Here is a 72,089-nt window from a genome sequence, read left to right on the forward strand (position 1 = left end):
TGGTATCGATAAAATGTTTCTGATGCCCGTCCCTAGTCATGACACCAATGTAGAAAGCATTATCACCCTCCTTATGGTGGCAACATTTAAAAAGCCACATTTGCTTTCTTCATTTAATACTTTTGCCAACTTTGAAAAAGATAAATAATGATCAGAAATGTACTGACCAACTGACTGTTAAGATCTATATATAACAAGTTTATATATAATTTTGATGATACAGTAAACACTATGGTCTAACAGTATTCAGGTAAATAATAGCCTTCAAAAGAAATTGAATAAATGAATCAAATGCATATTCTTTACTGTATAAACTGATGCATTGATGCTAATTAAAGCTACTAAAGTCATTCAGTCAAGAGCAAAGGTTGAAGAGTCTCTTTTTCTCTTGTTGCTTGATTATCATTCATGATACAGAAAGCTGCAGGTTAATAAGACTTTAACAACTAATGCATGGATCCAATATAGATCCATCTGATACATCATCTTGTTTTCATAACCCATTGAAGACAAACTAAAAAAAAAACAAAAATAAAAATTGATACATTTTATGTAGAAATAATTCATTGTTAGTTTATCTTTTTAATTTCTACAATTGCAAGCTCATCAACATTGTGGTCTTTTGTAATTTAACAAGACAATCGAACATAATATGAAACTCATACGAAAGCACAATGATATCATTTATATGATTAAGCAAAATGATAGACAACAATACAACTTTTTGACGTTGTTCTTTGGGGAGGAACTCCATCTTTGAGTAGATCTGAATCTCACAGTTGAATCTGCTGGTCTTGAAGATGAAGATGAACTTTATTCACTGTGAAAACTGTAGTTTCTTTGTCATGTCACTTGTAATGACTGTTAGGGTCCAACGGATATTTTAATGATTGACAAATAACTGTGTTGCATTTGTTGAGGACGCAGCATCAGATCTGAAAGAGCTGGATCTGAAGATGATCTACTTACTGTGTTTGTTTCTTATATGTCTGTGTAGAGAAGATGAATTATTGAAACACTTCCCACATTCAGTGCAGTGATACGGTTTCTCTCCAGTGTGGATCCTCTCGTGTTTTTTTAGGTCTCCTGAATGACTGAATCTCTTGTCACAGTGTGAACAGTTATAAGGTTTTTCTCCATTGTGGATCCTCTCATGCATTTTCAAATTGCTCGCTGTAGTAAAAGTCTTCTCACACTCAAAGCACATGTACTCTCTCACAACAGTGTGTGTTTTCTGATGACCTTTCAATTGTTGTAGACGTGAGAATCTCTTTCCACACAAATGACATGAATATGGTTTCTCCTTTGTGTGAACTGTCAGGTGTTCCCTCAGGTTTTGAGCTCTCAAAAACACTTTGTCGCATTGATCACATGCATACAGTTTCTCTCTAGTGTGAACATTTATGTGTGTTTTAAGACTTAATAAATATGTGAAACTCTTCCCGCACTGATTACAAGCAAACAGTTTCTCTCCAGTATGAACTCTCATGTGTACTGCAAGTAGCTCTTTTAGTCTGAAACTCTTCCCGCACTGATCACATGTGTGCGGTTTCTCTCCAGTGTGGATTGTTTCATGATTTTTCAGCTGTCCTGACTGACTGAATCTCTTGTCACAGTGTGAACACATATACGGTTTAACTCCAGTGTGGATCCTCTCATGTGTTTTCAGATTTGATGACTGACTGAATCTCTTGTCACAGTATGAACACTGAAAAGGTTTCTCTCCAGTGTGAACTCTCATGTGACTCTCGAGACTTGATTTGTTTAAGAAACTCTTTCCACACTGAGTGCAGAGGAATGATTTCTTGGCTCCACTTTTCTTTAAAACTTTCTGTTTGGTTTGAGAGCAACTCAAAGGTTTTTCTCCAGGTTTGACATGACTTTTATCTTCACATTCACTCAATTCTTCATTCTCATCGATTTCTTCAACGAACTCTAAAAATAAAAGTCAAAATGGTTAATTTTCAGTAACTTAAAACGCAAAGACACCAAAAAGAACCCTGATATAACAATAAAAAAGTAGATCAATGGTATTTAATATTTGGTCATTTTGATGCATTTTTTTTAATAATAAAAATGTACATCCTTATTTTTTTCCATATGAGGTACATTGATCTTCAAATTATTATTTGTAATACCATTATAGGCCTTACTATTTGATGCTTTGGCTATAGTCCTGCAGAGCTCTAACAAGTTTTTCCTATTACGGCAAGTTTAAATCAGCTTGAAGCTTTATAACCATCAGCACTAATAATAAAGGAAGAAAAATAAACACCAACCTGTTTGTTCTTCAGTATCTTCAGTGTGTTTGATTCTGCAGGGTTCTGGGTCTCTCATCTTCTCTTTGTCGTCTTTAATAAACTCAGTCTTGGTAGATTTCAGCTCTTCCTGATGATTTGATGCTCGTCTGCTCTTGTAAACTGATGGGAATATTCCAGCATTTATTGGTGAATTATTGTGGGCGGAGCTTCACTGATGATGCGCTTATTATGGGCGGAGCTTCGCTGATGCGATTATTGTGGGCGGAGCTTCATCGAAGATGAACTGCAGAATGAGAGGAGCTAATATCACGTACTGCATATCGTTTTCACAGCACCATATAAATAAAGTAACATTTTTAAATATAAACAATGTGAAAACATAAACACATAAATGCATTTACAGATTTGTAACCAACCTCAGTACAGACACCTTCTGTAAATTGCCACTTAAAACTCACTGCATTGAAGACATCAGCATGATAAATGAGGTGAAAACAGGTACTATTGACATGAAATAAAAGTCTTTTCAGCTGCTTTGTTAATATTCATAGACCTCAGACTATCAACACACATTCAACAAACCATTCAGGATCATCAGTAGATCACCTCACTTTATTATGAGTGTTTGCTGCTAGAAACACATTATTGAATCAGAATACATGATATAAACCTGTGCAGAAAACCGGCATAAACCAGCATAGGACCAGCATTAACCAGCTTAAACCAGCATGCCAGCACTAAAACATACTTAACAAGCATATGCTGTTTTGTTTTTGTTTTTTCAGCAGGGATATGTTACAATAACATGACTTGCAATAATAATAATAATACAAATATCAACATGCAAAAACTGAACTAAGCCTGGTTTATTTGGTAAACTTTTTTTTATGAAACACTTCCCTGGTCCCCATTCTCATTATCGATAAACTCAACACAAGTTGCAGTACAACAATGCCGATAATACACGCGTGGTTTCCGCTAATTGGCGTATTTCCAGCTGTAAATTACGCGATAAACGCTTAGAAGTCCCAAAAGTAAACAATAAGCATTAACAGAACAATAACAATATATGCCACATGAACACATATATGTGACCCTGGACCACAAAACCAGTCATAAGGTTAAATTTGACAAAACTGAGATTTATAGCTCAATAAATAAGCTTTCTATTGATGTATGGTTTGTTAGGATAGGACAATATTTGGCTGAGATACATCTATTTGAAATCAGAAATCTGAGGATGCAAAAAAATCAAAAAGACTGAGAAAATCACCTTTAAAGTTGTCCAAATTAGGTTCTTAACAATGCATATTACAAATCAAAAATTACATTTTGATATGTTTACAGAAGGAATTTTACAAAAAATCTTCATGGAACATGATCTTTACTTAATTTCCTAATGATTTTTGGCATAAAAGAAAAATCAAAAATTTTGACCCATGCAATGTATTTTTGGCTATTGCTACAAATATACCCCAGCGACTTAAGACCGGTTTTGTGGTCCAGGGTCACATATGTGTACTTACGTCGTTGCATAAAACGCATTGCACAGAGCATTAACACTTGCGCATAGACGAACATCTGCGGTCCTGTCTCTTCTTCGTAGTTTTTAACGGCCGCTGGCAACCAACTTAAATAGGTGCATTACCTCCGGAGTGTGGAACAGAGTTTACAATCTATTCACCAAACCCGTTTCTCTAGCAAAATCGAAGACTTAACTATTTATTTCACCTGCCCATTTTATTAAAACCATAAAATGTAATTCCTGATTTACATTCTTTTGTATTTCTTCCATCATTGTTCCTCTTCCTTGCTCACACTTTCTACAATCAAGAAATACAAGAGTTATTGTTTCATCAACCTTATAGTGTTCCTATTATTTTAAGTGTGCTATTTAAATTTGAGTGCCCTAATAATATTCTGTTGAAAAATTCCTTGACTTACTTATACACTTATTACCTTGTTTAATAAACTGTACCTTTATTCCATTGTTCCACTTAACTTGCCATTCTTCTATCAATTTACTCCAGATTAAAACCTTCATCTCAGATTTACTTAATGGAACTTGTAACTCTATTATTTCTTTCTGTAAAGCTTGTTTTGCAAATTATCCACTTCTTCATTTCCCCTTATTCCTATGCGTGCTGAAACCCACATAAAACTGATTGATGGATCATTTTAAACAATTCTTGAATATATAGGATATTAAAAGGAAGTGGATAAAACTGAAACTGAGTCTGAACAGATTCAAACATTGTCAGGTTTACTGTCCTCTACTCACTGTAATGCCAAAAGCATTCCTATCATTTCTACAGTATAAACTGCCAAATGATTTAACATTCACTTTACTCCACTGATCCACTGATTACCAGTATCTTGGACTAAAAACCATCCCCAGTTGTTTGTCGTTCTGGATCTTTTGATCCGTCTGTATATACTTATATGTCGAGGGTATTGGACTCTGGTATATTCTGAGAATGCAGATGTCAAATCAACTTCTCTTTCTGTTATTGTAACCCCCAACAGATGCAGATCTACTTGAGGTGTTATAACCCATGGTTCATAATCCTGAATAACAACTGTTGGACTCATCTTGATATTATTTACCTGAAATACTTCTGCATAGATTTTACTACACCACCCAAAACTTTTTCTTACATCTTGTAATTTTTTCTTTTCAAATCTTACATTTTGTTCCCAACAATTTTTTAAAACCACTTTTGTAATGTGTTCATCTTTATGCCCCTGGAGGTTTGCCCAGTAATCAATCATTAATTGCTGCGGTGCTGTCTAAAATCAGAACATATCCGGAATAATAAACTTAAGCTCTTGGACAGGATTTCTGACAACAACTTCACTAGTTTACATACACATTTAATAATGTCAACATGTCAAACATACATGTCACCCAAAGCAAGCAGAGAAATAAACGCACAGATATTGTTATTCAAAACCCCTTAAAAGCAAGGCTTGATGAGGATTGTCCCAAAAAAGGTAGTGTTCAGTGTCTTAAAATGTCCACTAGATGGCAGTTACGCAACAAGTTACGCAAGTTAAATACTCTTAAACTGGGCGCAGAACAGCTGGTGTGTGTTTCATGATTTTAACCAGCGGAGAATAGAAGATGAGGAACAAGATGGTTGGTGTTTATTCTTTATTTATATTTATGACTGTTTGTGGTAGGCTCACACAGCTTTAACCCTCTGAGGGGGTTTAGACATGCCCATCCATAGTACTTTTTCCTACTATCAAATGTGGACCAGCTGCTGTTTGGTTTCCCGCATTCTTTAAAATATCATGTCAGTGAGTAAACAATGACAGAAATCAAATTTTAGACTGAACTAAAGGCAGCATGTCTGTGCTTTTAAGAGCGGCACAAATCTAATATGCAGCATGCATCAGTTTCTCTCTGAACTGTTACATTTTAGTCATAACCCACTGTGGTTATATGAACACCTTTTGTGAAAGGGTTGAATTAAACTTCCTCACTGACAAACCAGTTTGGCTACTCAAATTTTAATGGACACCTTTTAGGCCTCTTTTTACAAGATGCAGCATTGGTCTTACACTTCTTTCTGCTTTGTTTACCTGAGGTGCATGGAAAAACCCAGAGCAGTAATGCTAGCTATAACCACTTTGTTGTGGTAGAAATAGTCAAATGTCATTGCATAATTAATTTCAGGGTTTGTACAAACTATTGAGAGAAGAAAAATCAAGTACATTTCTGTGACTTTCAATAACTATTCGCAGCACTTTAAAGCTCTACAAATCATCCAGTTTAAATATGATCAGACATTTCTTTTTATCTTTATATTTTGCAATTGTAAAACCAGTATCGAATCATCAAGAAATCAAATTTGGTCAAATTTTGACCTATTTTTGTCTATGTTGTAAGAAGTGTCTCAAAACACAGTTTTTTGAGTATATATTCATTTTCTATATACAAATTTGATTTTGCATTTTACCGATGGTAATAAAAGTAAATGTAGTATGCTTCTCATCTCAAGCTCAGTGCTTTACGGTCAAATGTGTATTTTCAAGAATAGACATGTACAACTATTAGTAACTGCACTTATTAATGCATAACTGTTGTTATTTATGATTAAATTATCTTTAATTTTGATATGCCTAACAACAGCCACAACTGTTTCTGGTCTGGTGCCATCATCTGTAGGAATTATTGGTGCTGCTTTAACAGCTTTTTACAAGTTACTGATTTTTTAAAAACTTTTATTTCAGAGTTGATTAAAGAAAAAGAGGAGAAGTTGAGGAGAAGAATCATGTCAAAAACCTGGAGAACCTTTGAGTTGCTCTCAAACCAAACAGAAAGATTTAAAGAAAAGAAGAGATGAGACATCTTTCACCTGCACTCAGTGTGGAAAGAGTTTCACACGCAAATATGGTGTTGATGTTCACATGAGAGTTCACACTGGAGAGAAACCGTTCACTTGTGATCAATGCGGGAGGAGTTTCTCACATTCATCAAAACTGAAGGAGCACATGAACATCCACACTGGAGAGAAAATGTACCCATGTGATCAGTGCAGCAAAACAGTTCGTTGGGCTTCATCCCTGAGCGCACACCTGAGTGTTCATACAAAGGAGAAGCCGGATTTATGTCATTTGTGTGGAAAGAGTTTTTCCTTACTAAAAAGTTTGAAAATACATCAGAAAAAACAGAAAACTTCATGTGCTTTGAGTGTGAAAAGACATTTACAACAGCTGGACAATTAAAACTGCACCAAAGGATTCACACTGGAGAGAAACTGTTCAAGTGTTCACACTGCGACAAGAGATTTACTCTGTCAGGAACCCTGAAAATACATGAGAGGATTCACAGAGAAACCATTCACATGTGATCAGTGCGGGAAGAGGACACCTTGTGTTCTTGCCAGGCTAACACTTATATTTAATGTTTTTAAATCACCAAATAAATCCGTCAAGAACTGCCTTGTAAATATGGTTCCTTGTGCTCCAATAGCAAAACGCTTCTTTTTCAGGCTAGATCAGCCAGTGGGCAACCCCGACTTCTAATGGCAGCAGCAGTGACTTTACTAATCAACCTTTGGCTCTTTTATCAAGAAGGCAGGGCTTCGCAGCTATAATGAGCACTGCATTTTCCCCCATTCAAAACTATACGAGTGAAACGTCTTGGGTATTCTATAGTCTTTGCTACATACTTGTGTTCATAAATCAGTAGCTGCTGAGCCTATTAGCTTTACTACCTTTACTAGCTTTTCTGTTGTGTTGGGCTTGAAAACAGCGTACAATGTTTATGTGCCTGCTTTAGGTCTTCTTGTCCTGTTTTGGTTAGTGATTTTTGGTTCTTGAACAAATAGTTGTTTTGAGTCGGTTCTTTGGAAGTACTTGGATAAGCCTGTTCACAAAATCAAACTGAATCGAACTTTAGTTTTTTAACTGTTGTATATCAGGGATTCAAAACTTCAAATGAGCTTCCAGAATCACCATTTAGATAAATGGCAACAGTCAACTGGCCTTTCAAATGATAAATACTTTTTAAAAGAGGCACTTTTGTATTTAATTTCAAAACTATTTCACCAATGTCTTTCCTTTCTCTCTTCACTGTCTTTATGTGATACATGAAATCTGAGTCCAGTCCAGCTAACAATTTTTGCTTCCCAGAACGGTTTGGGAACGATAGTTTTAGTTCCCAGAAGTTTCCCTATTGGTTTGCCTGGAAAGTTTTCTTAACATGAATAGAATGTTCCCCTTAAGGTTAGAGGAATGTTCTGGGAACCTACTGGGAGCATTCCGGGAACATTCTCAGAGTGTTGTGGGAAGATCCCAGTAATGTTCTCTTTAGGTTAGGCGAATGTTCTAGGAAAGTTCTCAGAGTGTTGTGGGAACATTCCTGTAATATTCTATTCTCTTCAGGTTAGGGAAATTTTCTGGGAACGTACTGGGAATGTTCCGGGAACATTCTCAGAGTGTTGCGTTAACATTCCTGTAATGTTGTCTTTTGGTTAGGGGAATGTTCCAGGAAAGTTCTCAGAGTGTTGTGTGAACATTCCCGTAATATTCTCTTTGGGTTAGAGGACTTTTTAAGGTAATATCATTTTAGGTAATAAAATAAATAAATAAATAGCCTGTAGGGAACATTCTGGGAAAATTAGTTTGGAAGGACCCAAAAATTTATTACTTTACCCTACCTTTAGTGTTTTGGGAAATATTCCATTAGGATTTAGTGGTTTTTTCAAGCTAAAGTAAAGTAAAAGACCGCTTCTTAGCCACCATTAGAAGGTGAAAAATTTCCAATAGTACTGTTATAATTTAAAACCATTGCAAATTTTTGTGATGGTGTCTATTCAGCATTTTATTCAGTCTATTTAGCAAGGTAGTATATGCAGTCTGGAAATTATCTGTTTGGAGGCCTAATCATTATTATGAAAAACATATATTGTTTTATCTATTGTTAAATTAATAAATATTTGTCGGAGCACATCAACAATCATATGTAAGATTAACAGGATTAACTCTGTCCACTAATGTAAGATTATAGCACCCGGATTGTACATTTCTTCAGCACCAAATAAAAATAATGTATTGCTCTGAATTGAGTCTCACAGATTCTTGTAAAAAGGATGGGGAATGGGATATAAAGCAATATCCCCTTAGTCATTCTCTTCACCACATAATCTGATGTTAGACAATGCAAAATGCAATATCAATCGGATCTGTTTAAGTTCCAGGTAGATATGCTGTTTTTCACTTAGCATCATGTTTTTATTGATGTTGGTTTTTCTATATTTACATGCTGCAACTTTGTGTAATTATCAATTAAATATTTGACTAATAAATTCCCTTATCTCTCTCCTCTAATCATCACTCAAGAATACTGTTGAGTCTGTAATTAAGTTATTTTAACTTATTTGTGCAGATCCCCATTTTTAAGTAAAGAAATCAAACCTTGCAGACGCACAAAATATTCCCTGTGATATTTCTCCTTTTCTATACTCTCCAGTCCAGCGGGTGGCGCTAAAACACATACGTTTGTTTTCCAAACGCCATTACACCTCAGAGGAAGAAGTTTAGTTTCCCCGCGTATGCTGCTGTTCTTTGTAACGCTGGCTTGATACAAACAGTTAGAAATATAATTTACTGTTTATAGAAAAATTCAGTTTTTTATTCACGTCAGTAAATACCTGAAATATTCTCATCCTCACAGTCGTGACTAAGATTTGAAGCAAGCAGGACTATCTGGAGGAGTATCAGCTGAAATAAGATCTGCTGCTGTGAACATGGTGTTTGAACAAGAACCCTGGAGAATAAAACAGGAGGAACCAGAAACCTGCAGAATAAAACAGGAGGAACCAGAAACCTGGAGAATAAACCATGAGGAACCAGAAACCTGGAGAATAAAACAGGAGGAACCAGAAACCTGGAGAATAAAACAGGAGGAACCAGAAACCTGCAGAATAAACCATGAGGAACCAGAAACCTGGAGAATAAAACAGGAGGAACCAGAAACTTGCAGAATAAACCATGAGGAACCAGAAACCTGGAGAATAAACCATGAGGAACCAGAAACCTGGAGAATAAAACAGGAGGAACCAGAAACCTGGAGAATAAAACAGGAGGAACCAGAAACCTGCAGAATAAACCATGAGGAACCAGAAACCTGCAGAATAAAACAGGAGGAACCAGAAACTTGCAGAATAAAGCATGTGGAACCAGAAACTTGCAGAATAAAACACGAGGAACCAGAAACCTGGATAATAAAACACGAGGAACCAGAAACCTGGAGAATAAAACAGGAGGAATCAGAAACCTGGAGAATAAAACAGGAGGAACCAGAAACTTGCAGAATAAAGCATGTGGAACCAGAAACTTGCAGAATAAAACACGAGGAACCAGAAACCTGGATAATAAAACACGAGGAACCAGAAACCTGGATAATAAAACAGGAGGAATCAGAAACCTGCAGAATAAAACATGAGGAACCAGAAACCTGGAGAATAAAACACGAGGAACAAGGAGGTTGGTGTTTATTCTTAATTCTTTTTAAATGAGTTTGTAGTACATTAAGCCTGCAGATCCATAAAAAGTTTTACAGTCCTTAAAGTAAAAAAATGTCTTATATAATATGATAATATATATAAAGATGATGATGAAATTCACATCACAAGCACTGTACGCTGTACCCCATTTCCATTATTATATGTGACCCTGGACCACAAAACCAGTCATACTTGTAAATTTGACAAAACTGAGATGTATACATCATATGAAAGCTTAATAAATAAGCTTACTGTTAATGTATGGTTTGTTAGGAAATGGCGATATTTGGCTGAGATACATCTATTTGAAAATCTGGAATCTGAGGGTGCAAATAAATCTAAATATTGAGAAAATCACCTTTAAAGTTGTCCAAATTAAGTTCTTAATGCATATAACTAATCAAAAATTACATTTTGATATATTTACAGTAGGAATTCTACAAAAAAATCTTCATGGAACATGATCTTAATTTCCTAATGATTTTTGGCATAAAAGAAAAATCAATAATTTTGACCCATACAATGTATTTTGGGCTATTTCTACAAATATACCCCAGCGACTTAAGACTGGTTTTGTGGTCCAGGGTCACATATAATGGTTCATTTTAACAAAAGTGTACTGGACTGTGTTTTATTTTTGCATCTCTACGGTTTACTCTTAAATACTGTATAAAAGGAATGTTACAAACTGAGTGCAGACCCTGTGTTTTCTTCAAATATTTAAAAATCACAAGACAAGACATGAACTTTAAAATCATTAATTTAATAGTCAAGAATATTTACAGTATGAACCTTATGATTTATGAGGGCAATAAATAAATGAATGTAAAAAATATAATTAAAAATAAAATAACCATTCAATAATCTTAATTGAGGTTTTGATTTTAGGTCATCATCCAGCTGTCACGATCCAGGCGGGTTTGAGGAGTGGAGAATGATGAGGTGTACCGGAGTAGATGAATGAATAAAGATTTATTAAATAAAACACAGTAACTAATACAAACAAAACAAAACCGGGAGTATAAGGTGGACATATGAACAAAGCAAACAGAGGTAACAGTTAGCATAGACGGACAAATGGGAAGTGAACACACAGACTCTTAAATACACTGAAACAGGGGTGTGGTCACAAACAAGCTAACAAGATAACGAGGGGGAAATACAAATATGGGCATAGAAGGAACCAAAAGGACTAACCCAAAAGGGGGAGAACAGACTAAACCAATTGAACTAGAAACAAGAGGGGAAAAACACTTGGGAAACAGAACAGAACAGGACAAGACACAGACATAATCCTGACATTACCCCCCCCTCCCCCGAAGGCGCGTCTCGCGCCTAATAACATCCATAGGGGAGGGAGGGTGGGCGCCCTGGAGACCGCTAGGTAGGGATACAGGATACAGAGGTGGTCTCCAGGGCGGAACAGGAAGCCATGGCGGGTCAGGCGGCCATGGCCGGACAGGCAGTTCGAGCGGCCATGGCGGGTCAGGCGGCCACGGCCGGACAGGCAGTTCGAGCGGCCATGGCGGGTCAGGCGGCCATGGTCGGACAGGCAGTTCGAGCGGCCATGGCGGGTCAGGCGGCCACGGCCGGACAGGTAGTTCGGGTGGCCATGGTGGGTCAGGAGGCCATGGCCGGACTGGCAGTTTAGGTGGCCGTGGCTGAGCAGTCCCCGTGGCCCTGGCCTCGGTCCTCGGCCAGGCCACGTGGACTCGGGGTATGTAGCCCCCCCCCAAAATTTTCTTGGGGAGGTTCAGCAGTTCATAGGGGGGATACTCTGGACGGCTGGACGGAACCAGCTGAGACACTGGCCGGCAGGAAGAGACCAGCTGAGACACTGGACGGCAGGAAGAGACCAGCTGAGACTCCGGACGGCTGGACGGGGCCAGCGAAGGCTCTGGACGGCGCTCTGGAGGAGCGGGCTCAGGACGGCGCTCTTGAGGAGCGGGCTCTGGACGGCGCTCTTGAGGAGCGGGCTCTGGACGGCTGGACGACCCCAGCGGGGATTCAGGAAGGCTGGGCGTCTCCAGCGAAGACACAGAATGAGTTAGCTCTGGGCGAGCGGTCACTGGAGGGTGCTCTGGCGGCGCAGTCACTGGAGGGCGCTCTGGCGGCGCAGTCACTGGAGGGCGCTCTGGCGGCGCAGTCACTGGAGGGCGCTCTGGCGGCGCAGTCACTGGAGGGCGCTCTGGCGGCGCAGTCACTGGAGGGCGCTCTGGCGGCGCAGTCACTGGAGGGCGCTCTGGCGGCGCGGTCACTGGAGGGCGCTCTGGCGGCGCGGTCACTGGAGGGCGCTCTGGCGGCGCGGTCACTGGAGGGCGCTCTGGCGGCGCGGTCACTGGAGGGCGCTCTGGCGGCGCGGTCACTGGAGGGCGCTCTGGCGGCGCGGTCACTGGAGGGCGCTCTGGCGGCGCGGTCACTGGAGGGCGCTCGGGCGGCGCGGTCACTGGAGGGCTAGGCGGAACCAGCAGAGACTCTGGAAGGCTGGGCGGAACCAGCGGAGACTCAGGCTTGGCGGCGGCCATCTTGGCCGGGGACTCAGGCTTGGCGGCGGCCATCTTGGCCGGGGACTCAGGCTTGGCGGCGGCCATCTTGGCCGGGGACTCAGGCTTGGCGGCGGCCATCTTGGCCGGGGACTCAGGCTTGGCGGCGGCCATCTTGGCCGGGGACTCAGGCTTGGCGGCGGCCATCTTGGCCGGGGACTCAGGCTTGGCGGCGGCCATCTTGGCCGGGGACTCAGGCTTGGCGGCGGCCATCTTGGCCGGGGACTCAGGCTTGGCGGCGGCCATCTTGGCCGGGGACTCAGGCTTGGCGGCGGCCATCTTGGCCGGGGACTCAGGCTTGGCGGCGGCCATCTTGGCCGGGGACTCAGGCTTGGCGGCGGCCATCTTGGCCGGGGACTCAGGCTTGGCGGCGGCCATCTTGTGAGCTGGCGGGGCAGCCATCTTGTGAGCTGGCGTGGCAGCCATCTTGTGAGCTGGCGTGGCAGCCAGCAGACTAGAGCGCTGGGCAGAGGCCGGTAGATGAGAGCGCGGAGAGGAGGCCGGCCGCATCGGGCTGAGGACAGCAGCGGAGCTTTGGAGGATGACTGGGGATAGGAGACTGGGCTGGCGGTCCGATCCGTTGGAGCGGTATGTGGAGGTTCTCGGCTTATGGCAGGCTGGCGCGATGTGCTGCGTCTGTGAGGGGACTGGAAGATGAGACCGACCAGAATTTGGAAATTCTTCGACTTCAAAATCGGATCCATTCAAATAGAGAATCAGGTTTATTAGCTCGATCAAGGGGAAATTACAAGAGGGAAGATCGCAGCGAATGGTCTCATCATCCAGCCCCAGAACAAACACAGCACCAAGAGCAGCCTCGTGCCAGCCTACCTGATGGGAGAGCTCGATGAAATCCTCCACATATCGTTCCAACTCACGGCCACCTTGCCGCAGTCTCCTCAAAGCTGCCTCAGCCCGACTCATCTTCTGTTTAGGTCCGTCTATCTGTCACGATCCAGGCGGGTTTGAGGAGTGGAGAATGATGAGGTGTACCGGAGTAGATGAATGAATAAAGATTTATTAAATAAAACACAGTAACTAATACAAACAAAACAAAACCGGGAGTATAAGGTGGACATATGAACAAAGCAAACAGAGGTAACAGTTAGCATAGACGGACAAATGGGAAGTGAACACACAGACTCTTAAATACACTGAAACAGGGGTGTGGTCACAAACAAGCTAACAAGATAACGAGGGGGAAATACAAATATGGGCATAGAAGGAACCAAAAGGACTAACCCAAAAGGGGGAGAACAGACTAAACCAATTGAACTAGAAACAAGAGGGGAAAAACACTTGGGAAACAGAACAGAACAGGACAAGACACAGACATAATCCTGACACCAGCCCTATTTCCACTATCATGTCATGGTTATTTTTTTATGTTCTTTCACAGTTCTGTGTGTGTGTGTTTAATGAGTTACTAAAAATAACAGTTCAAAAATTTATTTCAGTGTTGATGAAAGAAGAAGATGACGAGACTGAAGAAATGAGTGAATTTGTGGGGGAAAATCATACGAAAACTGGAGAAATTTCTCTGATTTTCAAACAGAAGAAAATAGAGAAAAGAACAACCACGACATCTTTGACCTGCACCCACTGTGGAAAGAGTTTCACATGCAAAACAAGTCTTGAGCATCACATGAGAGTTCATACTGGAGAGAAACCATTCACTTGTGATCAATGTGGGAAGAGTTTCACAACGAAAGGACTCCTTATGACACACACAAGAGTTCATACTGGAGAGAAACCATTCACTTGTGATCAATGTGGGAAGAGTTTTGCACGCTCGTCGGACCTTAAGAACCACATGAGCGTTCACACTGGAGAGAAACCTTATCAGTGTTCACACTGTGACAAGAGATTCAGTTTGTCCTCAAATCTGAAAGCACATGAGAGGATCCACACCGGAGAGAAACAGCATGCATGTGATCAATGCGGGAAGAGTTTCACAAAGAAAGCACACCTTATGACACACACAAGAGTTCATACTGGAGAGAAACCATTCGCTTGTGATCAATGCGGGAAGAGTTTCACAACGAAAGGACACCTTATGACACACACAAGAGTTCATACTGGAGAGAAACCATTCGATTGTGATCAATGCGGGAAGAGTTGCACAACGAAAGGACACCTTATGACACACACAAGAGTTCATACTGGAGAGAAACCATTCACTTGTGATCAATGTGGACAGAGTTATGCACGCTCGTCGGACCTTAAGAACCACATGAGCGTCCACACTGGAGAGAAACCTTATCAGTGTTCACACTGTGACAAGAGATTCAGTTGGCCATCAAATCTGAAAACACATGAGAGGCTCCACACCGGAGAGAAACAGCATGCATGTGATAAATACGGGAAAAGTTTCACAAAGAAAGGACACCTTATGACACACACAAGAGTTCATACTGGAGAGAAACCATTCAATTGTGATCAATGTGGGAAGAGTTTTGCACGCTCATCTGACCTTAAGAATCACACGAACATTCACACTGGAGAGAAACCTTATCAGTGTTCACGTTGTGACAAGAGATTCAGTTGGTCATCAAATCTGAAAGCACATGAGAGGATCCACACTGGAGAGAAACAGCATGCATGTGATCAATGCGGGAAGAGTTTCACAGCGAAAGGACACCTTATGACACACATAAGAGTTCATACTGGAGAGAAACCATTCGCTTGTGATCAATGCGGGAAGAGTTTCACAATGAAAGGACACCTTATGACACACACAAGAGTTCATACTGGAGAGAAACCATTCACTTGTGATCAATGTGGACAGAGTTATGGACGCTCGTCGGACCTTAAGAACCACATGAACGTCCACACTGGAGAGAAACCTTATCAGTGTTCACACTGTGACAAGAGATTCAGTTGGTCATCAAATCTGAAAACACATGAGAGGATCCACACTAGAGAGAAACAGCATGCATGTGATAAATGCGGGAAAAGTTTCACAACGAAAGGACACCTTATGACACACACAAGAGTTCATACTGGATAGAAACCATTCGCTTGTGATCAATGTGGGAAGAGTTTTGCACGCTCATCGGACCTCAAGAATCACAAGAACATCCACACTAGAGTGAAACATTATCAGTGTTCACACTGTGACAAGAGATTCAGACAGTCGTCACATCTGAAATCACACAAGAGGATCCACACTGGAGAGAAACCGTACATGTGAAATCAGTGCGGAAGGAGTTTTGCACACATTGGAGGTCTTGAGGCACATATGAAAGCTCATACAGACCGTTCACATGTGATCAGTGCGGAAAGAGTTTGAAACACAAACATAAACTTGATCTTCACATGAGAATTCATACTGGAGAGAAACCATATTTTTGTGATCGGTGTGGGAAGAGTTTTAGTTGTTTTAGTTTTTATGTGGCAAAACATTTAAGTGAATGAAGCTCATCTTCAAAACCAGCAGATTCAGCTGTGAGAGTCAGATCAGGTCCTCTCCAAAGAACAATGTAAAAACATTTTATTATTTGGTGTCATTTTGCTTCATAATATAAACATTATTGTTGTTGTTGTTTTTTTTCATATGTAGTTTCATATGACGTTCAGTAGTCTTATGATTCAAGTGTCACACTTGCTTACTCTTTCATTAAGGAAAGCAGAAACTTTTGAAAAAACCTTCAGGAAGCTATACGACTATAAGAGAGAAGAGTGTTTTTTTTTTTTTTTTTTTTTTTTTTTTTGTTCTTCACTGTTGCTTTTAAAACAAACAGTTGTCATATTTGATGCAACAGCTCTTTCTGGTTCTGGTTTATCTGAATTGACCTGTAAGTTTTATGATCTGTGTTGTTGTTGTTTATTAAATGTTATTTTTCAAAAAATGATTTTGGTGATTTTAGTTACATGATTTTGCCATTAGGTAGCTATAAAAATAAAAATGTATGTGATGAAAGATATGTTTTGTTTTTTAAATGCAATTATCTGAATATTTTAGTATACATATACATCTCACACCAGTTATTAAAAAATGCATGTACATAGAACAGTGTTCCTCATTGTACAGCTTGCCAAGATTTAATTTGTGTCTGGCATGGCAGTAAATTAATGATCAGGACAGAGATTTCATAAACACATTAAAAACAAGCAGGATTATCACAAATGCACACCGTGTCTACACCAGACGCAAGTGTCTCGGTGTGACATATCAAAATACCATAGAACCCGCTATAATTATGTCTCTATGATTACTGCGATTCAGAAAATGCAGACACGAAATTTGTGAAAGACTGAATGAATAAATCAACCAAATCGCGAAATGGACTGGTATTTGTAAATATTAAGCTGTAAAAATATAATTTAAATAGGAATTCGTTCATTTTCTCTTTATTAATGAATGAATGAATGGCACAGACATTTCCTTTATTACACACTGAGCTCGCAGTGTTAAAAAAAAATGTTATGACACAATTTTAATTTTTGGGTGATCTGTTCCTTTAATGTTAATAAAATATTACACAAGCAGAAAAATAACTCACTGCTCTTGCTGGAAGAAGAATACAGTTCCTAAGCACTAATAAAATATCTTGAAATGCAAGTCAAGTCAAGTCACCTTTATTTATATAGCGCTTTTAACAATACAGATTGTGTCAAAGCAACTTCACAAGTATTTAAACAGCACAACAGTATGTAAGTAACGTATTTTTGTAAACAAGCAATTTTCAGTTAAAGGCAGTTCATCAATGAATTCAGTGATATCATCGTCAAGTTCAGTTCAAATAGTATACGATATCGCTAGAAAATGCACAACATCTTTACATCTTTTTGCACCAAATAGTATTGATAACAGTATTGTTAACAGTGGTGTCAAAAGTATTCACATTCATTACTCAAGTAGAAGTATAGATACTAGGATTTAAAAAGACTTTTGTAAAAGTTAAAGTATCAACTCAAGCTTTTTACTCAAGTAAAAGTAGAAAAGTACTGGTTTCAAAACTACTTAAAGTAAAAAAGTAAAAGTAATGCAAGGAAAAAAATGCCGTTAAGGACAAAAGCTTAGGCCGTGCCACAGGGGCCTATTGTGCACTACCCCACCTCCCCAAAAAACATTTCTAAAGGCCATAGTGACTATGTTATATTAAAATGTTAATGTTGAAAAATTTGGGACTAGGCTACCTGTTTCAGCCGCATATATGCCCATTGAAAATGGGAAATAATATTTGAAAATAATATTTTATTACAATGCAAATACATTAAAGAACCATAAATGTGTACTACTGAGCATTAACATGTGTTTCACGAAGCGGGAGATATGATGACTAGTTGCTGCCTATAAGTATTGTGTTATCGCAACATTGTCAATCGCGTTGTCAATCGCAAACGCTAATTTATTCAAACGTCTCTTTACCAAACTACCTACTGTAGCTTCATTTGCAGAGGATGAAGAGAAAGCACCATTTTGATAAATAAGCTAGTAGTGGAGAAATAATAACTTAAGAAATAATCTTTTTTGAGTAACGACCTGAACACTGGCTATATCCTTGCTGGAGTGCAGGGCTGGACTAGGGTTAAAATTTGGCCTTGGACAAATCCAGCCCATCCAACCCACAAATTCCCCCGTGAGTTTGGTTTGGGTTGTAGGGCCTTTAATTTAAGTAAATAAATGAATTAATAAAATAGGACAGAATCAAATAATGATAGATACTGAATTCAAATGCAACAAATTAATAATGCTGTTTTGTCACATAGAAATGCATGCAGTAAAGCACTGATTTTGAGCTAGAATGCAGGACATTTATTGCTAATAATTTCGGTAAAAAAAAAAAAAAAAAAAAAAAACACATTCCAAAACTATATATGACTTACTTTTGTAGAACACAAAATAGATTTTGTAGAATGTAACCAAACATATTTGTTTACCCTTAATTTCTACTTTAAAGACAAAGTTTTTGAATTTCTCAAAGTATCTTCCATTATGTTCCACAGAAGAAAGAAGTTCATAAAATGACAAATACAAATACAAATACGCGCAGCGATCTACAAATGCACAGAGAGCAATCCACAATTACGCGCAGCGATCTACAAATGCACAGTAGCCTACGCGATTCACATATAAATGCCGGGCAAAGTTGTGTTTGTAGAATAAAAACAATATTTGTGAGTATGCTTTTTATTTGCAATTCATTTTTTTTTTTACTTGTGAATATAACTCATGTTTGTGGAACTCTAAGATTTATTTGTGGATGTAATTTTATTAATTTTGTGAATATGCTTGGTTTTTGTCAATAGCTTTACATTTATTTGTGGATCATAATGTTTTTTTTTTTTTTTTTTTTTCAAGCAACAATTCTAACTCCATACGTACAAACCAATAGGGTGTCGGAATGGGATATGTTTATACTTCTCATCCAACCACAACCAAATTCACTCTGTGTGGATGGCGCGATTTATCTGGACAGGCTTTTTCTTTTTTGAACGATGACATGAATGAAAACAAGCCGAAAAGAAATAGGAGTAACGAGTCTATAAAATGTAAGGAGTAGAAAGTACAGATAATTGCGAGAAAATGTAAGGAGTAGAGGTAAAAAGTCGGCTGAAAAATAATTACTCCAGTAAAGTATAGATACCCAAAAATTTCTACTTAAGTAAGGTAACGAAGTATTTGTACTTCGTTAATGTAAGCCGCATTTGCTCTCTTTGTTTAATAATTTGCTGTCGGGTATACTTTTGACATTTTTTTTGCTCGCGATGCAGAGCATATGAGGACGGGAAACAGCGAAATACGTTGTTTAATCTTACACACAAATGTGTTTTTTTTTTGCAATATCATATAATCTATTATAATTTATTTCTGAAATTTCCAGATATTTTGTTGTGTCTAGATCATGAGAACGTATGATGATTAACAAAAAATAATGTGCATAAGTATGGAAACAAAGTTGCTTTTAAGTCTTGCATCTAAGGAAGCAGAGCCGATTGAAATTTGATTTCATTAAGATTAAAATTCATTTAGTTAAGATTTAGCTAACTCTGCATTCTTAAAGAGGTTTAGTGATTGATAAAACCAAAAGATGAAGATCACAAACCTCATTCTTTGTGTCTGAAGGCCTTTCTTTACCTCTAATGAAATCTACTGGTTTCTGTGCATCAGCAATTATGCGATTGCAAAACCCAGCTTCTTTTAACCAGCTACAATGTGGCGATTTAAAGTAGTAGTCAATAATTATTATTTTACTACTCTTGAGTGCCTCTCACCGATTGATCTTAATTTGAATATTTACATGCTGCAAAGGTGTGTGTTTTTCACTGAAATATTGAATAATTTGCTTATTTTTCTTCTCTAACCCTCACTCACAAACACTGTTGAGGCTGATCAAATAATGAGGAGGATTTGTATTAATCAGAATCAAGTATAATCAGTGTGACTATATCCATTTATACATCAAGTTATTTCACTATTATAATCATGCATTGCCTATGTAAAGGAGCTGTACTGAAAGAATAAACAAACAAAAAATGAATAAATTAAACAGCGTGTTATATTTCCTCTTCTCTGCGCTTCGCGCTCCAGTCCAGCGGATGGCGCTAAAACACATTTCTAACACCCCAGAGGAAGACTTTTAGCTTCACCACACTCTCTGTTGTTTTATCGTGATGCTGGTTTAATACATTACAAACTGTTTTAAATGCTGTTTTTGTAAATCAAAAAAGTGCAGTTTTCGAATCTGATCAGATAAATACCTGTAATATTCTCACCCTCACAGTTGTGACTAAGTTTTGAAGCAAACAGGAATATCTGGAGGAGCTTAAGTTGAACTGAGATCTGCTGCTGTGAAGATGGTGTTTGTTAAAGAGGAGAGTGAGGAGAACACGAGTGAACCAGAACCCTTGATAATAAAACAAGAAGAACCAGAACCCTGGAGAATAAAACAAGAGGAACCAGAACTCCTGATAATAAAACAAGAGGAACCAGAACTCCTGAAAATAAAACAAGAGGAACCAGAACTCCTGAGCATAAAACAGGAGCAACAAGGAGGTTGGTGTTTATTCTTCATTCATCTTTAAAGACTTTTGTCGTACATTAGGCTTACAAAGCTTTAATAACAGTTAAGAGTTAGAAAGTTTCAAGCAGTATAAGATTTAGTTTGTTGTAGCAGAAACAACATTTAGACCAAAACAATCTGTTTATTAATATAGATGGAGCAGCAAATGATGGAAGACATTTTTTTCAGTAAAATGTATGTTGGATAACTGGAATACCCAATTTTCAATGAGAAAAAATAGAATTTGCATGTAATAAAAGTCCATTTTGTATGGTTCCCAACTCAAGCTCAGTGCTTTACTGTCAAATGTGTATTGCTAAGAAATAAATGTGTAATTTTATTAGCGAAGACATTTTTTTAATGCAAAACAATAGTCATTTTATGATTACCAAACTTGTTTCTGGTGCCACTTCTAACATATTTTACTCTGAAGCCCAGTAAGGGACACTTTCTATGAAGTGGGTACTTTTTTCAATAATATTCTGTTAACTTTTTTTTTTTTTTTTTTTTTGTGAATAAAACATATTTAACCCTTAAATGCATGACTGTTTCTCCAATCACTATTACATATTTGGGTCTACAGCAACCCGGACATTTATATCAAGCATGAATGGTCTCTAACTGCTGCAATAGCAAAAAACTCTTGATATTTTAAGAACTATTACAGAAGAATAAAACAGAGCATATTTCATTACCTTTTGAAACATAAAAACCTTCTGTTTGAGCAGATGATTTTACCATCGCCATCATCGTCAGAGCGCACTTCCATAGTACATTCAGCATCTGGCTCATATTCGTGATATAACCATATTCGCAAAACTATTGTTTTCAATGACTTAAAATCATTATTTTGTTAACTGGCAGCTTATGCACTACATCCACCATCAAATTACAGTGACTTTTATATTTTATGCTGACGATATTCTTTTGTTTTATGCCTGTGATAATTACAAGTGAAACATCTCATTATTATTGTCTATCAAACAGTGCCACCTCTGGGGGTCAATTACATGTATTTAGTCATCAGATATTTACATATTTCTGTGCATGAAAAATATACTTGCACCATTACACACCTCGGGTTTCTAGCGACCCAATACACTTTTTACAAAAAAAAAATGAAAAAAATGAAAAAATGAAAATGAATCAGACAACATTAATTGTTTAATATTTTATAATTTTTTTCTTGTTTTATTTTTCATTATGAATTGATTGAGAAATATTAAGAAAGGTGATGCCAAACTTAATAAAAAATGAAGGAGGGAGTGTGAATGATGTCCTGGGATGCTAAAGACCCAAGGTATGCATTTAAGGGTTAATAGTGATTCCTATGGAAGCATGGGTTTTTGCCCATAAAGTTTTAAAATAGTAATTTGAAGATCAATGTATGTCATTTATGGAAAAATTCCAAGGACTAAAAACATTTATAAAAATACATCAAAATAACCAAAATATTGTATAACAATTATCTACTTTATATTGCTATATCAGGGTTCATTTTATGTTCACATTTCTCTGCTTTTTATGAGTTAATGAAAATGAAAACCAATCTTACTTTTTTTTTTTTTAAGAGTTGATTGAAGAGATTGACGAGAATGAAGAACTGAGTGAAGCTGAGGAGCAAAGTCATGTCAAACCTGGAGAAAAACCATTGAATTTAAAGAAAAAAAGAGCCCAAAAATTGTTCACCTGCATTCAGTGTGGAAAGAGTTACACGCTCAAATCAAGTCTTGAGTGTCACATGAGGGTTCACACGGGAGAGAAACCGTACAAGTGTTCACAATGTGACAAGAGATTCAATCAGTCATCACATCTGAAAATGCATGAGAGTATTCACACAGGAGAGAAACCGTTCACATGTGATCAGTGCGGGACTAGTTTCAGACTAAAAGGGCTACTTGCAGAACACATGAGAGTTCATACTGGAGAGAAACCATTTGCTTGTAATCAGTGCGGGAAGAGTTTCAAACATTTATCACATCTTAAAAAACACATAAAAAATGTTCACACTAGAGAGAAACTGTATGCATGCGATCAATGCGACAAAGTGTTTTTCAGAGCCCCATACCTGAAGCAGCACCTGATAGTTCATACAAAAGAGAAACCATATCCATGTCATTCGTGTGGAAAGAGTTTCTCACGTCGGCATGATTTGAAAGGACATCAGAAAATACACACTGGTGTGAGAGACTACATGTGCTTTGAGTGTGAAAAGACTTTTACTACAGCGAACTGTTTAAAACTGCATGAGAGGATCCACACTGGAGAAAAACCTTACAAGTGTTCACACTGTGACAAGAGATTCAGTTATTCAGGAAATCTGAAAAACCATGAGAGGATTCACACTGGAGAGAAACCGTATCACTGCACTGAATGTGGGGAGCGTTTCAAACGTTCATCTGTTCTACAAAGACATACAAAAAACACTCACAGTAAGTAGATCATATTCAGATCCAGTAGTTTCATTATAACGCCACGTCCTCATCAAATGTGACACAATAATGCATCAAGCAATAAAATATCACCTGGATAAATCTGTCCTAACCAGTTTTCACAGTCAATAAAGTTCAACTTAATCTAAGATTCAAATCAACTCAAAGATGTAGTTCCTGCCCAAACATCAATGTCAAACAGTTTATTCTTGATGTGTGTGTATATATATATATATATATATATATATATATATATATATATATATATATATATATTTCGCTCCATCATATGAATTATATCATTGCCTTTTCTTATGAGTATTATATCCTCTTACTTGTAGTTTACTTACTTTTTCGTGAAGGAAAGTAGAAGCTTTTTAACAACAGTTCTTGTTCAGAAAGCTGTAGAAGAAATTTTAAGGGAGACTAAGAATTAATTTCAGTAGTGTTTTTCATTATTGTTAAAATGAAGAATATCTGAAAGAACATCAGAAAATACACACTGGTGTTAGAGATCACATGTGCTTTGTGTGAAAAGACTTTTACTACAGCAAACAATTTAAAACTGCATGAGAGGATTCACTCTGGAGAGAATGGGCCCTTTTTTGTAAAGAAGAAAATACCCTGACTGATGAGCAGGATCATAAAAATAGTAACTTTTATTGTCTGCTAATTGCATTTGCGTATGGAAAATGTTTGCTTTTCGGTTTTTAAAATATTTCAATAAAGCTTTTGAATTAATTGAATTGTATTGTCATTGTATTTTTCTGCATCCAAATAAACTAGGAGCACTGCTCCTGACTGGTGTTAGAAAACAAACATACAGTATAATAAACCACAGATAATAACTTAGACTTTAGGCTGTACAGTATAATTATAAAAGTGTATATAAAATTCATAAAATTGACCAATCTGTAAGCCCCTCAATTTGATAATTTCCGAAGAATATAATTACAATGTATGTACATAACCAAATCCCACCACACATGTACTACCATTACAACAATAGAAAACCACAATGCAGCCGAATTATAAAAAATATAAACGATTAATTAATTGGTTCAGGTTAGTCTCTTAGTTCCTTCACCTTCTCGGCTGGGATCGTTCAGATGACTTTGAAGCTGCATTTTGGATGTCCAAACTCACAGGCACCATAGACGTCCACTATGGAAATTTAGAAAAGTATGTATTAAAGAGCGCCAAATTGGTATTTATTGCTTGAATCTCCTAATGAAATCTACAGAATTTGACATTTGATTCATTGCGATTTATTGGATGGGAGGCGCACTAGGCTACTGTTCATTCATTAACAGAAAACAGCATAGACTGGGATTTACAAATTGATATCGGTCATAAAATGAGAATATATTAAAATAGTTGTCACTGCGGGCAAGGCTATAACCAGGGTTTGAAAATTAGCGAGGTCCGAAGTAAGGTGTTAAGGATTGTGCTATAATAACACCCACAAATGCACTAATAAGGTCTGTTACTATGGTAAATTTGCACGTTTAATTGAAGAGTGCGCGCAACGAGAACAGTGACTGACAGGACCGGAAAGTTCGTTTTTTTTTTAGGTGAGGGAATTTTTATTTTATAGCAAGTTATAAAAATAACATTAGAATAATGACACTGACATAAAACTTGACAACATCTCATTTGACCCTACCCAGCTGGCATTCAACCGACCTTGAACGTTTAAATGTGGTTGAAATAATGTCAGTTTATTAAAAAAAACATTCATTCAACGTCAAAACAACGTTGAATACCAAATGGTTGAAATGGTGTTGTTAAATATATATGGATTCAACAAAGATATATAAATAAAATTTGAGTTGTACGTCAAATCAACATTATTTTTACAACCATGACTTTTAAACATTTTGTTGAAATATATCAGTAAAAAAGATAACGTTGTTCCAACATTCAAACAATGCTGATCAATTAACTGTTGTTTAGATTTGCAAAATCTAAACAAAATCCAACGGTTATCCAACACTGACACCTGACGTAGTGACATTGATTCAACGCTGACTCCACGTTAAAATGCCAGCTGGGAAGATACTGAATGAGGAAAAAGCGTTTTTCTCAGGTACTGATAGAGTCAACCGCTTTCACGCACATCTTTCAAAATAATAGTCTAGCGTCAGAAAAAAACAGAATTACATTTGTTGTTTCTTTGACTGGATGCTCCGTGACCCACTCAAAACGTTTTTGCGACCCACCAGTTGAGAAACACTGCTTTAATTTATGTTTTTTTTTAATGACTTAAGGTTAACTAAAGAGCGTATAAGACGTCTTCCTGCTGGCCAGTAACGTTATTTGGCATAGTAGCCTATTTCATTCTGTAAAAAACAGATTTGTATTATGCTATTGTTTTTGATAGTGTTAAACATTTCTTTCATATATTAACGATTACCACTGCGTTTGTCTTACTGATTGTGGTGTATTCCTGTCAGCAAACTCAGGAGTGTCCCGTCTGCAGGAGAAGATCCGCAAAACGCCCTGCATGTAATCTTGTGTTAAAAAAACTTGTGCGAGTCATTCCTGAAGCAGAGAAAAGAGAGGCGTTTATCAGGATCTGAGGAGATCTGCAGTTTACACAGTGAGAAAAAGTAAAAGGTAACTCATTTAAAATTTACTGAGTAATTTTTTTTTTTGAACAGCAGTGCTGGGTGGGGGTGTCACAGTCAGGTGGGTTGAGGAGTAGAAGAACAGTTTATTAAATAAAACACTGAATATAATACAAAACAAACAAAAACCAGGAGCAAAATGGAGAACATGTAACATAGTCAGCGACGGACAAACGGGGAGTGCAAACACAGACTCTAAATACTCTGAAAACAAGGCGTGGTCATAAACAAGGTAACAAGACAGGTGAATCAAATCAACGCTAAGTGGGAACGAACCAAATGACACAGAGTAACAGGGGAAGACAAGGGGAAAAAACAACTGAAGTTCAAGTGAGGGGGGGAAACACTAGGAAAAACTGAACAGGGGTCTGTTCTTCGTAACTCGCTTACTACATACAAGATCAAATCATCGCGCTAACTATGAGCTCGCTATTCCGGTTCTCCGAACGCACCTGTTGTTGATGATTAGTATAGCTGGATGAAGTTATTTGAGATCACTGGGTGGCTTAAAAGGGGGTACGTATCGATAGTAGAAACATTGATCGGCAACTCTTTGATTGGTCGGCGAACATGACGAAGGAGCGCGCTCAGTTCTGCAGCAGAGCAAGAACTCTTGATTGAGGGATTTCAGGAGTTTCAGAGTTTAACTAAAACGCAAGGGAATACTGCAAAGACTGGAAAAGCAAGGAGAGAGGGCTGGCAAAAAGTAGTGAACAAATTAAACGCGTTAATGCCCATGTTACATGTTTTTTCCTTGATATGTTATTTTATTTATATTTGTATTTTTTTATACACTACCGTTCAAAAGTTTGGGGTCAGTAAGACTTGTAATAGTCTTAAAAGAAGTCTCTTATGCTCATCAAGACTGCATTTATTTGATTAAAAATACAGAAAAAAACAGTAATATTGCAATATTTTACAATATAAAATAATGTTTATATATATATATATTCTCCAGTATGAACTCTCATGTGGCGCTCAAGACTGGGTTTGCTTGAGAAACTCTTTCCACACTGAGTGCAGGGGAAAGATTTCTCGGCTCTGCTTTTCTTAAAATCTTTCTGTTTGGTTTGAGAGCAACTCAAAGGTTTTTTCTCCTGGTTTGACATGACTTTTATCTTCAAACTTACTCAATTCTTCATTCTTGTTGATTTCTTCAACCAACTCTAAAAATACAAGTCAAAATGGTTCATTTTCAGTAACTCTTAAAAAGCAAAGATACCAAAAGGAACCCTGATATAACGATATAAAGTAGATACTTGCTGTGGCCCTGTTTAAAATCAGAACAGAAACGGAAACAAATAATAAACTTAAGTTCTTGGACAGGATTTCTGACAACAACTTCTCTATTTTACATACACATTTAATAATGTCAACATGTCAAACATACAAAGTCACCCAAAGCAAGCAGAGAAAGAAACGTACATATATTGTTATTGTTCAGTGTCTTAAAATGTCCACTAGATGGCAGTTACACAACTTAAATACTCTTAACCTGGGCACAGAACAGCTGGTGTGTGTTTCATGATTTTAACCCTGCCCAGAAAATCCTGAAAATGAAAACGGTGAAAAACTGTTTAAAGTGCATATTACAGGTTAAACAAAATTTCAGGAAAAATTATATATATAAATATATCCGTGTATGAAAAAACTATACGAATCGTTAATGCAAGATTTGACACAAGGGCACAAATTTAGAAGACAAAGTGTCGGTTTCCTTGACAACTCTCAAAAACACACCATGAGAGGCAAAACAAATCAGCACACCTTGTATAGGCACTAATTCATTTCCCCTAGTATTATTTTCCCTTCTTCTCGCCGCTTCACCCTCCAGTCCAGCGGGTGGCGCTACATACGTTTGTTTGTCAAACACCATAAACCTCAGAGGAAGAAGATTGCTTTCTCTGTGCTCTCTGTTGTTTTGTCGTTATGCTGCTTTGATACTGAACTGTTAGAAATTTTATTTCTGTAAATAGAAAAATACAGTTTTTAAGTTAGGTCAATAAATACCTGTAATATTCTCATCCTCATAAACGTGACTACATTTTGAAGCAAGCAGGAATATCTATATCATCTGAACTGAGATCTGCTGCTGTGAAGATGGTGTTTGTTAAAGAGGAGAGTGAGGAGAACATAAGTGAACCAGAACCCTTGAGAATAAAAGATGAAGAACCAGAAACCTGGAAAATAAAAGACGAGGAACCAGAACCCTGGAGAATAAAGCAGGAGGAACACGGAGGTTGTTGTTTATACTTTATTCATAATTAATGACTGTTTGTGGTACATTAAACTCAAAAAGCTTTTTGTGAGCTTTTAATGACCCCTCTATAAGGGGGTTTTGACATGCCCTGATATTTGTGTTTTTTTATCTTAAAAACATATTAATGGCTAAAGGCTGATTACACTGTATTCAGCACAAACTGTGCTATAATTATATTTGAGCAGCATGAATGTAGCCTACATTGCGTTTTTTAGAAAACAAAGTTTATGTGTGGATCGTGAAAAACCAAACAGTTGCTGGTCCACAGTGACATCCATAGTATTTTTTTTCTTACTATCATATTTGTACCAGCTACTGTTTGATTACCCACATTCTTTAAAATATCATGTCAGTGAGTAAACAATGACAGAAATTAAATTTTAGCCTGAACTAACGGCAGCATGTCTGTGCTTTTAAGACCTACACAAATCTAATATGCAGGCATGCATAAATTTTTCTCTGAACTGTTATATTTTAATCAGCACACCTTAAAGGGGTCATCCGATGCCCACTTTCCACAAGTTAATATGTGACCCTGGACCACAAAACCAGTCATAAGGTTAAATTTTACAAAACTGAGATATGTATACATCATATGAAAGGTCAATAAATAAGCTTTCTATTGATGTATGGTTTGTTAGGATAGGACAATATTTGGCCGAGATACATCTATTTGAAAATCTGAAATCTAAGGGTGCAAAAAATCAAAATACTGAGAAAATCACCTTTAAAGTTGTCCAAATTAAGTTCTTAGCAATGCATATTACTAATCAAAAATTACATTTTGATAAGTTTACAGTAGGAATTTTACAAAAAATCTTCATGGAACATGATCTTTACTTAATTTCCTAATGATTTTTGACATAAAAGAAAAATCAATAATTATGACCCATACAATGTATTTTTGGCTATTGCTACAAATATACCCCAGCGACTTAAGACTGGTTTTGTGGTCCAGGGTCACATATGATGCTTTAGGGTAGAAATGAAAAATTTGTAATACACTTTGATTAAAAAATCTCTATGGTAGTGTAAAAACCCCCCACAAATTGTTCTGTTCTCAGCAAGCGATATCAGTACCTGGCCCTTTAAATGATATGAACCTCTGCTAACCCCACCCCTCAGTTCTGTGGGGCGTGTCATTACAACGCACATGAGGTGTTGCCTAGACAATAGTTGGGGGTATAGTTTGGGGGGAAATGACTTTGAAGACACTGTACAACCCCATCCACTGAAATTTTAATTTAAAAACCGGAATTGGAACCGAAACAAGATGACACCCGCAAAGAAGTACGGCAATTACGGCTTATACTGGACATGTCTGAATGGTTAGTAAACGAGATGTGTTTACTGTGGCAAAGAGGGGAACGCGATGTGTTAACTGTGGAATAGGGCTGCACGATTAATCGCACAATGTTGTGAGGTGCATTTAGTCAATGAAGCCGGTACTTTGATTAGTAGTAAATCTCCATCATGTGCGTTCAGCTGGAGCAGCAATTAATACACAGAGACGTAAAGCACTGAAGCTACACCAAATCGTGCTTAAAATCGCATTCCGTTTTGAGCGCGATTTGGCGTAGCTTGTCAGTGATTTACGTCTCTGTGTATTAATTGCCGAACGCTGAGCGCAGCTGAACACATTTGATGGAGATTTACTACTAATCAAAGTACTGGCTTCATTGACTAAATGTGCCTCACAACATCGTGCGATTAATCGTGCAGCCCTACTGTGGAGACGAACGCGATGTGTTTACTGTGGAGACAAACGCGATGTGTTTACTGTGGTAAAGAGACGAACACGATGCGTTTACTGTGGAGACTAACACGGTGTGTTTACTGTGGTAAAGAGACGAACACGATGCATTTACTGTGGAGACTAACGCGGTGTGTTTACTGTGTTTACTGTGGAGACTAACGCGGTGTGTTTACTGTGTTTACTGTGGTAAAGAGACGAACACGATGCGTTTACTGTGGAGACTAACGCGGTGTGTTTACTGTGTTTACTGTGGAGACTAACGCGGTGTGTTTACTGTGTTTACTGTGGAGACTAACACGGTGTGTTTACTGTGTTTACTGTGGTAAAGAGACGAACACGATGCATTTACTGTGGAGACTAACGCGGTGTGTTTACTGTGTTTACTGTGGTAAAGAGACGAACACGATGCATTTACTGTGGAGACTAACGCGGTGTGTTTACTGTGTTTACTGTGGTAAAGAGACGAACACGATGCATTTACTGTGGAGACTAACGCGGTGTGTTTACTGTGTTTACTGTGGTAAAGAGACGAACACGATGCGTTTACTGTGGAGACTAACGCGTTGTGTTTACTGTGTTTACTGTGGTAAAGAGACGAACACGATGCGTTTACTGTGGAGACTAACGCGGTGTGTTTACTGTGTTTACTGTGGTAAAGAGACGAACGCGATGCGTTTACTGTGGAGACTAACGCGGTGTGTTTACTGTGGAGACTAACGCGGTGTGTTTACTGTGTTTACTGTGGTAAAGAGATGAACACGATCTTACCCTCAAATCTTACCCTGGAGGTCCAATGCTCTGTCCAATGAGTTTAGCTCTAACCCTAATCAAACACACCTGAGAATGCTAATCAAGGTCTTCAGGATCATTAGAGAATCACAGGTAGGTGAGTTTGATCAGGGTTGGAGCTAAACTCTGCAGCGCATTGGACCTCCAGAGTAAGATTTGAGGAACCCTGATTTAGAGAAATACTGAATATTTTTTTTTTGTTATTGTTGTTGTTAATTAGTTGTTTTTTTCAAAGTCAAAGTCAACTTTATTGTCAATTCTGCCACATGTACAGGACATACAGAGAACTGAAATTACGTTACTCTCAGACCCTAGGTGCATACATGTAACATTAAATACAAAAGAAGAGATTTCAAAGTGCAAATAAATACAATTATACATATATAAAAAGTGAAAAGAAAAGAAAACAATATACAAGTAAGGGCAACATGGCAGAGAGTGCAAACCAGAGTAGTGCAAATGCAAAAATATAGTGCAAATTCAGCTTGTAAGTGAGATAAAGTGTCAGAGAGCAGACCTGTAACAGACCGGAGTCTTTTTGATGTAGTCTTATGAGTACTATGAGGTAGTTAGCAGTCCAGTGCTACACAGAGTGACTGGTGCAGGTCGGTGTGAGTGTGTTAGTGCGTGTGTTTGCGTGTGTGTGTCACAGTTCAGAGAGATCGTGGGGCAGAAGAGGGGAGTGGGGGCAGAGCCGGGAGAGAGTTAAGCTTCCTGACAGCCTGATGGATGAAGCTGTCCCTGGTCTGCTGGTCCTGGCCTAGAGACTCTGCAGTCTCCTCCCTGATGGCAGCAGTCTGAAGAAGCTTTGCATTGGGTGGGTGGGATCGGCTGCTATGCAAAGGGCTATTTTGGTGAGACGGGTGTTGTAGATGTCCTGGATGGAGGGGAGAGGGACACCAATGATCTTCTCAGCTGCTCTCACTATGCGTTGGAGAGTTTTTTGGCAGGACGCATTGCAGGCTCCAAACCATACAGTGATGCAGCTCGACAGGATGCTCTCAATGGTCCCTCCGTAGAAGGTGTACATGATGGGGGCTGGTGCTCTTGCTCTTCATGGTTTGCGGAGGAAGTAGAGACGCTGCAGTGATTACTTGGCCAGCGCAGTGGTGTTGTTTGTCCAGGAGAGATCCTCAGTGATGTGTACACCCAGGAACTTGGTGCTGCTCACTGTCTCCACAGATGCACCGTTGATGGTCAGAGGAACATGCTGAGTGTGCACTCTCCTGAAGTCAACAACAATCTCCTACGTCTTCTCCACATTCAGAGAGAGATTGTTGTCTCCGCACCACGTGGCCAAGAGATTCACCTTGCTTCTGTAGTAAGTCCTCATCCCTGTTGCTAATGAGACCCACCACAGTTGTGTCATCGCAAACTTAATGAAGAGGTTGGAGCTGTGTGACAGAGTGCAGTCATGGGTTAGCAGAGTGAAGAGGAGGGGGCTCAGCACACATCCTTGAGGGGCCCCCCTTGTTTAGGATGATGGTGCTGGATGTGTTACTGCCAACCCGTACTGCTTGTGGTCTTCCTGTGAGGAAATCCAACAGCCAGTTACACAGTGTGGTGTTGAGCCCCAGCTGGATCAGTTTTTGAGTGAGCTGTTGGAGGATGAAAGTGTTTAATGCTGAACTGAAGTCCATGAACAGCATTCTTACATATGAGTCTTTTTTGTCCAGATGAGTGAGTGTTGAGTGGAGTGCAGTGGAGATGGTGTCATCAGTCAAGCGGTTGGGCCGATACACAAACTGGAAGGGGTCCAGGGAGGGTGGCAGGTCTTAATGTGCTGCATGACTAGCCTTACAAAGCACTTCATGAGGATGGTAATAAGTTCAACTGGACGGTAGTCACTAAAGCAGGAGGGAGATGACTTTTTAGGGACCGGAACGATGGTGGTGGCTTTGAAACATGTGGGGACGACAGCCTGGTTGAGAGAGATGTTGAAGATATCTGTGAAGACATCAGTGAGTTCCCCTGCACAGTCTCTCAGTACACGACCAGAAATGTTGTCAGGACTCGGAGCTTTGCATGCGTTGATCCTGCTGAGGGATCTCCTCACACTGTCAACAGACAGAGTCATCACCTGGTCACCAGGAGGGGGAGGGGAATAATAGGGGAAGAAGGTGTTCAGCTCGTTCAGCAAGACTGCTGTCACAGGTCTGTGGAGGGGGCTTGTAATATGTGATGGTCTGTATTCCCCGCCACATGTTCCGTGTGTCTCTGCTGTCTTTGAAGCGAAAGGATATTCCTCTGGAGTACTGTCTATTGGCCTCTCTGATGCCACGGGACAGGTTGGCCCTAGCTGTCTTCAGGCTCGCCTCATCTCCAGCTCTGAAGGCACCGTTCCGAGCCTTCAGCAGCCTGTAGACCTCACCTGTCATCCATGGCTTAAAAAAAAAAAAATTATATATATATTATATATATTATATATATATATATATATATATATATATAATTTTTTATTTTTAATAAAATTTATATAATTAATTAATTCATGTTCACATTTATTCAAGAACTTCAGTAACATCATACTCCTAATTTATTTCAAGATGGGGAAAGGTGACTGTCTGTTGATAGGGAAAAACAAGTTTATGTTTAAAAAGCAAACTCAAGCAAAAATAACTCTGATATTTTACTGTTAATTAAAATGTAATCCATTACTTCAGTTATTTGTTACTTGTTACATTACTCAAGTTACTTGTAATGCATTACGCCCGACACTGCTCGAACCTAGTCAGATACCACTATGTCACTTAACAGAAACAACAACAACAAAAATGGCAGACTACATACAGAGTCCCTTTAAAGAATCACTCAACTTTTTTTGGAAATAGGCTCATTCTCCAACTCCCCCCGAGTTAATAAGTTGATTTTTACCATTTTGAAATCCAATCAGGCGTTCTCCTGTTCTGGCTATATCACTTTTAGCATAGCTAGGCATAGATCATTGAATCCTATGAGACCAATAGCATCACATTCAAAAATGATCAACGAGTTTCAATATTTGTCCTATTCAAAACTTGACTCTTCTGTAGTTATATTGTGTACTAAGACCAGTGGAAAATGTTTCTAAGCCGATAAGATTAGGAACTACACTCCCATTCTGGTATAATAGTCAAGGAATTTTGCTGCCATAATATGGACACAGCAGGTGCAGTAATATCACGCAGTGCCTGAAATTCGATCAGGTGGGAAAGTGATGAACCGACTATGACAACAAGTTGTGAGTTAAAAAAAAAAAGAAATGAAAAGACTGCACATTTTTTTTAAATAATATTTATGTTTTATGTTTTTTTTTACTTGGCTGTTATCCTTTCCTGGTCCAGAAAGTTGTCAAGTTTTTTATCAGGTGTGTTTTTTAGTTATATGTGGTCATTACGTTCCCAACCAATCGCTGCATTGCAGAGCATGCTTTCAATATCCATACATAGACTTTTTTAAACCAACCCATGATCGTGCAATTATCTTAGATAACTCCGATATCAGGGTTCTTTTTATGACCTTTCATTTTATTATGTCCTTTAACTTTTCTGTTTTACTTTAATGAGTTAATGAAAATGTCCTTTTTTATTTACTCTTATTTCAGAGTTGTTTGAAGATAACAAGGAGAAAGAAGAATTGAGTGAAGTTGAGGAGAAAAATCGTGTTGAAAGTGGAGAAAAACCCAAACAGAAAGATCTAAAGAAAAGAAGAACCAAAAAATGTTTTACCTGCACTCAGTGTGGAAAGAGTTTCGCAAACAAACATAATCATGAGCGTCACATGAGAGCTCATACTGGAGAGAAACCATTCACTTGTGATCAAGGTGGGAAGAGTTTCTCACGATCATCAAAACTGAAGGAGCACATGAACATCCACACTGGAGAGAAACTGTACCCATGTGATCAGTGCGGCAAAACATTTCGGTGGGCTTCATACCTGAGCGCACACCTGAGAGTTCATACAAAGGATAAGCCACATTCATGTCATTTGTGTGGAAAGAGTTTTTCTTTACTACAAAGTTTGAAATTACATCAGAAAATACATACTGGAGTGAGGAACTACATGTGCATTGAGTGTGAAAAGACTTTTACTACAGCGTACTGTTTAAAAAAGCACCAGAGGATTCACACGGGAGAGAAACCTTACAAGTGTTCCCACTGTGACAAGAGATTTTTTCTGTCAGGAACCCTGAAAAAACATGAGAGGATCCACACTGGAGAGAAACTGTACAAATGTTCACACTGTGACAAGAGATTCAATAAGTCATCAAATCTGAAAAGACATGAGATGCTCCACACTGAAGAGAAACCATTCACATGTGATCAGTGCGGGAAGAGTTTTTCACAAAAAGAACACCTTGCTGTTCACATGAGAGTTCACACTGGAGATAAACCTTATCACTGCACTCCATGTGGGAAGCAGTTCAGTTGTTCATATTCTCTAAACTATCATTTAAAAATCAATCACAGTAAGTAGATCATATTCAGATCTGATGCCACATCCTCACTAAACCAGACACAATAATGCATCAAGCAATAAAATATGACAAAAAAAACTTTATACAATGAGGTAATTGGCAGACCAATGCTGAACAATGTGACTGGTGCAGGTCAGTGTGTGTGTGTGTGTGTGTGTGTGTGTGTGTGTACCTGGTATTCATCACGTTGTGGGGACCAAATGTCCCCACAAGGATAGGAATACCAGTAGATTTTGACCTTGTGGGGACATTTCTCAGGCCCCCATGAGGAAACAGGCTTATAAATCATGCACAATGAGTTTTTTTTTGATGAAGTAAAAGTGTGCACAATCTCCTGTGAGGGCTAGGTTTAGGTGTAGGGTAGGTGTAGGGCGATAGAAAGTACGGTTTGTACTGTATAAAAACCATTACGCCTATGGAATGTCCCCATAAAACATGTAAACCCAACGTGTGTGTGTGTGTGTGTGTGTGTGTGTTTGTGTGTCAGAGTTTAACAAGTTAGTGGGGCAGAAGAGGGGAGTGGGGGCAGAGCAGGGAGAGAGTTGAGCTTCCTGACAGCCTGAAGGATGAAGCTGTCCTTCAGTCTGCTGGTCCTGGCCTGGAGACTCCACAGTCTCCTCCCTGATGGCAGCAGGCTGAAGAAGCTTTGCATTGGGTGTTAGGGGTTCAGCTGCTATGCAGAGGGCTTTTTTGGTGAGACGTGTGCTGTAGATGACTTGGAGGGTGGGGAGAGGGACACCAATGATCCTCTCAGCTGCTCTGAAGATGCGTTGGAGAGTTTTTTGGCAGGACGCATTGCAGGCTCCAAACCACACAGTGATGCACGATGCTCTTGCTCTTCTTAGTTTGTGGAGGAAGTAGAGATGCTGCTGGGCTTTCTTGGCCAGTGCAGTGGTGTTGTTTGTCCTGGGAGAGATCCTCAGTGATGTGCACACCCAGGAACAGGTGCTGCTCACTGTCTCCACAGATGCACCATTGATGGTCAGAGGAGGGTGCTGAGTGTGCGCTCTCCTGAAGTCAATAACATTCTCCTTCGTCTTCTCCACATTCAGAGAGAGATTGTTGTCTCCGCACTACGCAGCCAGGTGGCTCACCTCGCTTCTGTAGTTTGTCTCATCCCTGTTGCTAATGAGACCCACCACAGTGGTGTCATAACTTGATGAAGAGGTTGGAGCTGTGTAAAGGTGAGCAGTTGTAGGTCAGCAGAGTAAAGAGGAGGGGGCTCAGCACACATCCCTGAGGGGCCCATGTGTTTACAAGGATGGTGCTGGATGTGTTACTGTCAACCCGTACTGCTTGTGGTCTTCCTGTGAGGAAATCCAACAGCCAGTTACACAGTGAGGTGTTGAGCCTCAGCTGGAGCAGTTTTTGAGTGAGCTGTTGGGGGATGGTAGTGTTAAATGCCGACCTATTCGTCCACCTGACCACCTACATTACCACGAACAGCCTATTTGTCCACTGGCAATCTAAAGACTGTGACCACAAACATCCTATTTATCCCACTAACCTCCTAGGTGACCCTGAACTCCCTATAAATCAGTATAAAGGAATAAAGAGAAATTAATGAATTAATGAATGAATCAGTGAAACGGAGACAAAAAAGTATTTATAATTTTTTTTTAATTGATTACAAAGAACTTCAGTAAAAAGTATGCAACATGTACTCAGTGTAAAGAAATGTAAAAAAATGTAAACCAAAAAATTATTACAATAAGAATAATTTACAATAAAACATAACAATAATAACGATAGTTGATATACTATGTTACTATGTTGTGCTGTGACCTCAGATGGTGCCTCAAATGGGCAACCTTTGCAGGGCACAGTGGGCATTTTATATGCATCTTTAACCTAGAATAGAAATGTAAATAAAGTTAGTTTGCTTTAAACTTCTATAAATATGCACAATTTAAAAAATATTGCAATTTTAATGAATACTATTTGACAACAAGTTGTAATTCATATGTACTTGTCACAGTGTGATTCATGTGTGTAGTACTTTAGGTTTTGCATAATGAAAGCATTATAATCATGACTTATTAATTAATTGTCCACGGAAAGCCTGCGTAGGCCCCGTCAAATGAGTGACAGGTGTCACTTGACCACCTGTAACTTATTTGACTGGGCCTCAATAGACGTTCCGTGGACAATACTGCAATAAGTCATATTTCATAACTACAGTGGTTTTATGGACAAATTTCTACAGTACAGTGCTCAGGGAACACTACCCAGCAGTTCTATGTACATTACAGCACCTAAAATGGCTTAATTTGCATACAAATGCTCTGTATCGTTTCATCGTTGTTGCTGTTGAGACCTACCACAGTTGTGTCATCAGCGAACTTGATGATGTGGTTGGAGCTAGACTTGGCAGTGCAGTCGTGTGTCAGGAGCGTGAAGAGAGGGGGCTAAGCACACAGCCTTGTGGGGCACCTGTGCTCAGTGTGGTAGTGCTGGAGGAGTTGTGGCCGACAGGTCTACCAGTTAAAAAGTCCAGGATCAAGTTGCAGAGGAAGGTGTCAAGGCCCAGCAGGTTTAGTTTATGGATGAGCTGTTGTGGGATTATTGTGTTGAATGTAGGCATGGGCCGGTATAAGATTCTGACGGTATGATAACCTTGGATAAAAATATCACGGTTTCACGGTATTACGGTATTGTAATCACTGCTCTACAATGTTAGATTTAAATGTCTGGGTAAAAAAAAATACCTTTGTTTTTTTTTTTCAAACTGATTACAGTATATTTTATTTTAGGAAACATATAGAACATTTTGTAACATGGAACAGAAGGCAAAATAATTAAAATAAATAATTGAATCTTCTTAATTAAATTAAATTGCAGTCACTTGTGTTAAAGGTGCATCGTGTAATATTTAAGATGATCTCTAGACAGAGGTGCAATAACTATGTTTTCAGGGGTGCATAAAGACTTATGTTTTATTAACTTCAACACAATGATGAACAAGTAATATTCACAATAACATAGTTTTATTGAATGATTAAGTTAATATAATTTCTTAAATTACGTTTTAAAAGAAATCTCACTATTCGTTGCTGTCAAAAAAAGGTGAGATTTTAATCCTGTATCGGCTTCCGTAGTTCTGTAAAGGGAGGGGTGAGCAGTGGACTGTTGCAATTCACAATCCCGCCACTAGATGCCGCAAAACCTACACACTGCACCTTTAACGTGACAGAAGGCTTAAAAGCAAAGACGTGATTTCACTTTGTTGTGCTAAAGTTCAATCACAGAAACGTAAAATTAGTACATATAGTCTGCTATTCCCCACTCTGTGTTGTGAGGGTTCACCTCCTTTGGCCGTCCTGAACTTATATTACTGCTGAATCTCACTGACTGTGGATCACGTGCACAATCACAGACACGCGCCTGCACGCTAACCGCTGGGGGAGGGGCTGCATTGTTTTCGCTGCAGGGACGCACACACACACACAACCAAGTAGCGAGTCCTGCGCTTTCACTTTGATGACACAGAAAATGCACATATCGTAGGAACGGTATAACTTTTTTTGTTTGCGGTTTTGAAACCGTGACTTTTTCAAACCGCGGTAAACCTTGAAACCGGTTATCATCCCATGCCTAGTTGAATGCTGAGCTGAGGTCGATGAACAGCATTCTAACATAAGAGTCTTTATTTTCTAGGTGGGTAAGAGCCAGGTGGAGGGTGGGGGAAATTGCATCGTCCGTGGAGCGGTTTGGAGGGTATGCAAACTGGAGCAGGACGAGTGTGTTGGGGAGACTGGTTTTAATGTGGTGCATGACTAACCTCTCAAAGCACTTCATCATGATTGGAGTCAGTGCTATGGGACGGTAGTCATTTAGACAGGACACAGGTGATTTCTTTGGTGGGGGGACGACTGCTTGGCTCAGCGAGGTGTTGAAGATATCCGTTAGGACATCCGTCAGCTGTGCAGCACAGTCTCTCAGTACACGGCCTGGTATGTTGTCAGGGCCCACATCCTTGCGTGGGTTAATCCTAGATAGGGTCTTCCTTACATCAGCTGGGGACAGACAAGAGCACCTGGTTGTTGGGAGGTGTGGGCAGTTTTTGTGCAGGAGTGTCATTCTGCATTTCAAACCGAGAATAAAAGTGGTCTGTAAAAGTGATTCTGGGAGAGATGTGTTGTTGTCACAGTCCTGTGGCATGGGCCTGTAGTCAGTGATGGTCTGGATGGCTTGCCATAGGTTCCGTGCATCTCTGCTGTTTATGAACTGATTATAGATTTTTTTGAGCGTACAAACATTTTGCATTCTTGATGCCACAAGACAGATTGGCGCTTGCTGTTTTGAGGGCTGCATTATTCCCTGACCTGAATGCTTCATCTCTGGTCTTTAGCAGCCCACAAACCTCTGCTGTCATCCACGGCTTCTGTTTTGCACGTGTGGTCATGGTCTTAATGACTGTCACATCATCAATGCACTTTTTGATGTATGCAGTCACAGTTTCCGTGTACTCGTGCAGGTCAATTTGGTTGTTGTAGGTGGCTGCCTCTCTGCACATGTTTTAGTCTGTGCACTGAAAGCAGTCCTGTAGTGCAGAAGTGGCATCAGCTGGCCATACTGCTATCTGTTTTTGAACCGGTTTGGTGAGTTTCAGAAGTTGTTTGTATGCTGGGATTAGCATAGCAGTTAAATGGTCAGAATATCCTATGTGGGGGCAGGGTTCAGCTTTGTAAGCGTTTTTCTCCATTGTGTTAACAAAGTCCAGTGTGTTGTTTCCCCTTGTTGCAAAGTTCACGTGTTGGTAGAACTTTGGCAAAACTGTCTTTAAGTTTGCGTGATTAAAATCACCGGATATGATGAAAAAGGTGTCCGTGTTATTTGTTTGTTGTTCGCTGATGTCGCTGTACAGCTCGCGAAGCGCGTCCTTATTGTTTGCACACGGCGGAATGTAGACCACGACAATAACAATGGCCGTGAACTCCCGCGGCAGATAGAATGGCAGACAATTCACAAACATAAACTCCACCAGCGATTAACAATGTTTTGTCACTACACCAGCATTGTTACACCACTCTTTGTTAATGTACACACACAAGCCTCCTCCGCGTGTCTTACCAGACAGTGCTGTATCTCTGTCCGCTCGGTAGCAGGTTAGCCTGTACAGCTGAATGGCGGAGTCCGGTATGTTGTCGTTTAGCCATGTTTCAGTCAAAACAAACACACAACAATCCCTTGTCTCTTGCTGTGTAGTCAGACTAAGTTGGATTATATTCAGTTTGTTTTCCAGGGAGCGAATGTTTAAGAGCATGATGGATGGAATCGCTGGTCTAATGGGGTTAGTCCTTAGCCTGGCTCATATACCTCCATGCTTGCCATGCTCCTGTCTCCTCTCACAGCGCTGGCGCCACCACTTTGTGCAGATTGCGTCAGTAGGCGAGGCCGTGCTCTCGGGGTTCGATTTTGCAGCAGAGGGAGGCCTAGCAGCTTCTCAGTAGCCGCCGACGAGAGGTGGTGTTTATACACACTGCTGATTTCCAGAAGTTTCTGATAATCATAGATGTGTTTCCATGTGTTTAACTGATGATTTTGCAATGAGGTTAAACTGTTTGAAGACGAGGGGACAAGACTAACATGCATAAAAACACAATTCTTAATACCCGGAGTAGCCGCTGCGTCCGACTGCGCCGCCATTATTGGTTGTCCAACTGTGTGTCCAAAGTGTTGCAGGAACATTCCCTTAATGTTCTCTTTAGGTTAGGGGAATGTTCCGGGAACATTCTCAAAGTGTTGCGGGAACATTCCCTTAATGTTCTCTTTAGGTTAGTGGAATGTTCTGGGAACCTACTGGGAACATTCCGGGAACATTCTCAGAGTGTTGCGGGAACATCCCCATAATGTTCTCTTTAGGTTAGGGGAATGTTCTGGGAACCTACTGGGAACGTTCTCAGAGTGTTGCGGAAACATCCCCGTAATGTTCTCTTTAGGTTAGGGGACTTTTTTAGGTTTATAAAATTAAAAGAAAAAAATAATCTGAAGGGAACATTCTTTATATATCATTAAAAAAGAGAACCTACAGGGAATGTTCTGGGATTGTTCTCATTTGGTTCCCAAAAAATAACTAAATGGGAACGCTCTGTTTTCTGGGTGCCTCAGATCTGTGATGCGACTAGGGGTGTGTCGAGATCTTGCGAGATCCGATGTGTCCCGTGAGATCTAACTGGTCTCGCGAGAACGTGACGAGGTCATGGCAAAACATTTTGCAGTCTTTACATTACAGCTGCATGCTAAACGTTAAATTATTACAATCTCTTGTCAAACACCCACGCGATCTTATGAATGACAACGATTCAGTGATGTCTATTCCAACTGCTTCACGCTCCACTGATGCTTATGATCTGAAAGTTATTAAAGACATTCAAATCTGCGTTCTTACTGCTGCTGTTTCAGAAAGAGCAACACAAACAGTCTTTTTAACCACATAATCATAATTATTTCTGTTACAGACATTTAAAGCAAAAGAGCTTATAGTTTGGATATAAACACTTATTGTCTACAGTAGCGGCCGATCAAACCGAAATTAACTTAAAGTATGTAGTGTAACGTTTATTCTTTTCCGCCAGGAGGTGGTGACAACTGCGCTTTAAAAAAGCATTTGTCATTGGACTATTGGAATCTCTTGAATGTATAATTCAAAGTATTTATTAATCAAGACACTGGCTCCTTCATATTTTTTATTTTTTACTTTGTTCAAATATACACGTAGATTACAATATAGACTAGAACCACTAGTAAATACGTATTTTTTAGACTTCTAATCCTTTTTTTTTCTTCAGAATCATGATCTCCAATTTATAAAAGAAAATTGTTTTTCAATTTATCCAGAAACATGAAGTGTTGGCAATGGCAACAAGTTGTGAACTGAGTAAAAAAAAAAAAAAAGACTGCACATTGTTATATTATTTATAAGAGTAAACATAAATGTACTGTTTTTACTTTTATTTCAGAGTTGACTAAAGACTATGAGGAGAAAGAAGATTTGAGTGAAGTTGAAGAGAAAAATCATGTCAAAAGTGTAGATAAACCCAAACAGAAAGGTCTAAATAAAAGAAGAACCAAAAAATGTTTTACCTGCACTCAGTGTGGAAACAGTTTTGCAAAAAAACATAGTCATGAGCGTCACATGAGAATTCACACTGGAGAGAAACCATTCAGTTGTGATCAGTGTGGGAAGAGTTTCACACAATCATCAAAACTGAAGGATCACATGAGCATCCACACTGGAGAGAAACTGTACCAATGTGATCAGTGCGGCAAAACATTTCGTTGGGCTTCATACCTGAGCGCACACCTGAGAGTTCATACAAAGGAGAAGCCACATTCATGTCATTTGTGTGGAAAGAGTTTTTCTTGTCTAAAAAGTTTGAAAATGCATCAGAAAATACATGCTGGAGTGAGAAACTACATGTGCTTTGAGTGTGAAAAGACTTTTGCAACAGCTGGACAATTAAAACTGCACCAGAGGATTCACACTGGAGAGAAACCTTACAAGTGTTCACACTGCGACATGAGATTTTTTCAGTCAGGAACCCTGAAAACACACGAGAGGATCCACACTGGAGAGAAACCGTACAAGTGTTCACACTGCGACAAGAGATTTTTTCAGTCAGGATCCTTGAAAAGACATGAGCGGATTCACACTGGAGAAAAACCGTACAAGTGTTCACACTGCGACAAGAGATTTTTTCAGTCAGGATCCTTGAAAAGACATGAGAGGATTCACACTGGAGAAAAACCGTACAAGTGTTCACACTGCGACAAGAGATTTTTTCAATCAGGATCCCTGAAAAAACACAAGAGGATTCACACTGTAGAGAAACCCTATAAATGTTCACACTGCGACAAGAGATTCAATAATTCATCAAATCTGAAAAGACATGAGATGCTTCACACTGAAGAGAAACCGTTCACATGTGATCAGTGCGAGAAGAGTTTTTCACAAAAAGAACACCTTTCTGTGCACAAGAGAGTTCACACTGGAGAGAAACCGTATCACTGCACTGCATGTGGGAAGCAGTTCAGTCGTTTATATTCTCTAAACTATCATTTAAAAATGAATCACAGTAAGTAGATCATATTCAGATCTGATGTCACATCCTCAGCAAACCAGACGCAAGAATGCATCAAGCAATAAAAGATGACAAAGAAACTTTATCTACAGTGAATAAAGTTCATCTTCATCTTCAAAACCAGCAGATTCAACTTTGAGATCCAGATCAACTGAAAGATGGAGTTCCTCCTCAAAGAACAATGTCAGAACTTTTCTATTGTTGTGTATCATTTGCTTCCTAATTTAAATATCATTGTTTCTTATAAGCTTCACGATGTTAGTCTTACAATTCACGTGTCAATTGTAGTTTGCTTACTCTTTCATGAGGGAAGCAGAAGCTTTTGACAAACCCTTCTTGATCAGGAAGCTATAAGACTTTTAAGAGAACTGAGATAAAAAAAAAAAATAGTTAGTTCTTCACTGTTGCTTTTAAAACAAATAGTTATTACATTTTACACAACCAATCTTTCTGGTTCTGGTTTGACTGAATTGCCTAAGTTTTATGATCTGTGTTGTCATTTATTAATTATTGTTATTGTTTATGTAAATCATAGTAGTTTTTAGTATTGAGAAATGGTGTGTGTGTGTTCATGATAGCGATTTTAGTTACATTATTCCACCAATAGATGGCGACAAGAGATTGTTTTCCACAGAGATTTGTGAAAGATAGTTAACATATTTTTAATGCAATTATGTAAATATTTTATTATAAACATATACACTCAAAACAGTTATGGAAAAACAATGTGAAAATAGGTCTACTACCCACCAGGGATAAAAAAAAAAAAAAAAAATCAAATCAAAGTGACACAGCGTTCCTGTTTCTAAGGTTGTGCAAAGTAGTGCCATATTGATTAACTTATCTTCTAAGATGTTGACATTTAGCCCATGTCTATACATAAATATGATATTTTCCAAGTACTTGTATAAGAAAACTGAAGGAATTATGAGTATAACAAAAGCTGTTAGTGCTACACAGACCAGAGAGATGAGTAAAGTTCAAACAAGGACGCAACAGAATGGACGGAGCAATAAAATTAAAATGGATATGCTTCATGTTTGTGGATTTATTTATTTATTTTATTCTGAGAATATCTCAGGGTATGTAGCCAACGCATTATCCTCTGTTTTTGCTAATAGCGTTAAAGTTACACTTCAAAAAAAAAAAAAAAAAAAAATCTTAAGAGTTGCTCCTAGTGAAACAATTCGAAGAAAATGCTTACAAATGTGGGTGTTTCCTCTTAAAATTAAAGAAAAGATCTTAGTAAAGAAAAAGTAATTCAGAAAGAATCCTGGCCCTTAAAAGAGGTCTGTAACTTTTTCATCATCGTGTCAGTGTTTTTTTTCGCAAGAGCAACAGTGATGAAACGCGATCTGTAGAGCAGTTTGTCCGTTTGTCCGCTTGAGGGGACCTGCGGTGTATGCAGATATAAACTGCTAATTCTAAGTTATTTAAAACATAATGGTTCATTAAGTAAGGTCCTTTTTTTGTCATTTCATAATGAATATCACACAAAGAAGAGTGCCACGTTTTCTGCCAAAAAAGCCGCATGACTACAGATATTGATTTTATACAACAGTTCAATAAAAAAGAAGTTAATATTAATATTAAAAGTTAATATTAATAAAGAAAAAACAGTCATTTTTGTGCCATCCAGCACAAGCGTGAAAGCAAGACAGCGCTTGAATTTTTCGTCAAGTCAAGTCAAAAAACATTCTTAATTCCTGGTTACAACGCGACCTATCATGGAAGAGTTCTTTTGTCCAATGCTGAGACTCTTTCTCATTTTGTATATCCATCTTTATCATTATTTGTTGAGAATAAAGTGGCCAAAGAAATTAAAAATATTTTCTTAAAATTTATCTGGAAAAATAAACCTTTAAACCTTTGTAAAAAACGAAGTGCTCTCCAATAGTAGAGCAGAAGGGGGTGTTGATTATTTAGATTTTTCTGACACAATAAACATTTTTAAAATTAATTGGTTTAAAAGATGTCTAGCTAATCCTAAATCCATCTATCCCCAACCATATTTTTGATAAAATTGGTAGCCTTTCCTTCATTTTAAAATGTAACTATTTGCCCTCTGCCTATAGCTTTGTCCAGATTTCATCAGCAGTGTCTCCTTGCTTGGAAGCTTTGCTATGTTCATAGTTTTTCACCCTATAGAACCTTTTTTATGAAATAACAGGGATATTACTAGCAGAAATAAATAATTATTTTTCCCCAAGTGGTTTCGAAGTAATAATAAGTGTATCCTCTGTTTGTTTGATGACTCAGGAAATATTCTCTCTTATGAGCAATTTATGACTTTCCATAGTTTCACGATTCCTCCAAAAGAATTTAATAAATTGATCAAAGCAATTTCACTTGGTTTAATTCACCTTGTTAAAAGTCATTCTTTATTTAATCCAAGGAGTTCAGCTGTTACTCAGTCCGCTTTGCTATTGGAAGGCGTTGATCTGTTAGACAAGAAATGTAATAATAGGCATGTGTGCCAAATTTTTCAATTCAAAAGGAAAATTTCTGCAAGAGGAACGTTTCACTGGAGGTCCTTGGTTGATGATATAGACTGGAAAATATCCTGGCTTTTACCTGGGAAATATTGTATTTCTAATAAGGCAAAGGAAATACATTTTAAATTTTTACATAAAATATATCCTGTTAATTCTAATGTTTCTGAATATTTGGACATTGACAGCTCATGTTCTTTTTGCAAACAAACAGAGGAGACTTTAGTGCATCTTTTTTTTTTTTTTTTTTTTTTTTCTTTATGCAAGCAATTTTGGTCTGACATAGGTTCTCATATATTCGACTCTGCCAATGTTGTACACTCCTTTAGTTTAAAATAAATATTTTTTTTTATTATAATAATTCTAAAAATAACCCCCTGGAACATATTAAAAACTTTATACATATATATAGTAAATATTTCATTCACAAACAAAAATTTGCAAATAGATCCCCATCTTATCCCCTTTTTAAAATTGAAAATCTTTTCATCTTGTTTTTTTTGCAAACTGCACATGTATATAAGGAGGAGGAAACGATGGTGTTTGAGACTCACTGTATGTCATGTCCATGTACTGATGTAACTGATATTATTTAACTATGCCAAGGTAAATACAGTTTTCCATTATATGGCACCTTTAAGAATTTTTTGATATTTTGGCTGGAAACAAGACAAGTCTAAGTAAGAAAAGCATTTTTTGCAGTGCTTGTAAACTATCCACAGTTGGTTGTGTCTTAAGGATGTTGTTTTTCGTGCTAAACTTGTTCAGTTATTTTATTTTTTATTATTGTTATTACAATTTTACATTTTTAATTAATCTTATCATTTTCACGTCTTTTAATTTAGCTTAATTTCCATATTTGCATGCGTTTTTCAATTTTATTTTTTACTATGTATTTATTAGCTACTGACCATTATCTATTTTATTTTGTGTATTGTGTCTTTGCTATTTTGCACATTGTATATTTTGTATATGTATCATCTGTGTCTTTTTGCTGCACTGTGGAGCTTCTGTCACTACAACTATTTTATTTTATTTTTTATTTTTTCAAAATAATTTGATTATATCTTACTAATAATTATCTTGTATTCTCTTTTAATCCTCGCTCACGAAGACTGTTGATGCTACACATTTGTGAGCGTTTGAACCTTCTGTAATAGTTGCATATGAGTCCCTCAGTTGTCCTCAGTGTGTAAAGCTGGATCTCATATGCGGGTCTATAATTTATAATTTAAATCTTTAATTAAACCTCAAAGGAAGAAGATTGGTTTCTCCGCGCTCTCTGATGTTTTGCCGTAATGCTGCTTTGATACAAAACTGTTAGAAAATGTAGTTATGTAAATCGAAATACAGTTTTTATCAATAAATAAATACCTGTAATATCCTCGTCCCCATAATCGTGACTACATTTTGTAGCAAATAGGAATATCTGGAGGAGTATCAGCTGAACTGAGATCTGCTGCTGTGAAGATGCTGTTTGTTAAAGAGGAGATTGAGGAGAACATAAGTGAACCAGAACCCTGGAGAATAAAACAGGAGGAACAAGGAGGTTGGTGTTTATACTTTATTCAAATTCAATGACTGTTTGTGGTACATTAGGCTGTTCTATGAGGGGGTTTTGACATGCCCTGATATTTGTGTTTCTATCTTAAAACATATTAATGGCTAAAGGCTGACTAAAATGTATTCAGCACAAACTGTGCTATAATAATATGTGAGCAGCATGAATGTAGCCTACATGATTAAGTTTTTTAGAAAACAAAGTTTATGTGTGTGAAAAACCAAACAGTTCCTGGTCGCAAAAGACATCCATAGTATTTTTTTCTACTATCAAATGTGGAGCAGCTATTTGGTTACTCACATTCTTTAAAATATCATGTCAGTGAGTAAACAATGACAGAAATAAAATTTTAGACTGAACTAACGGCAGTATGTCTGTCCTTTTAAGACCTACACAAATCTAATATGCAGGCATGCATACGTTTCTCTCTGAACTGTTACATTTTAGACATAACCCACTGTGGTTATATGTACACCTTTCGTGAAGGGTTGAATTTATCTTTTTCACTGACCTACCCTTTACAAGAGTGCCACTGTTCAGCCACGCATGCAAAAACTCAAAGCAGTAACGCTAACTATAACCATTTTGTTGTGGTAGAAATAGTCAAATGGCATTACATCATTAATTTCAGGGTTTGTACAGCCTGTTGAGAGAAAAAAAAAATCAAGTACTTTTCTGTGACTTTCGACAACTATTCCCAGCACTTTAAAGCTCTACGAATTCTCCAATTTAAATTCAATCAGACATTTCTATTTTTTTCTTTATATTTTGCAATTGTAAAACCAATATCAAATCATCAAGAAATCAAATTTGGTCAAATTTTGACCTATTTTTATGTATGTAGTAGAAAGTGTCTTAAAACACCAAACTTTTCTTCACTTTGTGACTGAGTCGAAAATCAGTTACAATCACTGAAGTTGTCGGTCAGTTCAGTATAATACTATAGAAGAATAATTGTACCTTTAGTAAGAGTGGAATATATTCATTTTCTATATGAAAATTAGATTTGGCATGTTACTGATGTTAATAAAAGTCAATGTTGTATGCTTCTCATCTCAAGCTCAGTGCTTTACTGTCAAATGTGTATTACCAAGAAATACTATTTGTAACTGCACTTATTAATGCAAAACAGTAATAATTTTATGATTAAATTATCTTTAATTTTGATATCCCTCACAATATCCCCCATCTGCGTCTGGTGCCACTATCTGGAGGACTTATTGGTGCTGCTTTAACAGCTTTTTACAAGTTACTGATTTTTTCCCCCCTTTTATTTCAGAGTTGATTGAAGAAAAAGAGGAGAATGAAGAATTAAGTCAAGTTGAGGAGAAAAATCATGTCAAACCTGGAGAATCTTCGAGTTGCTCTCAAACCAAACAGAAAAATGTAAAGAAAAGAAGAGACAAGGAATATTTCACCTGCACTCAGTGTGGAAAGAGTTTCCCAAACAAACATAATCTTGTGTTTCACATGAGGATTCACACTGGAGAGAAACCGCACACGTGATCAATGTGGAAAGAGTTTTTGACAATCATCACATCTCAAAGAACACATGAAGAGAAGCTGTACACGTGATCAATGCGACAAAACATTTTTGTGGGCTTCAGCCCTGAAGCAGCACCTGAAAGTTCATATAAAGGGGAAGCCACATTCATGTCATGTGTGTGGAAAGAGTTTTTCTTGTCTAAAACATTTGAAAGTGCATGAGAAAATACATACTGTTGTGAGAAACTGCATTTGCTTTGAGTGTGAAAAGACTTTTATTTCAGCTGGGCATTTGAAACAGCACCAGATGATTCACACTGGAGAAAAACCTTACAAGTGTTCACACTGCGACGAGATTCAGTCAACCAGGAATCCGTAATAGACATGAGAGGGTCCACACTGGAGAGAAACCATACTGTTACATCCTGAGGATGTATATATTTAATATTAATGAAAGGTGTGTTTTCTCTGCCCATTTTGGGTGTAGTTGTGTTTCCCTGTGTATGCTCTGTCTTCCCTTCTCTCTCTCTCTCTCTCTCTCTCTCTCTCTCACTCCCTCTGCTTGCTTCGCAGTTGCAGATTGGCCACAGGTGGTGCTCATCAGAGGGTGTGCTGCAGAGAGGCAAACTGCACAAAAGAGCACCGAAGCAATGTGGAGTGAGGTTCACTTCTCCCCTGCTCCAGACTTGTGTTGATGTTCTCTTTGTCTGTTGATTGTGGTGCACACTTCTGAAGAGTTAATTGTTGATCTTTAACTTTAAAGAGTAAACTGAAACCTGGTTGACAAGCAGTGTTGAGTAGACTGCACACGGTGTGTATAACTTTACTTTAATTTAAAATTGATTTGTTAAGGTATTAGAAGGTATTGTAATTTTGTTTGAACATTTATACTAAACTTAAATTGGAAGCTGTAGGGAGAGGGTGCCATTTTATTTTGTATTAAACGTTTATCCCTGTTTTTGGTTAGTGAGGGAGTTGAGGAAAGCCTCTGTTGTTTATTTCTTTTCTTTTATCAAGGTAGGTTATTTAGTACTCCTCCTGTTAGTTAGCTGCTGTTTTGTTTGTTGTTTTGGCCTGGCTCTCTCCTGAAGACTGTTGCTTCCCTGTTAATTTTTGTGAATTACTAAATAAATCTGCTCAAGTTAAGTTAAGTGTTGTATTGCATTTCTGGGGCAGAGGACTGGAGTGGTTCCTCCACGCTTAAGTTTTCATTCTTTTTTTTTATTACGCTTTATTTTATTTGTTACTCCCGCCCCAACCCTAGACTGGGAATTGGGAACGTAACAATACAAATGTTCAGACTGTAACAAGAGATTTGGCCAGTCATCGGCACTGAAAATACATGGGGTAATGCACACTAAACAGAAACCGTTCGCATGTGATCAGTGCGGGAACACATTTGCACTAAAAGAAAACCTCACAGTGCACATGAGAATTCATACTGGAGAGAAGCCGTTCAATTGTGATCAATGTGGAAAGAGTTTTACACAACTATCACATCTTAGAGCACACATGAACATCCACACTGGAGAGAAACTGTACTCGTGTGATCAGTGCGGCAAAGCATTTTTGACGGCTTCAGCTCTGACGAATCATCTGAAAGTTCCTACAAAGGAGAAACCGCAATCATGTCACTTGTGTGGAAAGAGTTTTTCTTGTCTAAAAAGTTTGAAAGTGCATCAGAAAAGACTACATATGCTTTGAATGTAAAAGACTTTTACTACAGCGAACTGTTTATAACTGCATGAGAGGATTCACACTGGAGAAAAACGTACTTACAATGCACTGCAGGTGGGAAGCGTTTCAGTCGTTCAGTTGCTTTACACAGACATATAAAAACAGTCACAGTATGTAGATCATCTTCAGAAAAAGTACATTCTGCTCTGATTGTGTCCTCTCTAAACGAGACACAATAATGCATCAAGCAATAAAATATCATCTGTCCTAACCAGCCATTACAAGTGACGTGAGAAAGAACTAAAGTTTTCACAGTGAATAAAGTTCATCTTAATCCTCCAAACGTCATCAGTTGCATGTGTTTTTTCAACAGTTGAAGCATTTTACAGGCTCTTTTCTGTTGTTTTTATCCGGTTTAGCAAGATTGTATATTTTCTGGCGTTTTCCTACTGAAACAAATGTTTAGTGCAGAAGCAGTGATTTTTTGTAAGTTTGTTTTGTTTTGTCCTAGCTGACAACTTTGGTTCCCAGAACATTCGTTTTTGGTTCTCAATATATATTTTTCTTTTTTATGGTTTGTGTTTGGTTGGCGAGAAAAATGTCTTCTTAATGGAAATAAAACCTTAGTTTTTGGTTTGTATAACATTATTATAACGATATTTTAAATGTTAAAATGTTAATATAATGTTCCCATATTGCTAGTACAATGTTCCTAAACCTTTGAAAGGAACACTTTTTTTTTCATTCTCCAACTCACCCGGTAAGTTGAGTTTTACCGTTTTAAAATCCATTCAGCTCCTGTTCTGGCGATATCACTTTTAGCATAGTTTAGCATAGATTGAATCCTATGAGACTAATAGCATTGCAATAGCAATAGCATTCAAAAATGACCAAAGAGTTTTGGTATTTGTCCTTTTTAAAACTTAATAAAAAGTACTATCATGCAGCCCCTGAAATTAGTTCCCAGCTAGGTCAATTCCAATGTGACCGGCTTTTTGAAAGTGTGACCGAATTTCAGGTGCTGCATGATATTACTGCGCCTGCCGCATCCATATTACGGCAACAAACTTCTTTGATTACGCTGGAATGGGAGCGTAGTTTCTAATCTTATCAGCCTAGAAAATCACAGCTTTACATTTTTGATATTAGTACATGATATAACTGTGGAAGAGTCTAGTTTTTAAATGGACAAATATCGAAACTCATTGGTCAATGTTTAATACGATGTTATATTGGTCTCATAGAATTCGATGATCTATGTTAAGCTAAGCTAAAAGTGATATGCAGGTAAATAATAGCCTACAAAAGAAACTGAATAAATTAATCAAATGTGAATAACACTGCATAGTCTTTACTGTATAAACTGATGGATTGGTGTTTATTATAGCCACTCAAGTCATTCAGTCAAGAGCAAAGATTGAATTTTCTCTTTTTCTTTTGTTGCTTAATTATCATTCATGATACAGACAGCTGCAGGTTAATTAGACTTTACCAACTAATGCATGGATCCAATATAGATCCATCTGATACATCATCTTGTTTTAATAACCCACTGAAGACAAACTCAAAACCAAAAATAAAAATCGATATCACATATAGAAATGATTGGCACACAATTAGCTTGATACATTTTATGCAGAAATAATAAATTGTAAGTTTATCTTCTTAATTTCTACAATTTGGAAAGCAGAACTGATCACGTCAAAGCTTATCAACACTGTGGTCTTTTGTAATCTAACAAGACAAATGAACATAATATGAAACTCATAAGAAAGTACAATGATATCATTCATATGATTAAGCAAAATGATAGACAACAATAAAACTTTTTGACATTGTTCTTTGGGGAGGAACTCCATCTTTGAGTTGATCTGAATCTCACAGTTCAATCTGCTGGTTTTGAAGATGAAGATGAACTTTATTCACTGTGAATAATGTGGGTAATGACTGGTTAGCATCCAGATGAAATTTTAATGCTTGACGCATTACTTTCATTTGTTGAGGACGCAGCATCAGATCTAAGGGACTGGATCTGAAGATGATCTACTTACTGTGTTTGTTTCTTATATGTCTGTGTAGAGCAGATGAATTATTGAAACACCTCCCACAATCAATGCAGTGATACGCTTTCTCTCCAGTGTGGATCCTCTCATGTTTTTTCAGGTCTCCTGAATGACTGAATCTCTTGTCGAAGTGTGAACACTTATTAGGTTTTAGTCCAGTGTGAATGTTCATGTGTGTTTTAAGTTGTGTTTTCCGTGTAAAACTCTTCCCGCACTGATTACACCTGTAAGGTTTTTCTCCAGAGTGAATTATCTCATGCTGTTTTAAATGGCTCGCTGTAGCAAAAGTCTTCTCACACTCAAAGCACATGTAGTCTCTCACACCAGTGTGTATTTTCTGATGACCTTTCAAATAATTTTGTAGACGTGAGAAACTCTTTCCACACAAATCACATGGATATGGCTTCTCTTTTGTATGAACTCTCAGGTGCTGCTTCAGGAGTGAAGCTCTCAAAAACACTTTGTCGCATTGATCACATGCATACAGTTTCTCTCTAGTGTGAACATTTGTGTGTGTTTTAAGACTTGATAATTGTGTGAAACTCTTCCCACACTGATCACAAGTGTAAGGTTTTTCTCCAGTGTGGGTCCTCTGGTGCAGTTTTAAATTGACTCGCTGTAGTAAAAGTCTTCTCACACTCAAAGCACATGTACTCTCTCACACCAGTGTGTGTTTTCTGATGTACTTTCAATTGTTGTTGACATGAGAAACTCTTTCCACACAAATTACATGGATATGGTTTCTCCTTTGTATGGATTCTCATGTGCTGCTTCAGGTGTTGAGCTCTCAAAAACACTTGGTCGCATTGATCACATACATACAGTTTCTCTCTAGTGTGAACATTTGTGTGTGCGTTAAGACTTGATAAACTCTTCCCACACTGATTACAAGTAAACGGTTTCTCTCCAGTATGAACTCTTATATGTACTTCAAGTATTCCCTTTAGTCTGAAACTCTTCCCGCACTGAGCACAAGTGTGCGGTTTCTCTCCAGTGTGGATTGTTTCATGATTTTTCAGCTCTTCTGACCGACTGAATCTCTTGTCACAGTGTGAACACTTATAATGTTTCTCTCCAGTGTGGATGTTAATGTGTCTCTTAAAGTTTGCTGATTGTCTGAAACTCTTCCCACATTGATCACAAGTGAACGGTTTCTCTCCAGTGTGGATCCTCTCATGTGTATTCAGATGTGATGACCGACTGAATCTCTTGTCACAGTGTGAACACTGATAAGGTTTCTCTCCAGTGTGGATGTTCATGTGACGCTCAAGACTTGGTTTGCTTGAGACACTCTTTCCACACTGAGTGCAGAGGAATGATTTCTTGGTTCTGTTTTTCTTTAAATCTTTCTGTTTGGTTTGAGAGCAACTCAAAGGTTTTTCTCCAGGTTTGACATGACTTTTATCTTCAACTTGACTCAATTCTTCATTCTTGTCGATTACTTCAATCAACTCTAAAAATAAAAGTCAAAATGGTTCATTTTCAGTAACTCTTAAAAAGCAGAGACACAAAAATGAACCCTGATATAATGATATAAAGTAGATAACTGGAATACAATATTTGGTCATTTTGATGCATTTTTTTTTTATATAATTGTATATCCTTATTTTTATTTTTTTTCCATATGAGGTACATTGATCTGCAAATTATCATTTTTAATACCATTATAGACCTTACTATTTGATGCTTTAGCTATAGTCCTGCAGAGCTCTAAGAGTTTTTCACTATTACAGATCCAAATAAGCTTGAAGCTTTATATACATCAGCACTAATAATAAAGGAAGAAAAATAAACACCAACCTGTTTGTTCTTCAGTATCTTCAGAGTGTTTGATTCTGCAGGGTTCTGGGTCTCTCATCTTCTCTCTGTCCTCTTTAATAAACTCAGTCTTGGCAGATTTCAGCTCTTCCTGATGATTTGATCCTCGTCTGCTCTTGTAAACTGATGGGAATATTCCAGCATTTGTTGGTGAATTGCTGTGGGCGGAGCTTCACTGATGATGCGATTGTTGTGGGAGGAGCTTCGTTGAAGGTGAATTGCAGCATGAGAGAAGCTAATATCACTTACTGTAGATCGTTTTCACAGCACGATATAAATAAAGCAACATTTTTTAAATATAAATAATGTGAAAACAAACACATAAATGCATCTACAGATCTGTAACCAACCTCAGCACTGAAACCAGACCTTCTGTAAATGGCCACTTAAAACTTCATTGAAGACATCAACATAATAAATGAGGTGAAAACAGGAACTATAGACATGAGATAAAGAGTCTTGTCAGCAGATCTATTCATATTGATGAGTCTCAGACCATTAACACACATTCAACAAGACATTCAGGATCATCAGTAGATCATTTCACTTTATCCTCAGTGTTTAAACACATTATTTAAGTCAGAATATATGATACAAATCTCTACAACTCTTGCTATATACTGAAAGATAATACTGTAATAGGACCAAAAAAAAAACTTTTTACAGTGCATGGACTATTGTAGTTATTAGCTGTGATAGTTGATGAAGATGAAGACGAGCGTCATTAGTGTTTGTGTTATTGTTGATGTTTTATACGTCATATTTTGAGAAATAACAGCATTGCTTTTCAAAAGAGCAGTTTTGTTGACTTTATCATATATCCTGACTCACACAATGTGTTTCTAACAGAAAACACTCAGAATAAAGTGAGATGATCTGCTGATGATCCTGAATGTCTTGAATGAGTGTTGATCGTCTGAGGCTCATTAATATTAAAAGAGCTGCTGAAAAGACTATGTCATGTCAATAGTTACTGTTTTCACCTCATGGTATGCTAATGTCTTCAGATCTCCTGTAAATTGACACTTAAAGCTCATTGTATTGGTGTCAGACTGAAGGTTATTGTTTTACAAACATGCATTTTTTTCTGTCTTTATACTTTCAAATGTTTTATTTATATATTTTTATATATATTTTTACATATTTGCAGTTATTGTAATGAAGAAACAGAAAAATGTTAGAATTAGAAATAAACATTTGTGAATTAGCATCAGTTGTTATATAAAGGAAAGGAAGGAAATGAAAGGAGGTGAAGTGAGGCCAAGCATGGTGACCCATACTAGGAATTTGTGCTCTGCATTTAGCCCATCCAAGTGCACACACACACACACACACACACACACACAGAGCAGTTGGAGGATCGGTGCCTTGCTCAAGGGACTCACCTCAGTCGTGGTATTGAGGGTGGAGAGAGTGCTGTACATTCACTCCCCCCACCTACAATCCCTGCCAGACTTGAGACTCGAACCTGCAACTTTTGGGTTACAAGTCCGACTCTCTAACCATTAGGCCACGGCTGCCCCCTTGCTTAAATGTATCAATTATTACATTAGTTAAAGACAAAAAGGGGTTTATATAGCAAAAATACATAATATAAATAGATTTAAGAAATATTTAGAACTAAAAACATTTGATGACATATTCAAAGACTATATTTGAGGAGCATATATTCTTTCTGTTGATTTCTCGCACACAAAAGACAATCAGATGCGTTTAAGTTAGAATCCAGAATTTGTTGGCCTTCAACACAAATCATTTCATTGTAAAGAAAGTCATTCCAGCCTGACGTGACTGATAGCAAGATTACCATTGTTCAGCCATACATGCAAAAACCCAAAGCTGTAATGCAAAGTATAACCATGTTTTTGTGGTAGAAATAGTCAAATGGCATTACATCATTCATTTTTAGGGTTTGAACAGCCTATTGAGAGAAAAAAATCAAGTAATTTTCTGTGACTTTCAACAACTTTATTTAACAAATTTAAACTTTATTTTGTCTACTTTTTACTTTTTTGCAATTCTAAAACCAATATGAAATCATCAAGAAATCAAATCAATCTTTTTTTCACTTGGTGACTGATTCGAACATCAGTTATAATCACTGAAGTTGTCAGTCAGTTCGGTATAATATTATAGAAAAATAATAATTGTATATTTAGTAAGAGTAGAATATATTAATTTTCTATATGAAAAGTAGATTTTGCATGTTACTATTGTTAATAAAAGTAAATGTTGTATGATTTTCATCTGAAGCTTAGTGCTTTACTGTCAAATGTGTGTTACCAAGAAATAAACATGTAAAACTATTAGTACTTTTGTTAAAACTATTATGCTGCATTCACACCAGACAAGAATGACGCGTTAAGCGTGAGTGATTTACATGTTAAGTCAATGCAAAGACGCGATAGACCTCCATGTGGCGCGATTCCCGCGAATTGAGCGTTTTGGGGCGAATCGCGCAAGTTGTAAAGACGGCCTCTGTTCCTGAGTTCCCGGCCCAGATGGCCGTCAAGCCTAAATCCCTGACCAAGATTACCGCCGTTCCTGAGTCGTTCCTGAGTCCCCCGCCCAGCCTTCCAGAGCCTCTGTTGGTTCTGTCCAGCCTTCCTGAATCTCTGCTGGTTCCGCCCAGCCTTACAGACCTTCTGCCGGTTCTGACTAGCCTCCCTAAGCGCCCTCCAGTGCTCGCGCCTCCTGAGCTCCTTCCAGAGCTTGTGCCTCCTCCAGTGCGCCCTCCAGAGCAGAGGCTGCCCAAGTGGTTTCCTGGACTGTTTGCCCGGCCATGGCCTCCTGAACTCCCTGATCCGCCCTGGACAAGAACGTGGTAGTTTGGGAAAGCCTCCAGGGCGGATCAGGGAGTTCAGGGAGTCCCTCCCTTCCTTAGTATTGTTACGGCATATGATGCGCCTACCAGGAGGGGGGTGTAATGTTACATGTATCCTTGTGTTTCTTGTCATTGCACTGCTTTGTTTTGGTTTCTCCCTTTGTCTCCCCCTGTTGTTCTGCTGAAGTTAGTTTGTCCCTGATTATTGTCTCCACCTGTCATTCATTAGTCTTACTCTTTATAAGTTGTTTGTCCCTCAGTCTCTTTGTGTCGTCTTTATGTTATGTTTGATTGTCATTTCCTTGTATCCTGAGTTAATAAGTTAATAAATACGTTATTTGTTTTATCCCTGGTTCCTCAAGTTTCACTCTGGCTCCTCACCAACCAGCAACCCTAAAAGACACTTAGTGCACTTCCCTAATGTACTTAAAGTGCTTCATTTTATGCACTAATGTTGTACTTAATATACTAAAAGTTCTTTAGTACTTCTTACGATAAACTTAAGATCATCTAAGTGTACTCAACTGGGCTATTTTGAGACACCATGAAGATGAACTAAAACATGTTTTTAACAAACTATCTCAGCATTTCCAAAAATGTATTTTGTTACCACTTTTAATACAATTGAAACATATTTCATAAACTTTTAAATATACTAATTATACATAAAATACACTTATTATTTAAAATATATGAATAATATATAATGAATATATACAAACTCAAAGCGTATTTATAATGTATTGCCCACATGTTTGTGTTTATAAATACATTATACATATGCTTTGTACATCTGAATAAAAATCCGACACAGATCAGAAATCACATCTGTTTCCAAATGTGGTTTTAAATCAGATACATATCCTATATCTGGACAGCTGACCTAGTTTAAACGCATATTCGATTCGCCATTTCAAATATGTCACTTCCAAGATGGATTGCATTGAACGTCATTGAACATTTATAAATAATTTTTGATTCCACAGAAAACACTGTGGTCTAACAGTATTCAGGTAAATAATAGCCTACAAAGGAAGCTGAATAAATTGATCAAATGTGAATAACACTGCATAGTCTTCACTGTATAAACTGATGGATTGGTGTTTATTATAGCCACTAAAGCCATACAGTCAAGAGCAAAGATTGAATTTTCTCTTTTTCTTTTGTTGCTTAATTATCATTCATGATACAGACAGCTGCAGGTTAATTAGACTTTAACAACTAATGCATGGATCCAATATAGATCCATCTGATACATCATCTTGTTTTAATAACCCGCTGAAGACAAACTAAAAAACCAAAAATAAAAATCGATATTACATAGAAATGATTGGCACACAATTAGCTTTATGCATTTTATGTAGAAATAATATATTGTAAGTTTATCTTCTTAATTTCCACAATTTGGAAAGCAGAACTGATCACGTCAAAGCTTATCAATACTGTGGTCTTTTGTAATCTAACAAGACAATTGAACATAATATGAAACTCATAAGAAAGCAAAATAATATCATTTATGATTAGGCAAAATGATACACAACAATAAAACATTTTGACATTGTTCTTTGGGGAGGGACTTTATCTTGAATCTCACAGTTCAATCTGCTGCTTTGAAGATGAACTTTATTCACTGTGAATAATGTAGGTAATGACTGGTCAGGATCCACATGATATTTTAATGCTTGACGAATAACTGTGTTGCATTTGTTGAGGACGCAGCATCAGATCTGAAAGTGCTGCATCTGAAGAGGATCTACTTACTGTGTTTGTTTCTTATATGTCTGTATAGAGAAGATGAATTATTGAAACACTTCCCACATTCAGTGCAGATATACGGTTTCTCTCCAGTGTGGGTCCTCTCGTGTCTTTTCAGGTCACCTGAATGACTGAATCCCTTGTCACAGTGTGAACAATTATACGGTTTTAGTCCAGTGTGAATGTTCATGTGTGTTTTAAGACCTGATGATTGTGTGAAACTCTTCCCGCACTGATTACACGTGTACGGTTTCTCTCCAGAGTGAATCCTCTCATGCTGTTTTAAATGACTCACTGTAGTAAAAGTCTTCTCACACCCAAAGCACATGTAGTCTCTCACACCAGCATGTATTTTCTGATGTACCTTCAAATAATCTAGACGTGAGAAACTCTTTCCACACAAATCACATGGATATGGCTTCTCTTTTGTGTGAACTCTCATGTGCTGTTTCAGGTATAGAGCTCTTAAAAACGTTTTGTCGCATTGATCGCATGCATACAGTTTCTCTCTAGTGTGGACATTTATGTGTGTTTTAAGACTTGATAAATGTGTGAAACTGTTCCCACACTGATCACAAGCAAACTGTTTCTCTCCAGTATGAACTCTCATGTGTGCTTCAAGTAGTCCCTTTAGTCTGAAACTCTTCCCGCACTGATCACATGTGAACGGTTTCTCTCCAGTGTGGATCCTCTCATGTGTTTTCAGATTTCCTGAATAACGGAATCTCTTGTTACAGTGTGAACACTTGTGAGGTTTCTCTCCAGTGTTCAAGTGGATGTTAAGGTGTCTCTTAAAGCTTGATAAATTTAGGAAACCCTTGCCACATTGATCACAAGTAAGTGGTTTCTCTCCAGTGTGAACTCTCATGTGACGCCTAAGACTTGGTTTGCTTGAGACACTCTTTCCACACTGAGTGCAGGTGAAAGATTTCTTGGCTCTGCTTTTCTTTAAATCTTCCTGTTTGGTATGAGAGCAACTCAAAGTTTTATCTCCTGGTTTAACATGACTTTTATCTTTAACTTGACTCAATTCTTCATTCTTGTCGATTACTTCAACCAACTCTAAAAATAAAAGGCAAAATGGTTCATTTTCAGCAACTCTTAAAAAGCAGAGACACCAAAATGAACCCTGATATAAAAATATAAAGTGGATCATTGTTACACAATATTTGGTCATTTTGAAGCAATAAATTGTACATCCTTATTTTTTTTCCATGTGAGGTACATTGATCAAATCATTATTTTTAATACCATTATAGACCTTATCATTGGATGCTTCAGCTATATTACTGCAGAACTCTAACGGGTTTTTACTATTACAGATCCAAATCAGCTTGAAGCTTTATATCCATCAGTACTATTAATAAAGGAAGAAACATAAACACCAACCTGTTTGTTCTTCAGTAACTTCGGTGTGTTTGATTCTGCAGGGTTCTGGATCTCTCATCTTCTCTCTTTTCTCCGTTTCCTCTTTAATAAACCCAGTCTTGGCAGATTTCAGCTCTTCCTGATGATTTGATGCTCGTCCTTTCTTGTAAACTGATGTAAATATTCCAGCATTTATTAGTGAATTACTGTGGGCGGAGATTCACCGATGATGTAATAATTGTGGGAGGAGTTTCCCTGGTGCAATTATTGTGGGAGGAACTTCTTTTAAGGTCAATTGCAGCACGAGAGGAGCTAATATCAGTTACTGCAGATGATTTTCAGAGCACGATTTAAACAAAGTAAGATTAATTAAACATTAAAATTTAAATATAAATAATGTGAAAACAAACACATAAATGCATCTACAGATCTCTAACCAACCTCAGCACTGAAACCAGATCTTCTGTAAGTGGCCACTTTAAATTCACTTCATGAAAGTCATCAGCATAATAAATGAGGTGAAAACAGGAACTATTGACATGAATAAAGAGTCTTTTCAGTAGCTTTGTTTATATTCATAGACCTCAGACTATCAACACTCATTCAACAAACCATTCAGCATCATCAGATCAATGTTTGCTGTTAGTAACCGACTATTTAAATTAAGCGATAAAAGCCAAAGTGTTCGACTGAAACACAGTACTGTAGAGTATTTCTCCAAAATAATACAAAAACGGTGTAAATAATAACTATCCTACAACACTATAGCATAACATGTCCATATTAATATTAATACAGTTTTTAAATAACTACATTAATTGCATTAAATTGATTAGATCATCGATATTATTTCTGTTTTTCATGCACAACAACTGACAATGTTTATAAAACTTCACTTAAAGACCACCAGCAATATTTCTGGTATCAGAATGCATTAATTGTTACTTATATTCAAATGTATGATTTGAAATGTCCCATGTTCATTACTCATTCAGGGATGATAAGGTGTTTAGTTCCATATTTTAATTCAACAAGTAAGCAACATCTGCCCGAGATTTTGTGTCTGAGCATATATAATGGAGTTACAATAATGAAACGTAAACGAAAAGTAGAAGTAAAAAAATATTAAAAAGCTAAAATGAATTAAAATCCGCGGAGCGTCCAGCAGATGGCGCCAGATCTTTAATCAAACACTCAGCGACAAATCCCGCCAAAAATAATAACCGACAAGAATCTTCTGAGGTGAGGCGAGCAGTTCACATTATTTCTCATAATTACACAACTATGAAACAATTTTTAAGGTGTCGTTTCTCTGTTGTTTTCATTAGGTTCAGCGCTACTAGTTCATATTTGTATTTTATCTTCCTACTGAAATAAACATTTAGTGCAGCAGCAGCGAACATGTGAGGAAAATATGAACTGCTGCAAGATTCCGTGATAATGGTAAAAAAAGAAAAAAAAGAAAAGAACTCTCCAAAACAACATTTCCTCACTAACGCTCTCATCTTTGACAAAGACAACCGTTTATTTTATTATTATATTAAATTTATGACAGAATGATGCCTTGTTACATACAGAGAGAGCATGAGCTAATTGAATTTGATATCTATAAGATTTAGTTTGAAACTTCCAAATTGATACTAAGGCTTATAAATACAATTCATTTAAAAGGGTAATATCAAATATTCAAACTTAACAAGCGGTATTAAAACGGTGCAAACAGGCCCTAAAAAATTATGTGATAAAAACGGTAGGGGGTGAATTTATTATTCCATGTACATTTAAGGTTAATGTGTGTCCGGGGCTACATTTAAGTTACAACACTGTGTTGTTATGAAATCAGTTTTGTCAGACAATTTTGGACACTTGTACACTGGAGCACACATTACTACCTGCCTAACACTGGCATGTGTTATTCAGGTCAAAGTTGTGCAGAATTGAAAGAAGAAACCTCAAAGACAGTGCCAGAAGGATGCTGGACTGGTAAAGTCTTCAAAACATGCCACATTAATCAAACATTGTGGTGTCAATGCTCAAATTACAACATAATTAATAATAAAATTAATAATAATAAATATTGGTCACATTGAAATTTATATTTTAGGGGTTATATATTCTCTCATGCCCAAATTCAACAGTAAGGGGTGGTCCACTGCAGAAGGAGGCATTTGAAAAGTCTACACTGTTCTCAGTCATTAGAGATATCTATATACAGCACACAACATTTACTAGAGAGCTGCTCTCTCTTTTTTTTACACACTGAATGGTGATACACAATGTATCTCATTTTCGTTTTTTTATTGTGCATCTAAACAAAAGAGAATGGCTCTATGTCACAATTAGTGTAATTAAAGTAAAAAAATAATGTAAAAAAAGCTTTTCTTATTTGGCACCAAAGTGAAAATGAGGAACTACATGTGGCGTGGAGCAACGATGAGTAAAAGAAAGCCTTTTTAATATGATTTCAGTCAAAATGACAGAAAAAAAAGTAGTTATAAGCAAAAATAGCCATCTTGCAAAGATATAGCCTCACATCCATTTTGATGCATGAAAGGTGAGTAAAAAACGCTACAGTATTGTTGGTCCTATGGTCAGCCAATACATGATATTAGCATTATTGTGCTAATATTTTGAAAATGGACTTTTTAAAATCCAAATATCTCCCTTTGGAGTAGACTTTGAGATTTGTAACTTTGTAAAAAAAATAAAAATAAAAAAATATGCCCAAATGTACACACCACACACTGGCTAAAGTTCAAAAAGTGAAAAAAGCATAATAGCACCCCTTTAAGTATCACAAGAACATCCACACTGGAGAGAAACCTTATCAGTGTTCACACTGTGACAAGAGATTCAGACACTCATCATATCTGAAATCACATGAGAGGATCCACACTGGAGAGAAACCGTACAAGTGTAATCAGTGCAGAAGGAGTTTTACAGACATTGGAGGTCTTGAGACACATATGAAAGCTCATACAGACGAGAAACCGTTCACATGTGATCAGTGCGGAAAGAGATTGAAATACAAACATAAACTTGATCTTCACATGAGAATTCATACTGGAGAGAAACCATATTTTTGTGATCGGTGTGGGAAGAGTTTTAGAAGTTCATCAAACCTTAAAGGAACCGTATGTAAGAAATTTATGTCAGTTAATCATAAAATGGCCCTGAAATGTCACTACACATTAAGAAATCATGTTCATTTCAAATACTTATATCACTGACAACAGTGGTCTGGCCAGGATATTGTCATTTAAAAGTGAGAGTTGCAGCCCACAACTGATGTTATTGTTGTCATTTTGTGTTTTGGTCTGAGGCTCCACCCTCCAGCTATCGACCAATCACGAAGTCAGTAGAGTTTCGTGAGACGGGTTGCCAGCTCTGTTACAGCTGCGGCTATACTAACATGTCGGATTAAACATGTATAACGTTACGAAACGAAAAAGACCTCGTTTTGAAACCGAAATACGTCGTGACAAAGTCCGAAATAAAACAAGGATTGGTATAGGATATCCCAGGTAAAAAAAAAGTGCACTAAAATGCACTTTATTTAAGTATACTTAGTACACTTTTCAGTAATGTACTAAAAGTGCTCTATTTTCGCACACTAATTTTGTACTTAATGTACTAAAAGATAGTATTAAGTATATGTTAAGATAAACTTAATACCATCTAAGTGTACTCAACTGTGCTATTTTGAGACACCCTGAAATTGAACTAAAATGTGCTTTTAACATACTATATCTGTATTTTAAAAAATATATTTAGTTAAAACTAGAAATACACTTGAACCCTATTTTTAAACATTTATAAATATATTTAAGACTAATTTAAAGTATAGCAATAATATATTAAAAGAATATTCAAAATGTGAAAAAAGTGTGCTAAAATACAATTTAAGTACACTTAGTGCACTTCCCTTAATGTACTTAAAGTGCTCTATTTTCGGGCACTGATTTTGTACTTAATATACTAAAAGTTATTCTTAAGTACTCCTTAAGATAAACTTAAGATCATCTAAGTGTACTCAACTGTGCTATTTTGAGACACCATGAAGATGAACTAAAACGTGCTTTTAACATACTATCTCAGCATTTCCAAAAATGTATTTTGTTACCACTTATAATACATTTGAAACATATTTCATAAACCTTTAAATATACTTATTATACATAAAAAATAAACTTACTGATTATTTAAAATACAATAATAATATATAACAAATGTATACAAGGCGTATTTATAATGTATTGCCCACATGTTTTTTATTAATAAAAAATACACTTATTAATTATTTAAAATACATGAATAATATATAAAAAATGTATACAAAGCGTATTTATAATGTATTGGCCACATATATTCATTAATAAAAAATACATTTGTTGATTATTTAAAATACATGAATAATATATGACAAATGTATACAAAGCGTATTTATAATGTATTGCCCAAATATTTTTATTAATAAAAAATACACTTGATGATTATTTAAAATACATGAATAATATATGACAAATGTATACAAAGCGTATTTATAATGTATTGCCCAAATATTTTTATTAATAAAAAATACACTTGATGATTATTTAAAATACATGAATAATATATGACAAATGTATACAAAGCGTATTTATAATGTATTGCCCAAATATTTTTATTAATAAAAAATACACTTGATGATTATTTAAAATACATGAATAATATATGACAAATGTATACAAAGCGTATTTATAATGTATTGCCCAAATATTTTTATTAATAAAAAATACACTTGATGATTATTTAAAATACATGAATAATATATAATAAATGTATACATAGCGTATTTATAATGTATTTTTTATTAATAAAAATATGTGTGCAAGACATTATAATTACGCTTTGAATAAATTTATTATATATAATTGATATATTTTAATTAATTAATAAGTGTATTATAATGAATAAAAAGGTATGGGCAATACATTATAAATACGTTGTCACGAAACGTGTAGGAAAGCAAAAAATAACGTCTTCAATAAAAAGTCTTCAATAAATCCTCAGGCAGAGTAACAATAGACAGGAATGGCGGGAGAAGACGTGCACACAACGAAGGAGCATAGGTGTAACGCTTGTAGCCGGACAAAGAAACAAGGAAATCAAACAAACTTATAAAGGGGAGATAATTACAACAACAGGTGGAGGGGATCACACTAATGAGCAGGAAGACCAAAAAAGGGCATGGGAGAAACCAAACAGACAGTCCAATGGGGGAAACACTGGGAAAAACCAAGACAAACAGTCCAAGGGCGTGACATACACTTTGTATACATTTATCATATATTATTCATGTATTTTAAATAATTAAGAAGTGTATTTTTTATTATTAAACATATGTGGGCAATACATTATAAATATGCTTTGTATACATTTATTATATATTATTCATGTATTTTAAATAATCAACAAGTGTATTTTTTTTGTAATAAAAATATGTGGGAAATACATTATAAATACGCCTTGCATACATTTGTTATATATTTATGTATTTTAAATAATCAACAAGTGTATTTTTTATTGATAAAAATATCTGGGCAATACATTATAAATACGCTTTGTATACATTTGTTATATATTATTCATGTATTTTAAATAATCAGTAAGTTTATTTTTTATGTATAATTAGTATATTTAAAGGTTTATGAAATATGTTTCAATCCTATTAGAAGTGGTAACAAAATACATTTTTTGGAAATGCTGAGATAGTATGTTAAAAGCACATTTTAGTTCAATTTCATGGTGTCTCAAAATAGCACAGTTGAGTACACTTAGATGGTATTAAGTTTATCTTAACATATACTTAATACTATTTTTTAGTACAATAAGTACAAAATTAGTGTGCGAAAATAGAGCACTTTAAGTACATTAGGGAAGTGCACTAAGTGTACTTAAATTGTATTTTAGCACACTTTTTTCACACTTTGTATATTCTTTTAATATATTATTGCTATACTTTAAATTAGTCATAAATATATTTATAAATGTTCAAAAGTAGGGTTCAAGTGTATTTCTAGTTGTAACTAAATATATTTTTTTAAATACAGATATAGTATGTTAAAAGCACATTTTAGTTCAATTTCATGGTGTCTCAAAATAGCACAGTTGAGTACACTTAGATGGTATTAAGTGTATCTTAACATATACTTAATACTATTTTTTAGTACAATAAGTACAAAATTAGTGTGCGAAAATAGAGTACTTTTAGTACATTACTGAAAAGTGTACTAAGTATACTTAAATAAAGTGTATTTTAGTGCACTTTTTTTAACCTGGGAGAATTACCACACTCAAAATCAGTTTAAGTGTTAGTGCTAATAATGCATTCATATTAAGTGTACTTAAGTACAACTTTTGGGAAAATGTACTTCTACTACAGTACATTACTAATAGATTTTTAATAAAAATCAATTTAATGTAAACTTAAAATTACCACACTCAAAATCAATTTAAGTGTTAGTGATAATAATGCATTCATATTAAGTGTACTTAAGTACAACTTTTGGGAAAATGTACTTCTACTACAGTACATTACTAATAGATTTTTAATAAAATCAATTTAATGTAAACTTAAAATTACCACACTCAAAATCAATTTAAGTGTTAGTGATAATAATGCATTCACATTAAGTGTACTTAAGTACAACTTTTGGGAAAATGTACTTCTACTACAGTACATTATTAATAGATTTTTAATAAAATCAATTTAATGTAAACTTAAAATTACCACACTCAAAATCAATTTAAGTGTTAGTGATTATAATGCATTCACATTAAGTGTACTTAAGTACAACTTTTGAGAAAATGTACTTCTACTACAATACATTACTAATAGATTTTTAATAAAATCAATTTAATGTAAACTTAAAATTACCACACTCAAAATCAATTTAAGTGTTAGTGATAATAATGCATTCATATTAAGTGTACTTAAGTACAACTTTTGGGAAAATCTACTTCTACTACAATACATTACTAATAGATTTTTTATATATTAACTTATTTTAAACTCAAGATTAGTATGTAAACAGTGTACTAAAAATCAACTAATGTTTAAAGCATTTAAAGCACACTTTTGAAAAACACACTAATAAAACTCTTTTGGATGTTTTTTCTGTAGTGTACTTTATTGTAGTACACTAAAAAAATATTTAAGTATTACTGGTATTTAGTATACTTTTGTCAAGTGTACTAAAGTCCTACTGAAGTATAAACATACTTTTAATTAGTAAATTTATAGTGTATAACCATCAAACTTTTATTTAACACAAAAAAAAACAATGTACTAAAAATGTATTTGCGGGTATTTAAGTGTATTTTAAGTGCATTTAAGTATATTTGTTTTTCACCTGGGATGCCTTTGAAAGATGGAGACGGCTGAAAACGGAGAAGAATTTGAAGACAGACGCTTTCGTTGGTAATTTTTTCCTGAACAGGTAAGATTCATCTATGTTTGGCTAACTTTGCTTCAGTACTCAATGGATTTTCCGCGGTCGCCCGTGCTAAATGCGTTCATAAAAAGCTTTATATCGCACCACTAGCAGGGTTGGAAAACAACCTATGTTCCGACTGAAATGTTGTATTACAGTACATCTTTGCGAAATATTTGGCTAATCGCCATCTGTAAATTTTTGCGATACATAATTACTTCACAAAACATCTCTTGTGAAGCATAAACATAATTAACAGAAGAAAAACAAATAACTGTGCGTCACTTGCCGTTGGAAGCTCCTTATTGCAGCCTACTCCTGCAGCTTAGCTGGCAACCTGAGGAGCGTCTCGCTGCAGCCTGCGGTGGACATCCAACCCCGCCCACATCCAAGTGTGACGCCAGACGCCGCGCCCATGTTCAAACACGTCACACATCCAACATATTAAATAGTATTAACACATATTAAAATAGTGATAATATGATTAGCAATGTTCACATTTGTGGACATATCTTTAGAGAATTAGATGAAAATGAAAATATGCTAAGTGTTACTTTTACAATAACAAAACTTACTTGTCCGTCTAAATCTGATCTTGTCTAAGCTATGTCAAAATCGATTATAATAAACGTGAATTTATGTCATTACACAAACAAATAGGGTAGGGTTTAAATGTTTTATTACCAATTACCATTTTCCTAACTTTAATCAACCAAAGCAAGCGTTTTACCGGCTGTTCGAATGTAATTAGTTCCATATGAAAGGTGACCTAGGTTTAATTTGTATTATTTAATACAAACTGTTTTGTTTACATCCCCGATACAACATACTTCCGCCATTCTTGCACATGCGTACAACATCGGGATTCTTTTTTTTTTAAAAGAATAATTGGACATTACAAAAATATTGAAATAGAAATCCAGATACACAAAATACAAGCCTAATCTGTTTACAGTAATACAATATGTAATAAGATAAAATTAAAATAATAATAATAAAAAAATAAAAAATAAACTAATACCATAGAGAGAAAAAAATAAATAAATAAATGTATAAATAAAAAGTAAATAAATAAACAAAAATTAAATTAAAACCTAGAAACAACTAAACAATAGTTCAAATTTTCTTCCTTTTCCCTTACATATACAAAAATTATATTGTGGAAGCATAACCAGAAAAAAAGTTCTCCGTGAAATGTAACAACAAATGTATTCATTTGTTTTAAAGACTTTTCAAAACTTTTATTTCTGATAAAAAAAATAAATTACATTTTGGTATGCATTTCGCAAATTTCTGTTTATGAATATAATATTTGCCTTGCAAAATGTAAAAGTTAACAACGTACTCAATTATTTTACTTTTATGAGAATAAGTACAGATAACATCTTTTAAAGAAAGCATATAATTAACATTTCTTTGCAGAAATAGAAAGGTGCTAACATCAGACTAAAAACTAAGAGACAATTAAAACAAATGACACAAGTCTTCCTCATGTGTGTTACAGAAACTGCAGGTATTATCAATGTCCATGAATTTAGAAAGAGCTACTTTACATGGATAAATTTCGTGAAGTATTTTGAAATGCACCGCTTTAAGGCTACCGATGGGGAGGGGAGTCACACGGTGACGCATTGACGTGGGCGTGGTGTCTGACGTCACACATGGATGTGGGCGGGGTTGGATGTCCACCGCAGGCTGCAGCGAGCCCTACTTGGAGGGGAGCGGGAGGGGAAACACCGTTCTACAGTATTTTGAATGTGATTGCAGTACCAGTTTTGGCCACAATCCTACATACGGTTCCTTTAAGGCACACATGAACATCCACACTAGAGAGAAGTAGCGCCCATGAGATCAATGTGGCAAAACATTTTAGTGAATAAAGCTCATCTTCAAAACCAGCAGATTCAACTGTGAGATTCAGATCAGGTCCTCCCCAAAGAACAATGTAAAAACGGTTTATTATTGGGAATCATTTTGCTTCATAATATAAACATTATTATTATTATTATTATTATTTATTTTTTTTGTTTCATAAGACATTCAGTAGTCTTGTGATTCAAGTGTCACACTTACTTACTCTTTCATGAAGGAAAGCAGAAGCTTTTGACAAACCCTTCAGGAAGCTATACGACTTTTAAGAGAGATGAGTTTTTTTTTTTGTTCTTCACTGTTGCTTTTAAAACAAACAGTTGTCATATTTGATACAACAGCTCTTTCTGGTTCTGATTTAACTGAATTCACCTGTAAGTTTTATGATCTGTGTTGTTGTTGTTTATTAACTGTTATTTAAAAAAAACTATTGTATATTATGGTGATTTTAGTTACATCATTCTGCCATTAGGTAGCTACAAGAGACTGCAATAAAAACAGATGTGATGAAAGATACTTTACTGTGTTTTTTTTTTTTAATGCAATTATCTGCACATTTTAGTATACATATACATCTCACAACAGTTATAAAAAAATGCATGTGCATAAAACAGTGTTCCTCATTGTGCAGATTGCCTAGCTTTAATTTGTGTCTGGCATGGCAGTAAATTAATGATCAATACAGAGATTTCAGTAACACATTAAAAACAAGCAGGATTATCACAAATTCACACCGTGTCTACAGCAGACGTGAGTGTCTCGGTGCGGCATATCAAAATACCACAGAACCGGCTATAATTATGGCCCTATGATTTCCACGGTTCAGAAAATGCCAATGGAATCAATGAAAACAGACATAAAACCAAATTTACTATAACATGAAAAGTCATGAAATTTGTGAAAGACTGAATGAATAAATCAAGCAGGTTACTTACATCAAATCGCGATATGGACTGGTATTTGTAAATATTACTCTTTATGAATGAATAAATTGCACAGACAGTTTCCTTTATTACACATAGCCTACTAAGCTCGCAGTGTTTTTAGCATTTTCTGTCTCGCTGAATAATGACATAAACACACAATTTTTTTTTTTTTTTTCTCTGTGCCAGTGGACACTGACTGTCCACATTTTTATGTTCAACAGAAGAAAGAAACTCATTAAGGTTTAAAACAATGTGAAAGTGATTAAATGAAGACACAATTTTAATGAACTGTTGGTGAACTGTTTCTTTAATGTTCATAAAATAATACACAAGCAGAAAAATAACTCACTGCTCTTGTTGGAAGAAGAATAAAGTTGCTAAGCAATACTAAAATAACTTGAAATGCACAACATCTTTACATCTTTTTGCACCAAATAGTACTCATAACAGTATTGTTAAGTAGCATTATTGATAAGCAGTATCAGTATTGGTATCGATAAAATGTTACTGATGCCTGTCCCTAGTCATGACACCAATGTAGAAAGCATTAACACCGTCCTTATGATGGCAACGTTTAAAAAGCTGCATTTGCTTTCTTCGTTTAATAAATTGCTATCAGGTATACTTTTGCCAACTTTGAGAAAGATAAATAATGATCAGAAATGTACTGACCAACTGACTGTTAAGATCTATATATAACAAGGTTATATAATTTTGATGATACAGAAAACACTACGGTCTAACAGTATTCAGGTAAATAATAGCCTACAAAAGAAATTGAATAAATGAATCAAATGCATATTCTTTAAACTGATGCATTGATGTTTATTAAAGTTACTGGCAAGTACAAGTAGTTTGATACATTTTACGTAGAAATAATTCTACAATTTGGAAAGCAGAACTGATCACGTCAAAGCTTATCAATACGGTGGTCTTTTGTAATTTAACAAGTAAGACAATCGAACATAATATGAAACTCATACGAAAGCACAATGATATCATTTATATGATTAAGCAAAATGATAGACAACAATAAAACTTTTTGATGTTGTTCTTTGGGGAGGAACTCCATCTTTGAGTTGATCTGAATCTCTCAGTTGAATCTGCTGGTTTTGAAGATGAAGATGATTTTTATTTACTGTGAACACTGTAGTTTCTTTGTCATGTCTCTTGTAATGACTGGTTAGGGTCCAAATTATATTTTAATTCTTGACAAATAACTGTGTTTCATTTGTTGAGGATGCAGCATCAGATCTGAAAGTACTGGATCTGAAGATGATTTACTTACTGTGTTTGTTTCTTATATGTCTGTATAGAGAAGATGAATAATTGAAACACTTCCCACAATCAGTGCAGTGATACGGTTTCTCTCCAGAGTGAATCTTCTCATGCCGTTTTAAACAGTAAGCTGTAGTAAAAGTCTTTTCACACTCAAAGCACATGTACTCTCTCACACCAGTGTGTGTTTTCTGATGTACTTTCAATTGTTGTAGACGTGAGAAACTCTTTCCACACAAATGACATGGATATGGTTTCTC

At 36.8% G+C, this 72,089-nt stretch overlaps 2 protein-coding genes and 2 pseudogenes across 2 annotated transcripts in view; 2 read left to right on the forward strand and 2 right to left on the reverse strand.

The window, feature by feature from the left end:
• Window positions 1-4,818, reverse strand: part of LOC141344145 (uncharacterized) — a 13,847-nt gene extending 9,029 nt beyond the window's left edge. Inside the window, exons 1-3 of the mRNA XM_073848962.1 lie at window positions 4,800-4,818; window positions 2,280-2,420; window positions 986-1,935 (exon numbers count right to left, since the gene is read on the reverse strand). Coding sequence (XP_073705063.1) covers window positions 986-1,935; window positions 2,280-2,420; window positions 4,800-4,818 — 1,110 coding nt within the window. The remainder of the gene's footprint in view (window positions 1-985; window positions 1,936-2,279; window positions 2,421-4,799) is intronic.
• A 9,544-nt stretch (window positions 4,819-14,362) lies between these two features.
• On the forward strand, window positions 14,363-24,009 carry LOC141329919 (uncharacterized; annotated as a pseudogene).
• A 3,805-nt stretch (window positions 24,010-27,814) lies between these two features.
• On the forward strand, window positions 27,815-43,240 carry LOC141344232 (uncharacterized). The gene is made up of 3 exons (XM_073849084.1): window positions 27,815-28,132; window positions 34,282-35,098; window positions 42,262-43,240. The coding sequence occupies exons 1-3, from the start codon at window positions 27,994-27,996 to the stop codon at window positions 43,238-43,240; spliced, it is 1,935 nt and encodes a 644-aa protein (XP_073705185.1). The 5' UTR covers window positions 27,815-27,993.
• An 8,651-nt stretch (window positions 43,241-51,891) lies between these two features.
• The window catches only part of LOC141344308 (uncharacterized), a 21,934-nt pseudogene continuing 1,736 nt past the window's right edge, over window positions 51,892-72,089 (reverse strand).

This window comes from Garra rufa, chromosome 1 (assembly GCF_049309525.1).
Source record: "Garra rufa chromosome 1, GarRuf1.0, whole genome shotgun sequence".
NCBI classification, from domain to species: Eukaryota; Metazoa; Chordata; class Actinopteri; order Cypriniformes; family Cyprinidae; genus Garra; species Garra rufa.

What these genes read in the sequence shown, in the direction of transcription:
- LOC141344232 (XM_073849084.1), top strand. Translation starts at nt 27,994, where the DNA reads ATGGTGTTTGTTAAAGAGGAGAGTGAGGAGAACATAAGTGAACCAGAA. An exon ending in AAAGCAGGAGGAACACGGAG is followed by an intron (nt 28,133 to 34,281) that starts GTTGTTGTTTAT and finishes CTCTTATTTCAG; the next exon opens with AGTTGTTTGAAGATAACAAG. An exon ending in TGCACTCCATGTGGGAAGCA is followed by an intron (nt 35,099 to 42,261) that starts GTTCAGTTGTTC and finishes GTGTGGAAACAG; the next exon opens with TTTTGCAAAAAAACATAGTC.